Genomic DNA, 72,089 nt, shown 5'->3' on the forward strand with positions numbered 1-72,089 from the left:
ATTTCACAAAATACCTGACCAGCACTCCTAAAAACTGCCAAGGTCATCTAAAACAAAGAAAGTCTCAGATAGTGTCAAGGCAGGAGGTGATGAAGGAGTCGTGATGACTAAAATACAATGTGGCATCCTGACAGAATCCTGGAACAGAAGGAGAACATCAGGTAAAAAATAAGAAAATCTGAATAAAGTATGTACTTTAGTTAATAGCAATATGTCAATATTGATGAGCTAATCATGACAAATGGAAGATGCTAATGTAAGTTGTTAATAATAGAGGAACCTGGGTGTGGGGTATATGGGAACTTTCTGTGCTGTCTTTGCAACATTTTCTTAAATCCCAAACTATTCTAAAGTAATGAGATTATTAAAAATAAAACTTAAAGCTTCAAATTAACTCATCTCAGAAATATGTGCAATCCTGAGTTACGATTCAGATTTGTTAATTTATTATCTTGTTACATGTCATAAAATAGGGAACAATGAATATATAGCATCCCCATAAGATACTCTCAAATGGTAGATGCACTCTTAGTCCATTTGTGATGCTGTAATGAAATAGCTGAAACTGGGTAATTTGTAAACAATAGAGATTTATTTATTACAGTTCTGGAGGCTGAGAAGTCCAAGATTAAGGATCAATTAAGGCCAGCAGGGTCAATGTCTGGTGAGGCTGCTGTCTGCTTTAAGATGGAGCCCTGTTGCTGTGTTCTCTGGAGGGGATGAACGTTGTGCTTTCACATGACGAAGGGAAGGAAGAGATGGATTGGCTGTCTCAAGCTCTTTTAAAAGATTCTAATCGTATCAATGACAGTGGAGGGTTTATGACCTAATCATTTTCTAAAGACCCCACCTGTTAATACTGTTGTGCTGGGGATTAGGTTTCAACCTCATTTTGGAGGGCAAACAGCTAAGCCATAGCATACACTGAATAATTTTTTGACAACGGCTGGATTTCAGGCAAGTTATAGTGAATTTCACCGTTGCATTTTTCCAAAGACCTTATATCCTGCATTGACATATAAAGAATCCTCAAAGAGGTAGAGACAGATTTGACTATGGAGACGTTTTTAAAAAGTCAAAGAAGATCATAAAGTGATAATGCACAGGGAAAATTAGGAGCACATATGAGAACACGTGAGATACGAGAACAATCAAGTTAATTTATGGAGTTGTCAAAACATTAATATGAAAATATGAAGGTTCTGTTAGAATATGAAAGAATATGATCAATCAATTTATAAGACAATTAACAGTCCAAAACTTAATTATATATTTAATTTTTCCAGGAATTTAATACATATGGATGCCAAAACCACAGATACAATTATACGTATTCAAACAAATAATTAAAGATTAATACTCAGTAGCAATAAATACACATTAACGTTTGTAAATTCTTACTGTTTTGGGATCTGAACTGGCATATTTCTAGAATAAAAGTTAAATAAACTAATAACTTTTGACTCCTAGGAATGTTTTCATAGAGAATAATTAGGACAAAAATGTAATTAGGCATGCTCAACAGAGCTTTATTTATAAAAAGGAAAAACTGGAAACAACCTAGATAATCAACAGTAGGGGCTGGCTAAGTGAATTAGACTATATCCATGTGAAAGAATATTTTTTCAGTATGTAAAAATAATATTTAAAGCAGATCAATGCTAAGTAAAATATTTAAAGTAAAAATATTTAAAGCTAAATCAATGCTAAATAAAAATTACAGTGTACCAAATTGTATATAAAATATAATTCAATTAAAAATGTAAATCCAATTAGTAACTGGAAAGAAATACATTTTAGTAGTGGTTATCTCAGGAGGTGAAATTATGGTATGATTTTTACATTTTTCTTCTCTAATTTTTCTCTGTTGGTCAGGTATCTGTTCCTTTATTCATAATAAGAGAAGTGCTATTTAAAGTAAACATACGAATATCCACATAACATACGTAGGCCACTGTGTAAATAATAAAAAGACACATGGGAAGGGGCTGTGATAAGTCATAGAAGTCTGTAGGAGAAATACGCTTAAATTTTACTTCTTACAAAACGGAGAGACTTTGCTTTGGAGTTTGGGTTAAAATCCAACATAGTACTGACCTCTACTATAGTGAAAAGGAGAGGATTTCCGTGTGTTTGTTCAATGGTAGGGCCATGACATATGGCCTTAAACTTTCTCCTCTGCTCCCAGGAGCAGATCAAAATTTTGTGAAGCTTCAGACTTATACAACTTTGGAAGTCCTTTATAAAAGTAATGCAAATTTATTAATATAAAGTTTGGTATGGGGCTTTGGAAATGATCCAAAAGAGTAAAGGGTCCTGTAACTCCAGTATTATTAGCTGCATGGTAATTATGTCTCTCTTGCTCCAAAAACTGAGGGGAATTTTCTGGTAGGCTCCAAATTTAAACAGGTGTCAACCCTTCACCTTCTTCCCTGCACACCATTCTAGGTAACTCAAGGAGGTCTGTAAAACAGTTACAGCCACAGTTGTTTCCAGTACTATTAATATTTTCCAGGTATCATAATACTTTGCTTGTCATAGTTCTTAAGAGTCAAATGAATATAAATGGGATGTTTAGCAAGTAGTCGAGAGAACTTCATTTCCTTTGTCATTTGGCTCTTTGCTACGGGATTTAGACTCTCCTAAAATCTCCTGAACCACTTTAATATGAGCTGCACATCTTAGCACGTAATGCATTTCCAAAGTCATTTTCGTCTTCTGCTCACATGGTTTGTGGAAGACCTTTTGTGTGTAGACCGTTGCTTTCTGTATGAAAGGCAGGTCACTGAAGGAGTTAAGAACCAGCTTTCTTCATTTTTCTAGATAGTCATTACTTTTCGTTAAATGAAATCAGATGGATCTTTTTTTTTCAATCCAAATCAACTACCTTAAGCTACTGAAGATGTCTTTAGGCTGCTTCTCAGTCTTACTTTTTAATTGTGTGTGAGTTTTCATGATTTACTGAATCTTTATAGGCACTTTCGTCAGAAGTTGTAAAGGCTGCCTCAGATACTGCTAGTAGGATGTTGCTATGGATTCCTGGTTCTGCTGAATAGTTTTTTTTGGTTGTGGATGCTTTTCTCTACAATCTTTCCAAAATAGTTCATAAAGGAAATCTAATTCCGAATCCATCTCCTGCATTTGTGCCAAGTACTTTAAAAATGCAAAGTCTTTACATTCTGGCCTATATTTCCCTTATTCGTGAGTTGACCCTATCTTCACCTTAGTACTCACTCTGTTTGGCATCTCTCCCAGACCTATTTTCCTTTTGCCAGTTTGGCTTGCAATAGATCTTAAAGTATAATCCACTCCAAGAATTACTCCATCAATCTTTGAAAGTTGCTCAGTCTGCACTTTTTCCTAAGCTTGTCCCATCATATATTCCCACTAGGCTGTGCTTTCAGTCCATCTTAAGGGAAAAATCTATTGAATTAAATAGGAAATGTGATTTGGAAAGATTTAGGCCTCACTGAGGTGTATGCAAGCTCCCTACTCCATGCTACTTTGCTTCAGTGCTAAGAATCAAAAATTAGGAAAAGGCCATAGATATGTAAAAAATCCAGTGATAGTCTTTTATATATCTGAAGAAATTATTCTGACAACTAATTTCCAAGACATTATACCATGTATTTCTGCTAAGCTATCTCTAGCACTGAGCTAAAAGAAGACTAAACTATATATATTTTTTCCTTTAAAAAAACCTTTTTAGGAAGCAGTAGGTCTTTGGCCTCTTGCTGGAGACTCTTTAAACTTTTCATTGAATATTTCAAAATGTAAATAAGAGAAAAAAATTTCAACCTGCAACAAACAATATCTTCTACCCCCACAGAAGAAAATTGAATTCTATAGCAAAATACATTGGTAGTTTGTGTTTATTGCAAAATATAAAGCCCCATGGAATTATCTGTAAGTTCACTGCAAACCGTGAGAAAGCTGAATTGGCTATCTAAAAAACAAATTGTATATTTGGGGATTGCAAGGTTCACAAGAGGAGGACAACTGTGAGAAAACTCGTGAGGGATCAAGAGGCCACAGGAGACTGCAGAATGGTAAGAGAGAAAGAGGTCACACTGACTGTGATTTAGGGGATCTTATTTTGAAACATGAGTGTGTATAACCCATCTTCAGTTACCTTCTGTACTGTGCAGTGATTTACTCCACTACTGAAGCCTCAAGAAAGATGTACTAGACACAGTGTTTTGTGATAAGTATTGTGGGGAATTTAAGAAGAAGAGTGACTATTTTCTAATAAAAGCTTATGGAAATTTTCAGAAAGATTGCGGAGTATGTGAAAAGAATTGTTAATATTTTAATGAACAGAAGCACACTCAAAAGACTCTCCCAATGGCAGAAGGTGGAATTATTTTTGCAACAAAGTACATAGTGATTATATACAATTAGAATCCAAAGGCTGTGATAAATACAGATGAATTCATACTTACATAAATAGTAAGTGAATAAATGAAGGAGAAGGAACCAGTCTTCTTTAAAGGTGCACTCCAAAAAATACATGTAGATGCTCATATCCAGGAGGTAGAGCTTAATTTCATGTCTTTCGAGTGTGAACTAGACTTAAGAAATTGCTTACAAAATACATAGTATGGAAAGGGAAAACAATGACTTTATGGTGTAGAAACCCGGAAGACACCATCTGAACCAAGAGATCGAGGTTAACATCGCCAGTGATAAATCATGTTGATATCATCCACCCCTTGTTTTGATGTAAGGAGAAGGGTATCACACCTCTGTGGTGTTCTTCCTGCACACCCAGTCAGCCAGTTTAAGAATGAGAAAACAGACAAACTCAAACTGAGTGACATTCTCTCTGGCCAGTATTCTTCAAAAGTGCCAACATTGTGAAAGATAAGGAAAGACTGAGAAACTGTTAGAGAGTTGAGAAGGCATAGTGACATACATATGGTGAAGGACAATGCGATGTACTGGACTAGATCCCAGAAGACAGAAGGATATTAATGAAAGCACTGGTAAAATCTGAATGAAGTCTGTCATTTAGTGGCATTGAGCCAATGTTAATTTCTTCATTTTGACAAGTGTACCATGGTTATGTAAAATGTTAATATTAAAGAAAGCTGGGCAAAGTGTATGTGTCAATTCTCCATATTATCAAAAATAATAATTTGAAATGATTCCCCATTAAAAGTTTACTAAAATATTAAAGGTCTGTGTTACTTAGCACAAACTACTTTAGACTCACTGCAAATAAAAATTGTAATTCAACACTTCCAACAAACACGTATTAACTAAATGATTATGACAGGCAAGTCTTCATTTTAGATTTCTAGAATACATGCGTGAAAAAATACAAAATGTACAGCCCTCTTGGGGTGAGGCAGACAATAAACAATTATAGTAAATAAATGCATTTTATTATATGTTGGAAGGTGATGAATACAATTGATATAGTTTAGATCTGTGCCCTACCTTAATTTCATATTGAATTGTATTTGTAATCTCCAATGTTAGAGATAGGGCCTGGTGGGAGGTCACTGGATCATAGGGGTGGGTTCTCAAAAATGGTTTAGCACCACTGATGCTGTCCTCATGATAGCCAGTGAGTTCCTGCAAGATGTGTTTGTTTAAAAGTGTGTAGCATCCCTCCACTTCCTCTTGCTCTGGCCATGTAAGGTGCCTGTTCCCCCTTTGCCTTCCAACATGATTGTAAGTTTCCTCAGGTTTCTCCAGAAGCCAGTGAAATGCCCCTATGCTTCCTGTACAGCCTGCAGAACCACGAACCAACTAAGCCTCTTTTCTTTATAAACTATTTATAATTTTTTTTGCCTCAAAAAGTGACATTTATTGAAAGAAAAAAATTACAAGATGTCCATCCCTTGGCTTCCTTCTCTCCCCCTCATGCTGTTTCTCAACCACCACCCACACCCCCGCTCCCCCGCCCCACCTCCCTCCAGAATGAACCACAGCCCCTCAGATGAGATCAGCAACCTTGAGGGGCATCTTCTTGATGGAGGCGTTGTAGAAGGTCTCGATATCTCGAAAAGTCCTCTTGTCTTCTTCTGTCACCATGTTAATAGCCACACCCTTACGGCCAAACCTGCTACCTCGACCACCTTTAAAACTGCGATTAACACAAGAAAATTGTCTAAAATAAATTTTGGGTTTGATCCAGATAAGATATTCTAAAACCCCTAATGAAGGAGGGAGAAAGAGAAATGTAATATTTGTACATCTGTTCAATATTCAGTGTATCCGATGCAATTATATTAAAATATAATTTACTAGACATTTCTGAGTAATTCTATAATTCTTGCTAAAATTAGCTGTTGGGATCAGACATTAAAATGAACTCATTTTTCAGACTGAAACTTCAAAATTAACACTGAGACATTATATTAGTTATGAAATATTAAAGTTGAGGCTGGGCACGGTGACTCATGCCTGTGGTCCCAGCACTTTGGGAGGCCGAGGCGGGAGGATGACGAGGTTAGGAGATTGAGACCATCCTGGCTAACACGGTGAAATCTCGTCTCTACTAAAAATAGAAAGAAAAAAAAAATAGCCGGGCGTGGCGGCGGCGCCTGTAGTCCCCGGTAGGAGAACTCCGGAAGCGGAGCTTGCAGTGAGCCGAGATCGCGCCACTGCACTCCAGCCTGAGCGACAGAGCAAGACTCCGGGTCAAAAAAAAAAAAAAAAAAAAAAATATATATATATATATATATGTGTTGAAAATTATTTGGTTGATTCAAAAATTAGCAAGAGGTAAGCAAATATAAAGTTCTTTTCTCTTTTTTAAAGTAAATTTGGGGTCAGCGAAACATAAGTTCTATAGTGGTTTGATAGAAAAATTTCACCTTAAAATTTCAACAGTAACAGATAATATGTTGGTTGACACATAAGAAAATTTTTAAATAAAATCTCAAGTTATGTGCTGTTGCCCTATCAATAACATATTATTCTCTCATTTTTTCTTTGGCTTTAATATTTGATATCAAATTTATTGTCTGAATATTAAATAAGTTGTTAGTGTATTAATGACAAATTCTCTCCCAAGTAATTATATTATATACACAGTAATCCAGTGCAATTATGACTTAAATATTGAACTAGGTGTTGTAGAGATTATATACAGAAATGGGATATGAATTAACAGAAATTTTCTTTGAATATTCAATGTTACAGAAATGTCTATGCTTATTGACATTTTTGGTAAGAATTCTTGTTAATAAAATGCATTCGGGTTGCTACTTAATTGATCATGAATTAACATTATTTATGTTATAGAATGAATTGGAAAAGCAAATACTTCTGTGTTCTACTGTCAAATGTGATGCATTCAAATAAGGGATGTTATGACAGAAAAAACAAATCTTCCTCAACTTGTCCACATCAGTTCCATTCCTTCATTTATAGGAAAGCTTGAGGAATGTTTAGTGAAATTCTGGCCAATAGACTCCAAGGGAAAGTCTAATTGGTAGTGTTTTTCTTCTAGGGTAAGTAGAGAAGAAAAGGTAATTATAGAAACCCCAATTTTCATTCTCAAATTTAAGCCCAACTTAAATATAGCTTAAGGCCTTTCTTCCTTTAAGCTCACCTCTCTTACTGCTTTTTGATTTTGTGGTAGTTCATCCATATTAATGTACCTAATGACAGACACTTGGAAAAGGTGAGAATGAATTCTTTTCCTTTGACATATCAGCTGAGGATGATGGTACAAAGCATGTCTTTCAATGTGTATCTGCATGGACTCTGGGTCTGAGAGAATGATATATACTTCTACTTTATGCCTGCAAGATTCAAAAGGCCTTTTCAAATATTCATATCTTTTTCTTTTTCCTTTTTAGTCTCTGCCGGTATGTGTTATGTGATGAGAAGAATGTCAGAGTCTCTGGAGTCTTATTTTTAAGTTTTAGGCTTGCCTGAGGGGGGAAATATATTGGAAATTTGCTGGTCAAGCTGTTCATATTTTCTTGTAACATGTCTAACAATCACAATGCAGTTTGTTCAAATAATTTAGTCAGGACTTGCATACTTAGCATGATTGACTCTGATGTGAGTTTTTGGGCAGTGCCTGGCATTCAATCAGTAACACCTGAGAACATGTTCTTTGTGTTGCAAACAAGAAGAAGTTAAAAAAAGTCACAGAGATGAGTGGCCTTTTTTTTTTTATAAGGGGAATTCTGATCATTCTTCTCTGATCTTGTTCTCAACTTGTATCTTAATTTCTTCATATTTGATGCATCAAGTTAATAGGATTTGTATTGCCATAGGCACTGTTGCCATTTCATATGCTGTATTAGGGAAATGGAGTTGCTGATTAGAAATGTGATAATGCAACTTCCTCTTCTTTCTAAATTAACCTTGGAGTGGAAGGGAAATGCATTCATGATTCTGTTATTATACTCACTAGTATCAGCTGTTGTTTGTCCTTTTTATTTTCTGTGGTTTTGAAAACTTAACATATACATCCATGGAGTATATTACTTAATGTCCTTTTCTTCCATCACATTTCTGGACTAACCTCTGAAAAAATATTTTGCTTTTAATTTTCATCAGCTTCTGAGGCTCATCTATCTGCAATTCAACCAGGAAAAAAAAAAAGAAGAAAATCACCCGCTGGTGGGAAAGTTATTTGGAAGATGTTAGCCAGATTAACCTTTACATCATAATTATGAATTAGTAACGTTTCTCCTCCATAAAATCCACAGACTTAGTGAGCTTCAGAGAACACAGAAGAGGAAAGAGAAAATGACAGTGAAGTGATGTATTAGTCAGGGTTCTCTAGAGGGACAAGACTAATAAGATAGACATATATATGAAAGGGAATTTATTAAGGAGTATTGACTGACGCGGTCACAAGGTGAAGTCCCACAATAGGCCGTCTGCCATCTGAGGAGCAAGGAAGCCAGTCCAAGTCCCCAAACCTCAGAAGTAGGAAAGCCAACAGTGCAGCCTTCAGTCTGTGGCTGAAGGCCCAAGAGACCCTGGTAAACCACTGGTGTAGGTCCAAGAGTCCAAAAGCTGAAGAACCTGGAGTCCAATGTTCAAGGGCAGGAAGCATCCAGCACAGGAGAAAGATGAAGGCCAGACGACTCAGCAAGTCTAGTCCTTCCACGTTCTGTCTGCTTTATTCTAGCCATGCTGGCAGCTGATTAGAGATTGTGCCCACCCAGTTTGAGGATGGGTCCGCCTCTCCCAGTCCACTGACTCAAATGTTAATCTCCTTTGGCTACACCCTCAAAGACACACCCAGGAACAATACTTTGCATCCTTCAATCCAATTAAGTTGACAATATTAGCAATCACAAGTGATTCATCATGTTATAATTAAACCGAATTGTGGCTTCAAGGACCCACAGTCTCTAAAACCACCCAACACAAAAGAGAAAAGGGAACTAAAAGTCTAATTTGCCAAGGATTAACAATATAAGCTTCATTCTAAGTGAAGTAAATAATTTGTCAACCTCCTCTTCATACTGAAAGTAACCATAATATGATATAACATGTGTTGGAAAAGTGATTACAAATGACTCAAATCAGTGCCCTAAAATTTCAAACAAATTCTCACCATTGATACATAAAGAATCCGCATTGGGATTAGCAGTATTATTCACTTATGCAAAAATATCTTTTGACATGAGGTGAAAACATTACCTCTGGACACAGTCTCTCTTTTAGGTTTTCAGTGGGAATTGTGCCTGAGTGATTAGGGCAGGATACAGTTCAATAAATAAACTGAAAATTTTGTAACAAGTGGTAGAGTAATACGTATTAATTCTGAACAGATTGACTGTAATTTTGGATAAAAACCATAATGATTACAGAACACAGTCAGTGTAAGTCAAGTCCGATGGACTAGAACAGATGTGTCCACCTGTTTAGAGTCCAGCTCTGCTTCACTTGGGCTGCATAACACTAGCTATTTGGACAGGTATGCAGGTTAGGAAACAGAAAATATATTGGATTCTGGATCAATTTTTTCGTTCTTCTATGTAACTATTAAAGTCAAAAAGAGCACGCCAAACGCTAAAACAAAAGAAAGTCTAGAGGAGATGTAAACATGGTTACATGGCTTTCATTGGAGATAATTTGGAAGCTTTCATAAAGAGTTTTTCAAGGTCAGGAGTGTGTAATAGACAAACAGTTTTCATTTTTCTAACATCAACAAATCTTGTATACATTAACTCAATTGGAGTTTTTTTTTTTTTTAAATGCTAAACTGAAGAAAGAAAGATGGAAAGAGACTCCAATATTATAATGTTCATGCCTGGGGACACTCCAGATATGCAATACCAAGTAAGACTAGGCTTTTGTGAATATTTATCACTTGAAATCATGGGGAAAATGCTTTTTTGTTTTGACAAAATATGCCCCAGGTTTAAAGATTATACTGTATATCATTAGGGGGTAATTTTATTCTTTCTTAAGGTAGAAGGAGATATCTATCCTATAATAGTGAATCTGCCTTTTTGTTATAAGAAAAGTCTAATGTGTGGTTATAAACATTTGTTGTTTTAAAGATGCATTGTTATAGATATTATTATTAAAAATATCCTTCCTGTTTGTACTCTTTATACTTTCTTATTTAAATTTATTAACAAAATTGGGTGTATGTGTGTCATTCTCCTTTCTCTGTTGTCTCTGTCATCCTCTGGATATTTAGGCAATCCTTAACCTGAAAAGCCTTTGTCGTTGTAAGGATAAAACATCATTTTGTTATATCTTAATATAGAGAAACCAGTCTTCTAGCTCATTTATAATCTTCAAATGTGTTTGTGGGATATGTTTTGTGTCCAGAAATTTATTTGACTTTTTGTATAATAATTTTCCTCCAAATAAGATTTTCAAATTTTATAATGAGAAGGACACAAGTTAGTTTAGAATGCTGTAGATACATTCTTGGCAAAGATATCAACTGGGTAAAATCCTATCGGAAACATCCAAGAAGTTTAAAAAGTTTTGTTGGCCTGGTTTGGTGGCTCACAGCTGTAATCCCAGCACTTTGGGAGGCCAAGGCAGGCGGATAGTTTGAGGTCAGAAGTTCCAGACCAGCCTGGCCAACATGGTGAAACCCTGTCTTTACCGAAAATACAAACATTAGCCGGGCGTGGTGGTGGGTGCCTATAATCCCAGCTACTTGGTAGACTGAGGCAGGAGAATTGCTTGAACCTGGGAGGCAGAGGTTGCAGTGAGCTGAGATCACGGCACTGTACTCCAGCCTGGGTGACAAGAGCGAAACTGTGTCTCAAAATAAATAAATAAACAGATAAATAAATAAATAAATAAATAAAGTTTTGTCTTCCTTGCTTGCCCTTTCATATAATCAGAAAAACTAGAGAAACATCTTTTCAATGCAGTCTATACGCAGTACCAGATTTGACAGAATTTGTACAATCCAAAAACTCTAGTGGGTAAATGACATTATAGTTTATAATGAGAATATTTTGTCATACTCTTTGCACTCAAGGAAGTGTAAAAATTTAACAGATATACAACAAAGAAGAGAAAACTAATATAAATAGATGAGAGATATGCAAGTGTTCCATCCATTTAGATGGCCAAAACAGTGATTTCAGGGCAATATTGTATTTGCTATATAAATTCCTGCTTTGAGGTCAAACAATTAAAAGTGTTCAGAAAAATTGATGTGGGGTTTATACAATTCTGCACAAAGGACTTTTTATCTTATCAGTGTTATTTTATAATATTCAGAGTAGATATATTAAAAAATAATAAAATCATGACCTAATGACTACATTACTGTGTAATTACACATGTAACATATTGCAGTGAATGACTAAAGACTTTTTAGATTCTGTAGTTGTTTAAACTCAGTAGTTTTAAATTCTGACTGTGTATCAGCAGGGAAACTTTTAAACAATACTGATGTCTTGGTGCCTAGCTCCCGTATCCCCACCCTCCCACTCATGGATTGTCATACAATAGACCTGAGGTAGGGCCCAGGCATTACTTTTTTTTGAACTTTTATTTTAAGTTCATGGGTACACGTACAGGTTTTTTACCTAGGTAAACTTGTGTCATGTGCATCCAACAAAGGTCTAATATCCAACATCTGTAAGGAACTTAAACATATTTTCAAGAAAAAAAACCAGTCCCATAAAAAGTGGGCAAAGACTCGAACAGGCATTGATTTTCTTTTTTATTTTTTAAATTATACTTTAAGTTCTAGGGTGCATGTGCACAACGTGCAGGTTTGTTACATAGGTATACATGTGCCACGTTGGTTTGCTGCACTCATCAACTCGTCATTTACATTAGGTATGTCTCCTAATGCTATCCCTCCCCCAATGCCCCCCGCCATGACAGGCTCCCAGTGTGTGATATTCCCCACCCTGTGTCCAAGTGTTCTCATTCTTCAGTTCCCACCTATGAGTGAGAACATGCGGTTTTTGGTTTTCTGTCCTTGCGATAGTTTGCTCAGAATGATGGTTTCCAGCTTCATCCACATCCCTGTAAAGGACATGCACTCATCCTTTTTTATGGCTGCATAGTATTCCATGGTGTATATGTGAAATATTTTCTTTATCCAGTCTGTCATTGATGGGCATTTGGGTTTGTTCCAAGTCTTTGCTGTTGTGAATAGTACTGCGATAAATATATGTGTGCATGTGTCTTTATAGCAGTATGATTTATAATCCTTTGGGTATACACCCAGTAATGAGATCACTGGGTCAAATGGTATTTCTAGTTCTAGATCCTTGAGGAATCGCCACACTCTCTTCCACAATGGTTGAACTAATTTACACTCCCACCAACAGTGTAAAAGTGTTCCTATTTCTCCACATCCTCTCCAGCATCTGTTGTTTCCTGACTTTTTAATGATCGCCATTCTAACTGGTGTGTGATGGTATCTCATTGTGCTTTTGAATTGCATTTCTCTGATGACCAGTGATGATGAGCATTTTTTCATGTGTCTGTTGGCTGCATAAATGTCTTCTTTTGAGAAGTGTCTGTTCGTATCCTTTGACCACTTTTTAATGGGGTTGTTTGCTTTTTTTGTAAATTTGTTTAAGTTCTTTGTAGGTTCTGTATATTAGTCCCTTGTCAGATGGGTAGACTGCAAAAATTTTCTCCCATTTGTAGATGAACAGGCATTGATTTTCTAAGAGCTCTTTTGGTCATTACATTGTGAAGCCAGGGTTGAGAAACAATTATCTTCATTTATCTGCTTCTAAATTGGGCTAACTGGAGCCATCTCTCCTTATATCAATGGGATCTTATGAGAAACAGTTAACAAAATATCTTCACATACATTTGTGTAACATTTTATGGTTGTCCAAAAGAGTTTCAAATCTATTGGAGATACACTGGCTAACTAAAGACTACAATAGAGGTAAATACGTTTTTTGGAAAGATCACTTGTCTAAATCTTGGTGGTGTCAATGAATACTTCCTGGGGAAAGAGACTACAAATCTTTGGTATGAAACACAAATAGGGGTTCAAGGTTAACCTTTGCAGAAACACATGTCAGCATTTCATTCCTTTTTGTAGTCAAATAATATTCCATGGTATGAATATTCCACAAGAATTTAGTCACAGAAAATCACACATTATATGATTCCACTTATATGAAATGTCCAGAAGAGACAAATCTACAGAGACAGAAAGTTGATTAACAGTTGCCTTGAGCTGGGCTGTAAGGAGTATGGGGAGATTGGTGAGTGACAGCTAATAAGTACAGAGTTTCACTTTGTAGTGATTACGAAGTTCTAAAATTGACTGTAGTGATGGTTGAACTTATCTGTAAATATACTAAAAACCATTGAATTATGCAGTTTAAATGGGCTAATTGTACATCATATTAAATATATCTCAATAATGTTCAGAAAAACAAGTAGGCTTGCAAGGCCAGATGAGTTAGAGCACTGTATCTGGCGGGAGAAATTGCAGAGAGCATGGAGAGTTTAGTAAATGGTAAGTAGCTCCAGGTGGCTGGTACATAGGGTTCAGAGAAGGGTCCCAGAGGTGGTCAGAAATGAAGCTAAAGGATACAAATGGGTCTGATCATGAAAGATATGTTTAGCCTTTAAATTTTTAAAAGTTGTGGTAAAATATATTTAACAGTTATCATCTTAACCATTTTTAATGGGTAGTTCAGTAGTGTTAAATATATTCACATTATTGTGCAATCCAATATCTGGAACTGTTTTATCTTGCAATACTGAAACTCTATATCCGTTAAATAACAACTCCCCATCTCTTCCTGCCCTAGCCCCAGGGAAGTATGATGACAATATATCATCAAATAAAAAATGTCAACAAAGAGACAGAAATTGTTAGAAAGAACCAAATGAAAGTTTTGATGTTTGAAAAGTGAAATAAGAGTGATTAGAAAATCACTAGGTGACTTCACTAGTATGTTTCAGCACTAAAGAAAGAACTAGTGAACTTGAGGATAAATGATTAGAAATGTTGCAATGTGCATTGCAGAGAGGAAAAAGAATGAAAACGTGTTCACAGAGATACAATCATTCTACCATAAAGATATACGCACATGTATGTTCATGACAGCACTATTCACCATAGAAAAGACAGAGAATCAACCTAAATGCCCATCAGCAGTAGACTGGATAAAGAAAGGATGATACATGTACATCATGGAATACCATGAAGCCATAAAAAATAATGAAATCATGTCCTTTGCAGCAACATGAATGGAACTAGAGGTCACTATCCCAAGTGAACAAACACAGGAACAGTAAACCAAATACTGCATGTTCTCACTTGTAATTGCAAGCTAAACATTTAATACATATGGACACAAAGAAGGGAATAGCAGACACTGGGGCCTACTTGAGGGTAGAGGCTGGGAGAAAGGTGAGGATCTAAAAACCACCTATCAGGTACTATGCTTATCACTTGGGTAATAATCTGTACAGCAAACCCTTGTGATGCACAATTGATCTACATAACAAACTTGCCCATGTACTCCTGAACCTAAAATAAGAAATTTGCAAAAAAAAAAAAAAAAAAACACCAGAGATTCAGAGAAATGTGCGATGGACTATTAAGTCCATCCATATGTGTGTAATGAGAGCACCAAAAGAGAGAGCATGAAAGGGACAGAAGAAAGCGTTTTATGAAAAAATGGTTAAAAACTTCCTGAATGTGAGGAAAACTATTAATCTACACATCCAAGAAGCTAAATAACTCCAAGTAGAATAAATGCAAAAAACAAAATCATAACTACATACACTGCAGCCAAAATATTAAAAGTCAAAAAGAAAGAGAATATCTTTAAAGCTGTAAGAGAAAAACAACTCATCATGTACAGGAAAATCACAATAAGATTAATAGTAAATTCTTCTGAAAATAATAGAGGCCAGAGGCAATGAGATGACAAAGTGATGAAGTTAAAACAAAATAAAAACAAACAACCAATAAGATGAAGCTTATATCAGAAAATCTATTTTTCAAAAATGAAGATAAAGACATTTCAAAAATAAAAAAGAAACAGAAACAGAGAATTTATTGCTAGAAGACATGCCTTACAGAAATGCAAATGGAGATTTATCACACTGAAAATAAAGACGTTAGACAATAATTTGAATCTACATGGAAAAACATAATTAACATAAAGGTAATATAAAGGTAATTACAAAAGGCAATATAATTGCATTTTTCTTCTTCAATTGTCTCTTGATTAAAAATATTAAGAGAACTAAAACAAGTAAATATGTCAATATAGTAACTTGAAAACTTTCCACAAAGAAAAACCCAGGCCCGGATGGCTTCATTTTGAATCTACCAAGCATTCAAAGATCAGTATCTTTCCCGTACTCTTCCAAAATATGCAGAAAGAGGGATCATTTCTTAACTCATTGTATAATGTCACATTTACTCTAATACCCAAACCAAAGACATCAAAGAAAACTACAGATCAATAAACCAACTGAATATTATGATATTAATATACAAAATAGCTCCTCAACAAAATACTATCAGACTGAATCCTGCAACTTATAAAAAGCGTGCATACAGGCTGGGTACAGTGGCTAACTCCTGTAATCCCAGCACTTTAGGAGGCTGAGGTGGGAGGATTGCTTGAGCACAGGGGTTTGAGACCAGCTTGAACAACAAAGTGAGACCCTGTCTCCAAAAATTCTTTTAATTGCTGGGTGTGGTGGCACATTTCTGTGATTCCAGCCACTCAGGAGGTGGAAAGATCGCTTGAGTTTGGAAAGTCTCAGGCTGCAGTGATCTGTGATTGCACTACTGTGCTCCAACCTGTGTGACAAACCGAGACTCTGTCTCAGAAAAAAAAAGAAAAAGTTATACCACATGCAACATGACCAAGTGGGATTTATCTTAGAAATGCAAGGTTTGTTTAATATCTGAAAATCAATCAGTATAATAAGCCATATTAATAGAAGAAAGGATAAACTTCATATCATCATCTCAATATATGCAGCAAACATTAAAAAAATACAATACCATTTCATGATTAAAACACTCAACAAACTCGGAATAGAAAACTACCTCCTCAAGTTGGGGTAGGCCATACACAAGAAACCCACGGATAACCTCATGTTTGATAGTGGAAGGCTGAATGCTTTACTTCTAAGGTCAGGAGCAAGACAAGGATATCTGCTCTTTCCACTTGTATTTAACATTGCACTGGAGATCCCAGGTGGGGTAATTAGGCGAGATAAAGAAACAAAAGTCATCCAGATTGTGAAGGAAGAAATAGAACTATCTTTAATGGCAGATTTAATGGTCTTGTATGTTTCCTCATATCCTAAGAAACACATGCGCTCACACATACAACTATTGGAACTAATAAATGAGTTCAGTAAGGGTGCAGAACATTAGATCAATGCACAAAAATCAATGTTTTTGATACATTAACAATAAACATAGTGAAATTAAGATTAAGAAAATTAATTATCTATTTATGATAGCATCAAAAATAATATTTAGTTATACATTTAATAGAAGTATAAAACTTAAACACTGAAAACCATAAAACTTAATTTCACAGAATTAAAAAAGATCTACATAAGTGAAAGAACATCTTATACTCATAGATTGGAAGACTTAATACTGTTAAGATGGCAGTACTCTAAATTGAACTATAGACAATGCAGTGTCTAGCAAAACTCCAGCTGGTTTTTTTACAGAAATTAATTTTCAAATCTGTATCTGATCAGAGATTTCTATTCAGAAGCCATGAAGAATGCCTATAACTGAACAACAAAAACAATTTTAAATGAGCAAATAATTTGAATTATTTCTCAAAAAAATATACAAATAGCCAATAATAATAATAATAATAATAATGATGATGATAAAGATGCTGAGCGTCATTTGTCATTTTTTAGATAAATAAAAATCAACACTACCACTTCACATCCACTGAAATGGCTATGATCAAGAAAACAGATAATAAACATTGTCAAGGATGTGGAGAAATTGGACCCTCATGCATTGCTGGTGAAAATGTAAATTGGTGTAGCCACTTTGGAAAACAGCTTAGTAAACACTCAGAAGATTAAACATGAAGATATCTTATTACCAAGCATTTCCATTTCCACTAAGAGAAGTAAAAACATATATCCACAAAAACACTTCTGCACAAATGTTCATAGTAGGTTTAATCATAATAATTGAAAGACAGAAGTAACTGTTCAAATATAACATGTTGCATAACACATAGATGAATACTATTTGGCAATAAAAATGAAGTACCAATCCATGATACAACATGGATGAACCTTGACAACTTTGAGAAATGGGAGGTGATAGCTAAGGGCATATTTTTCTTTTCTTTTTTCTTTTCTTTTCTTTTTTTTTTAAGGAGGAACTAAAATATTCTAAAATGAGATTGTGATAATATTTATACAACCTTGTAAATACACTAAAAATATTGAATTGGATATTTTAAATTGGTTAATTATATATGTGAATTATATTTCAAGCTGTGAAAAAGATATGAACTGTTTAAACAAAATAACAATATATTATTATAATATGTATATAAATATAATGGATGAAAGTAATAGCAAAAGCTAGAAAGAGATATATTACTGTAAATTTCTTATACTATTAGCCAACAAAGGATCTAAATTGAATTATAAAAAATACAAAGATAATCCAAAAGTTGTCTGAAAAAGAGGACAAAGAATATATGGGAAAAAGGAGAACAAATAGTAAGATGTACCTTTATTTCAAGATTGACTATAAAGCTTATTTATCGAGACTGTATGCTGCTGACATTAATATAGAGAAATACATCAATGGAACAGAATAGATAACTTAGAAGTCGACATATACAAACATATACAATTTATTTTTAGCAAAACTGAAAAACAATTCTGTGGAGAAATGATAGTCTTAAAAAACAAGTCATTTGGGAACAACTGGATATAAATATTCACACAATGCACTTTGATTGATGCCTTGCAGCATATGCAAAAGTAAGCTCAAAATGGATTACAGACCCAGAAATAAGTCTGAATGCAACAAAACTTGTAGAATAACTCATAGGAGAAAATTTTCATGACCTTGTAAAAGGTGAAGATTTCTGAGACACAACAGCCAAAGGCACAATCACAAAAGGAAAAATTAATAAATTTGGCTTTATCAAAATGTAAAATCTTGTGCTATTTTGAAGATACTGTGAGGAGAATGAAAAAACAAGCTACAATTCACAATAGCAAAGGCATGGAATCAACCCTGGTGCTCATCTGTGGGGAATTGGATACAGAAAATGTGGTACATATGCACCATGGAGTACTAAGCAGCCATAAAAAGAACAAAATCATGTTCTTTGCAGCAACGTGGATGCAGCTAGAAACCATTATCTTAAGTGGACTAACACAGAAACAGAACTCCAGATACCAAATTGTTGTCACTTATCAATGGGAGCTAAACATTGAGTACACATGGTCATACAAATGGGAACAAGAGACAATAGACACTGGGAAATACAGGAGAGAGGACAGAGGGAAGGGGGTAAGGGTTAAAAAAAAGTACCTATTGAGTACTATGCTTATTACTTGGGTGACAGATTCATTCATACTACAAACCTCAGCATCATGCAATATACCTATATAAACAACCTACACACGTACCCCCAATACTAAAATAAAGTTTGACAAAAGAAATGAAAACAAAAAGGACAAGCTATGGACTGGGAGAAAATATTTGAAAAATATGTGTCTAATAAAGTATATAAAGATCTGTCTAATAGAGTATATATAAATAGAATAAGATCTGTCTAATTGAATATATAAAGATCTGTCAAAACTCAACAATAACAAAACAACTGAATAAAAATGGGCAAAATATATGAGCATGCTTGTCATCAAAGATGATATAGAGATGGCGATACGCAAAAAAAGAGATGCTCAATATCATTTAGTCATTAGAGAAATGCAAATCAAACTCACGATAAGATACCACTACATAATCATTGATAGGCTGTAATTACAAAGATTGATCATATCGAATGTTGGCAAGGATGTGGAGGAAGGGGCATTTCTTACATTGCTGGTGGCAAAAATAAAAAAAAAAAAAAGGGTACAACCACTTTGGAAAACAGTTTGGCAATGTCTTAAGATGTTAAACGTCTTCACAATGTGCTTATTTCACATTGCATGCCTGTATCAGAACATCTCAGTTATACCATAAATATATACACCTACTGTATATCCACAACAATTTTTTTAAAAAAGTTAAACATGTGCCTAACATGTGATGCAGGCATTTTATTCCTGGTCATTTGTCATTAGGATGTGAAAGCCTATGTCCATAAAAAAACATATACGAATGTTCATAAAATTTTAAAAACTTTATTTTTAGTTGCTCTTTTTAATAGGTAAAGTTGAAAAGTCATTCAAAATATGAATTGATAAATAAATAGTAATAGATCTATATAATGGAATAGTACTCAGTAATAAAGAGAAATAGGCCATTGGTACAAAGTGATTTTGCTCAGTGAAAAAAGTCAGAAAAAGCAATAATCAGAATATGTTCATCTAATAGCAATATTACACTCAACATTTTATGGATGTATGTGAAACATTAGTTGAGAGTGACTAAAACCACGTAATACAAATATGTATTGCCATTTATTTTCTTAAATTGTATTAACTAATATTAAAATTTAATTTATTTCTATAAAACCCCTGAAAGATAACTTAGGAAATACCATTCTGGACAGAGGATGGGGGGCAAAGATTTCATGATGAAAATGCCAAACTCAATTGCAACAAAAACAAAAATTGAAAAATAGTATCTAATTGAACTAAATAGCTTCTGCACAGCACAAACAAACAAACAAACAAAAAACCCAAAAAACTATCAACAGAGTAAGCAGACAACCCACAGATTGGAAGAAAATATTTGCAAACGATGCATCCAACAAAGGTTTATATATCCGGAATCAATAACAAACAGAAACAAATTAACAAGCAAAAAACAAACAACCACTTTAAGAAATGGGCAAAAAACCACAAACTGATACTTTTCAAAAGAAGACATACGTGCGGCCACCAAGCATATGAAAAAATGCTTAATGTCACTAATCATTAGAGAAACGCAAATCAAAACCGCAGTGAGATACCATCTCACACCAGTCAGAATGGCTGTATTAAAAAGTTAAAAATAACAGATACTGGTGAGGTTTCAGAGAAAAGGGAATGCTTGTACACTGATGGTGGGAAAGTACATTAGTTTAGCCATTGTGGAAAACAGTTTGGAGATTTCTCAGATAACTTAGAACTAGCAATCCCATTACTGGGTATACATACCCAAAGGAATATAAAACATTCTACCATAAAGATACACGCATGCATATGTTCGTTGCAGCACTATTCACGATAGCAAATATGTGGAATCAATCTAAATGCCCAGCAGTGGTAGACTGGATAAAATAAATGTAGTAAATGTACAGCATGGAATACTACACCACCATAAAAGAATAAAATCATGTCCATTGCATCAACATGGATGGCACTGGAGGTCATTATTCCTAAGCAAACTAACACAGGAACAGTAAAGCAAATACTGCACGTTCTGACTTACAAGTTGGATCCAAATATTGTGTATATATGGACACAAAGAATGTAACAGACACTGGGGTCTACTTGAGGGGAGGGTGGGAGAAGGGTAAGGATTGAAAAGCTACCTTGCAGGTACTATGCCTATTACCTGGGTGATGAAACTATTTGTATAGTAAACCCCTGTGACACACAATTCACACACATAAATACCTGCATATGTACCCCTGAACCAAAACTAAATATTAAACAAGAAATATGATCTGCTGGATTTCTACTTTCACGATGTTAGCTTCACTTTTAGGCATAAACTTTTTGTTATAAGTAATTTTTTCTAGTGTTTGAAAATAATGTATATGCTCTGTTTATTTCCCATAAATGTTATGTATTTGTTCATCTAGTTCTTCAAACTTTCTAATAAAGCTATTTAACATTCAGAAAAAGTTAATTTAGTTCTCTGTTTTTGCATGTACACAAAAAATATAAACATTGAAAATATTGAAATATTTTAGAGCAAAGTTTTTAGAAAATATATAAAGTATATTGGATAGAACCTTTTGTTGTCAGTAACAGAAATGAATAAAATCAAGCAAAAATTTATATTCATATTTCAGAACCTATGGGACCAAAATTGAAAGAAAGAAATGGGTGGGGACAGAACAAAAATACACCTCCAATTCTCTTGAAAAAATATTTAGAGGAATAGAATTACCAGAATTCCTGATGATTCTGTGCACCTGGAGACTCACATTGCCTGATTCTTTGACAATCTTAAAAGTATGGCACTGCTGCAGCAGTGTAAATAAGTATCCCACTAGCCACCTCTGACATGGGAGACAGAATGGAATTGTGTGGAGAGGAAGGGAAATATTTCATAATAGTTTTGAGATAAAAGAAACGTGAAGCAGCTATGGTGTGGAACAAAGCACAGGAAAAGATGGCATAATTTCAAGGAAATGTTTTTGTGGTCTGCAGATCCTCTTGCAAAGTGTTTGAGAATTTGAAATAGAGAATTGAGTTATCTTGAGTTTACTCTTTGGTCTAAAAACTGTGCTTCTTTTGTGTAATGTAATCTCAATGGGATACTTCCCTTGTGAATCACAGAAAACAGAAAATAGTCTTCATGACTCTTCACAATTCTCTGAAGGATCACACATATCAATTTCATTCTAGGTGCATAGGAAAATAAGTTAATTCATACATAAAATGGAGGCCTTAGTGCGTTTGACTGGGGCTTAATTTTTCATGGAATCCCAGTTAAGGAAGGTCTAGTGTACATCATAGGCTGTATACAGAACTATTTCACAGAAATCAAGAGCAAAAATGTAGAACTCGTCTTTTGGAAGCTGACATTTCCTGGCCAAAGAATCAGTTTAAGTTTTAATCAGGCTATTTCAAAGAATTGGTGACCAATAGCAAAAATTGGCTACTGAACACTCAGTTCTGCTAGGGAATTAGCCAATAGGATCACTATGAGCCATCCAACGTCCCAGAAAATCATAGAATAGAAAGTGTGTGTGTCTGCGTGTGTACGTGTGTATCTGAGTATAGAGGAAGGTTAGCTTTGTTTCTTCCTTTTCTTGAGTTATACATGTGCTACTTATCCTCTTTGTTTTTGTCCCATGTTCATCTTTGTCCCATACGGCTCTGGACTTACATGAGACATTATTTTTTCCGAGGCTCCCATTTTCTTTTATTTTTCTCTTTAATATATTTCAATAGGTTTTCGGGGAACAGGTGATGTTTGGTTATATGGATAACTTATTCAGTGGTGATTTCTGAGATTCTGGTGCACCTATCAGCTGAGCAGTATACACTATATCCAATATATAGTCTTTTAACCCTCACCTCCCTCCCACCTTTCCCCCTGAGTCTCCAAAATCCATTCTATCATTCTTATGTAAGGCCCCCATTTTCAAACTGCTTATGTATTCTTAGAAGATTTACTTTTCTTAGGCTCAGTGCGCTGGCTTGTGCCTGTAATCTCAGCACTTTGGGAGGCGGAAGAGGGAGGATCCCTTGAACCTAGGAGTTCGACACTAGCTTCGATAACATGGAGAAATACCATCTCTACAAAAAAAAAAACAGCTGAGCATGGTGGCATGAACCTGCAGTCCGAGCCTGTACTCAGGAGCCTGAGGTGGGAGGATAGCTTGAGGCTGGGAAGTCCAGGCTACAGTGAATCGTGTTCATGCCACTGCACGGCAGCCTGGGCGACAGAGCCAAACCCTGTTTCAATAAACTTTGCTCTTTATCATACTCTGCAAAATGAGAAGTAGTAACTTTCTTTATAAGCCAAGAAATGATTTTCTTCTACGTTATAGTTGTAATCTTCTACTTGCAGTCTATGATCCCAACTCTGTAGTCCTTTCATCAAAGAAAAGGTCATATTTATTTTTTGCTATTTAAAATTTATTTTTGAATGGACAATTTATAGAAACAAGGTGAAGTTCAATAGTTATAAAAGGTATTTCATAGAATTCAACACACAATAATTCTTCCCTGATGTAATCAGCATTACTAATTTTTTTATGTAACCTTTCTGATATTTGTATATGATTCTGTATATCTGTTTCCTTTAACAAATGTTAGTTACTATAAACACTAATATATATACTGCTTTTTTCCCCCAAAGTACAGAACATTTTAATCTTACTATCTGCAGTAAAACCAACTTCCTTAGTAAAATGTAAAATAGAAAATGAGAAGAGAATTTGATCCCTTTGACACTGGTTATCTTGTCTGGTTGTCAAAATTTCACATTTTGGCTTAACCAGCAAAAGAAATATGTATATGTATAGGTCACATTACAAAATTTTATATTAATTAAATGCACAGATTAGAGAAAATAATTTATTATATAACTTTAAAATACATTCTTGAACATGTGTTTAAATGAATCTGGTTTTGTTTCTAAATTTTGTCATGTAAACAAGACTTTAAAGTAGTGCTAAACTTTATTAAGAGATCAGATATATTTAGTAAGAGATCAGTTCCTGCAGTATTTATTTTCACAAAGTTTGTATGATTAATCTGTCAAGTTTCTTGCCAAATAAGAGAGTCAGTAGTTTTTAGCATAATGATCATTTGTAAGCTTTCTCGGTTTAAGCTGGTGATTTTGATCTCTAAGAGTTTCATATTTATGCCACAAAATGTGAGGACATAAAACTACTCATTTGCTAATTTGGACATAATTTTACATTGGAAAACTATTCTTATCTTACAATATTAGCTTTTGTAATACATAAAAGATTTTTTTATATTCTTTTGGAAAAAAGTTGTAAGATTAAAAAATATAGTTATTCCTATTTTGGCCTGTTGGAATCTGACATTCATTTGTTTGTAAGGAATAACCTGGAAAATATGGCTTTATAGCACTGGCACTTGCAAAATAGAAAATATAATTAGCTTGAGATGTAGTAAATGACTTTGTTTTTTCCATAAAGCCAACATTACGCCAAATAACAATAACTCTTAGAAACATTTCTAAGTCATTCCATTTTATTTTTAGTTTTATAATATTTACTTGTAAATTAAATTTTACTTCTCAAATGGAATAGTTTTCTAAATGAGTAGAAAACACCTCCTGTGGTTGTTTCTAATTTCATTTTCTGTTAACATAGCTGTTGGCACTGGAAATGCAGAACAATTTTCAGAGTACTGTCAACCATGTAATTTCTTGGCAAATACATGACAATTACTTCCATGTAATTATAGTGTCAGTCTATGGGATTACACAGCTTAGTCTAGGAAGAGAGTTACCTGGTCATCTTGTCCATCATTCTACTGTATTTGTTTCCTATGTCAATGTCCTGGTCACACCATAAATTACGGCTTCCCTTGATACTGCAGTCCGGTCAAAGCTAAAGAATTCAGCTAAAGGCAACTCATTTTCTTATGTTCCTAGATTATTCCTTTGAATTAAGACTAAGATATTCCTTTGAATTAAGACTAACACACCACTGTGGGTTAAGATTTGTTACTTATTAATGCTCCAGGGGCATGTAGTAATGAATGTTGTGAAGTATCTTTAAAGAATCAATAGAAATATTAAACCAAATAATTAACATAAATAGAATATAAAGAAAGACAAACCATTAAAAAGTGTGATAATTTTAACTTTAGAAATAAGTTACACTTGGCTTTATTGTGTTATTTTACAAATTGAAGGTTTGTGGCAACCCTTCATCAAGAAAGTCTATCGGCACCACTTTTCCAACAGCACATGCTCCTTTTGTGTCTCTGTGACATATTCTGGTAATTCTTGGAATATTTCAAATGTTTCATTAGTATTATATCTGTTATGGTGGTCTGTGATCAGTGATCTTTGATGTAACTATTATAACTGTTTTGAGCACCATAAACCATACCTATACGAGATGTCGAATTTTATCAGTAAATGTTGATTGTGATCTGACTGCTTGACCAACTGGCCGTTCCCTCATCTCTCTGCCTCTCCTTGGGCCTCCTTATTCCCTGAGACACAACATTGAAATTAGGCCAAATTAATAACTGTGCAATGACCTCTAATTGTTCAAATGAAAGGAAGAGTCACAAATCTCTCACTTTAAATCAAAAGCTAGAAATGATTAAGGTTAGTGAGGAAAGCATGTCAAAAACTGACGTAGGTTGAAAACTAGGCATCTCATACCAGTCAGTTAACTAACTAGTGGATGCAAAAGAAAAGTTATTGAAGAAAATAAAAAGTACTGTTTTAGTGAACACATGAGTGAGAAGAAATCAAAGCAGCTGTGTTGCTCCTGTGGAGAAAGTTTTGGTGATATGGATAAAAGATCAAACCAGCCACAACATTCTCCTAGACCAAAGCCTAATCCAGAACAAGACCCGAACTCTCTTGAATTATGTGAAAGCTGAGAGAGGGAAGGAGGATGCAAAGGAAAAGTTGGAAGCCAGAAGAATTTGGTTCTTAAGATTTAAAGAAAGAAGCCATCTTTATAGCATAAATGTGCAAAGTGAAGCAGCAAGTGCTGATGTGGAAGCTGCAGCAAGTTCTCCAGAAGATTTAGCTAAGATAACTAATACGTGTGTCTACATTAAATAACGTATTTTCATTGTAGGCAAAACAGCCTTCCATGGGAAAAGGATGCCATCTAGTACGTCCATAGCTGAAGAGAAGTCAATGCCTACATTCAAGCTTCAAAGGACAGGCTGACTCTTGCTAGGGGCTAATGCAGCTGGTGAATTTAAATTGAAGCCATTGCTCATTTACATCCTGAAAATCCTGAACCCTTAAGAATTATGCAAAATCTGCTCTGCTTGTGCTTTATAAATGGAACAACAAAGCCTAGATGACAGTATATCCGTGAACAGCATGGTTTACTGATTATCTTAAGCCCACTGTTGAGACCTGCTGCTCAGAAAAAATTTCAAAATATTACTAGTCATTGACAATGCACCTACTCACCCAAGAGCTCTGATGGAGATGTACAGAGAGGTTACTGTTGTTTACTTGGCTGGTAACACAACATTCATTCTGCAGCCCATTGATCAACAATAAATTTTGACTTTCAACTCTTATTCTTTAAGAAATGCATTTCATAAAGCTATAGTTGCCATAGATAGTGATTCCTCTGATGAATCTGGGCAAAGTAAATTAATTGAAAACCTTTCTGGAAAGTATTCGCCCCAGTCTAGATGCCATTCAGAACATTTGTGATTCATGAGAAGAGGTCAATATTGTTGCAATGACAATGAAAAATTTAGAACATTACATAAACTTATATGATAAAGCAGAGACAAGGTTTAACAGGATTGATTCAAATTTTGAAAGAAGTTATGTGGGTAAAATGCTATCCAATAGTGTCTCATGTTACAGAAAAATCTTTCATGAAAGTAAGAGTCAATTTGATATGGGAGGGGAGCAGGGGAGTGCTGGGGAGAAGGGCATGGTCTCTGACCAGGGCTTCACCCCTTGGCCTGTGCCCATGGACCTAGGTGAGGATGGCCATTTCTGTTTTCATGCCCAAATGTTGCATTTTCCAAGACCACCCTGGCTCCCCACCCCACCATCCTGTGCCTATGAAAAAGCAAGACCCCAGCAGGCCCAGACACAAGTGTCTGGATGTCAAGAGAAATGCACAGGCAGAAGAGTATACAGGCAGCTGGACATGGAGAGGAGTGGAAGAACACACAGGCAGGCACCAGCAGATGCCAGCAGGCCATTGATCAGTGGAACAATGCAGAGGCTGAGGGGAAATTGACTGGGATGGTTGCAGGATAGTCCAGTGGCAGAGTGGCCCCACTCCAGGGGAAAACCACCATCCCACTCCATCCCCCTTCTGGTTCCCCATCCACATGCTGAGAGCTATTTCCACTCAATAAAACTTTGCACTCATTCTCCAAGTCCACGTGTGATTTGATTTTTCTGGTACCCTAAGGCAAGAACCCGGGATACAGAAAGTCCTCTGTCCTTGCGATAAGGCAGAAAATCTAATTAAGCTGATTAACAAAAGCCACCTGCAGAGGGCAAAACTGAAAGAGCACATTGTAATACATGCCCACTGGGGCTTTAGGAGCTGTAAACACTCAATCCCAGACGCTGTCATGGGGTCGGTGTTCCCAGCGACCTGCCTGCCTGTCTGCATGCTCCCCCAGGGGTATGAGCACCTGGGCACTCAAGAAGACAGCCACACCCCCATCACACATCCTGTGATAGGGATAAGGGAACTTTTCTCATTTCAAATTGATAAGAAAAACGTCATTCTTGTCTTATTTTAACAAATTGCTACAGCCACCTCAAACTTCAGCAACCACCTCCCTGATTAGTCAGCACCCATCAACATTGAGAAAAAACCCATTACCAGCAAAAGACTACAACTTGTTGAAGACTCAAATAATTATTAGCAATAATATATTTTTAATTAAGATATGTACTTTTTAAAAGACATGATGTTATTGCACACCTAATTGCGGCATAATGTAAACATGACTTATGTGTGGAAACTGGAAAACCACAAAATTCATATGATTCACTTTATTGCAATATGCTTTACTGTGGTGGTCTGGTACCAAACCTGCAATACCTCCGAGGTGTATGCCTTTTTGTCTCAATGCTTATCACTCAACTTTTCTAAATGAACTATAAAAGGAAATACACAGTTATTTACACTGATACACTAGAATGGATTTTATACTGAAGACTGAAGAAGCAGAAAAACATGTTCACATTTTCAGTTTAAGAGAAAATTATTTTTTGGCTTAATTTTGGATAAAGTAAAGGTTGAAATCCCTTAATGGCAAAACATTTTTTGTTAAAAATTTTACAAATTTAAATAGAATTTTATTTACCTTTCAGATTACTTTTCTTATAAATGCAGACATTTCATTGATATTGAAAGGTTCTTTTTCACGAAGAGTGGGAGATTGATCTGGATGATCCACTTTTTGTAGGCATTTAGATTTACCTAAATAATTTTGATATTGTAGAAAATGCTTTAATTATGATGATGAAAGTAGTATGACGATTCGATGGATTTACTGTATTTGCATATATTGGCAAAATTTCCATAAGTATAAAGAAATACGAAGGATAGCAGGGATGTTTTAACTAATATATGGTTATCATTAGTTAACATTCATTGAATTATCTGATAAATTATGAAAACCTTCAGCTAATTTTGCCTGAATGCACAAAATCTGAAGGAAAATACATTCAATATTTTAAAATAATTGTTAATTAGACTATGCCTTACTCTGTTTATTTTTAAAATGCTATTTGTTTTTTTTTTTTTTTTTTGAATGCTATTTGTTTGCACCACCAAATGATTAACTCTTAGCAATTTCTTTTCGGGGGATTAAAAATATCAAAATATAGGAAATTATTTTACAAAGATGTTTGTACATTAACTACATTTTTGGTAATTTATAAATATAAATAAATGTATTCATTTCTTCATAAGTATTTTTGAGCACCTACCTGATTCCATACATAGTACAAGTCCTGCAGAGGAGGCAGAGTTACAAATATGAAGATGGTTTTTCTTGTTCTTGTTTTCTTTCTTCTCAGAAACAGCAGAAGACAGTTGCTAAATGTTTTTCAGCACACCACTGGAAAACGGTACAGACTTTGAAATCAGATATACCTGAAAGCTTTGTCTCATACCATATAAACTTGTTTCCTCATCTGAAAATAGCAAATTATGTCATTACTAACATCATGGGTTTGTTGTGAGGATTAAATGAAGTAATCATCATAAAATGCTTAGCATGTCTTGGTTCATAGCATTACATTCGTATTTCAGTTGCAGACTTTACCCTCAAAACATCCAAATTATGTTAATTATTAACTATAATAAGACAGACTGAGTCAGTATTATTGATGTATCTTACAGGACTTATGTGGAAAGTATTGAGGCAGTGTAGAAAAGGGAGTGTTCAATGCTGTCAAGAAAGACTCACAGAAAAGGTAATGAATGGGTAGGAGTTTGACAGTTGTACCAGAGTCTACTAAACAAAGAAAGTGGATGGCTTGCAGAAAATCTTAGGCAATCAGAATATTTGTGAATGGCACAGATGTGTTGTAGAAAGATATTTGATAAAATGGACAATGTCTTCAGAGGCATCTATGTGTGGTTTGATTCCAGGCAAAGTCTGAGCAACACAAGTATCTATCTAGAATGACTACTGACAGTAAATATCATCTCCTACATAATTTTGCCTGATGTGATATATTTTTGTTTTCTTTCTGTCTCATAATTCCTAGGATTAAGCAAGTGAAAGCTTTTCCACTGAATATTGACCACCAGGCTCAAATACACAATTATAAATTAAAGCATTAAACAAAGTAGGTCTTCCAAGTGATTCATAAACATTAACTAAGTCACTGATTTAAATGTTAGGTTAAGTAGTTAGACATTCACATTAACTTTTATAATTGAGAACTTTGAAAAAAAGAGTAACATGTCTTCATTTAAATTCAGAAAAGGCCAAATATTTGAAATTTGTATTTCATGAATACAACCTATTCTTAAATTGAGTATTTCATTGAATGGAGCTGAAGGAATAGTATATTCATCAAATTTTTGCCTAGATTTATTATTTGTTTTTAATGTTTAAAAATTGGGGGGTTACAGTGTTATTTTTATGCTGGTCATTGTAAAATTATTATACAAAATTCCATTATCAGGCATTGTTTAGAACCTCCTGGTACATTATATTTTGTTGTTCCAATCTCTTCTGTATGTTTAACAAAAAATATTAACAACAAAGGGATGTTTTATATTTTTAATCAGAGAGAAAATAAATACTAACAAACAATCAACCACATGTTTGTTAATGCTTGGGGTCTTGCTAAGTTGTCCTTGAGACAATCGCCTTCCTTTGGACGATGCTTTCCCAAAGAGACAGCACTTTGTAATAAGAAAGTAATTTTTTTAAGTTATGGCATTTTTATTCACAGAGCATGTATTGAATATAATTTTTTAAATTATACTTTAAGTTCTAGGGTACATGTGTACAAAGTCTTTGTTACATATGTATACATGTGCCATGTTGGTGTGCTGCACCCATTAACTTGTCATTTACATTAGGTATATCTCCTAATGCTATCCCTCCCGCCTCCTTCCACCCCATGACAAGCCCCGGTGTGTGATATTCTCCTTCCTATGTCCAAGTGTTCTCATTGTTCAATTCCCAGCTATGAGTGAGAACATGCGGTGTTTGGTTTTTGTCCTTGTGATAGTTTGCTGAGAATGATGGTTTCCAGCTTCATCTATGTCCCTACAAAGGACATGAACTCATCCTTTTTATGACTGCATAGTATTCCATGGTGTATATGTGCCACATTTTCTTAATCTAGTCTACCATTGATGGACATTTGGGTTGGTTCCAAGTGTTTGCTATTGTGAATAGTGCCACAATAAACATATATGTGCATGTGTCTTTATAGCAGCATGAATTATAATCCTTTGGGTATATACCCAGTAATGGGATGGCTGGGTCAAATGGTATTTCTCGTTCTAGATCCTTGAGGAATCGCCATACTGTCTTTCAGAATGGTTGAACTAGTTTACAGTCCCACCAACAGTGTAAAAGTTTTCCTATTTCTCCACATCCTCTTGAGTACAGACTTTGCTTTTATTGGGAGCAGTCAGGATAGAAGGGATAGAAGGCACAGGAGAGCCTAGTCACGTTCAGAGTGAGCAGGGGTTTAGCACACCAATCATGACCAGATATTCAGGGACTGGAGCTCCACTGCTCACTCTGAACATGACTAGGCTCTCCTGTGCCTTCTATACCTTCTATCCTGATGGCTCTCAGTAAAAGCAAAGTCTGTACTCAATAGACCCATTGAGAAGAACAGTTCAATTATTTTTCCAAGACACCAAGCCAACAGGACATGTCTTTAACCTGTAGCACACCTACTTTGATATGTAGTAAAAAGTGGGGTCTCTCTTCTTGTTTCTCCTGGTTTGCTTTCACCTCTACATCCCCTCTTTATGCTGTAGCAAACTACTTAAAGATATGAAACTTTTAACTTCTCTGTTTTGAAGTTGTTTTTTTTTTCTGGAAGGATTTTTTTTAAACAAATATATGTCTCTAAATGAAGTGGCACTGTTGCACTTACTTAGAGGAAAAAAATCTGATCCAGCTCAAATTATGGAATAAGAATTAATCTCTCATTAAGGTGTTATTCAAATTTCTTGGCTTGGATCAGATTCGCATGACCTATGAATTCAGACTGTGCAAGTAAGGGGACTTGAATTGATGTAGACAAGAGAACCAATAAGGAAATTAGAGATTTATAGGCAAAAGAAAAAAATAAAGTCACTTTAATTTCACTTCATGAAGTCTTTCCAAAGTAAAATCAAGGATATTCCAAAACTGAGCAAAGACAATAAAAGTAATTTGTCAAAATCAAACACATTTAGAGTTACAAAGAAAGCACTTCTAGTTGTGACCCTTAGGACCTGTCATTACCACAAGAGCCTGTAAAAAAGGTTTGGGAGAAAGGTATTAAGGGAATAGAGGCTGATAAGGTAGAAATCTTCACAGCTAATATAAAAGTAAATCTTCCCAAACCAGAACCAACTGTAAAAAGGAAAGATTTACTGCTGGCTCTCTCTGTCTCTGCTGCTATAATGGCCATATCATTAGCTATATGTTGTGAAAGCAGCCACTTGGTAAGATGGGAGGCATTATTTTTAAATTGATCCTAGAATTCTCGGTTCTGTCTCTTTTTTTTCCTACATTCTTCCGAAAAGTTTCCTGACAAGAGCAGACAGCTGTAGACCTAGTTTTGTGACTTCATCTTTGAGACTGTATAGTGTGGTGGGCTTTATTTTCACATACATGCATGTTTGAAAGCCGGTTGTATTAGTTATTGTGTGTTCTGTGGCACATTGCTTACGCTAAAAATTTCAATTTCACAATTGGGAAAACAATATGGATGATGATGATGACAACAAATACTTATATTATTGTAAGAATCAAAACATGCTATTATAGCTTCCTAAAATTTTTATTAAAGGACTTGACACAGTTCAATTTTAGCTTAAAATAGGAAGAATCAGACTACGGGCTCTCAGCAACTCTTCTAGTCTCATATTGTGAAGAAATTATCTTCACTTAACATACCTTTTAAACTTATATTTTAAGTTCAGGGGTACAAATGCAAATATTTTAAACATTGTGAGATAATAGACATATCAGAGGGAAAAGGATCATAGTAAAAATGATTTTAACTCTTCATGGCATTTAAAAATCATCCCAAAGCACCCAATAAAGTGAGCCTTCAATAGACATTACTCACTGATTAAGCATAAAGAAACAGAAACTTAAACAGAAACAGAAATGTCATTTTGATGAAGGAAAGAGATGTTAAAGAAGGAGGGAAGCAAGTTGGAAACAAATGACAAGAACAACACAGCAGCTCAAGGAAACCTGCCTGTCTCTGTAGACTCCACCTCTGGGGACAGGGCACAGCTAAACAACAACAACAAAAAAAGCAGCAAAAACCTGTGCAGACGCAAACGACTCTGTCTGACAGCTTTGGAGAGAGCAGTAGATCTCCCAACACGGAGGTTGAGATCTGAGAACGGACAGACTGTCTGCTCAAGTGGGTCCCTGACCCCTGAGTAGCCTAACTGGGAGACATCCCCCACTAGGGGCAGTCTGACACCCCACACCTCACAGGGGGGAGTACACCCCTGAGAGGAAGCTTGCAAAGTAAGAATCAGACAGGTACACTCACTGTTCAGCAATATTCTATCTTCTGCAACCTCTGCTGCTGATACCCAGGCAAACAGGGTCTGGAGTGGACCTCAGGCAATCTCCAACAGACCTACAGCTGAGGGTCCTGACTATTAGAAGGAAAACTATCAAACAGGAAGAACACCTATACCAAAACCCCATCAGTATGTTACCATCATCAAAGACCAGAGGCAGATAAAACCACAAAGATGGGGAAAAAGCAGGGCAGAAAAGCTGGAAATTCAAGAAATTCAAGAAATTAGAGCGCATCTCCCCCTGCAAAGGAGCGCAGCCCATCGCCAGCAACGGATCAAAGCTGGTCAGAGAATGACTTTGATGAGAGAAGAAGGCGTCAGTCCATCAAACTTCTCAGAGCTAAAGGAGGAATTACGTACCCAGCGCAAAGAAACTAAAAATCTTGAAAAAAGAGTGGAAGAATTGATAGCTAGACTAATTAATGCAGAGAAGGTCATAAATGAAATGACAGAGATGAAAACCATGACACGAGAAATACGTGACAAATCCACAAGCTTCAGTAACCTACTCGATCAACTGGAAGAAAGAGTATCAGCGATTGAGGATCAAATGAATGAAATGAAGCGAGAAGAGAAACCAAAAGAAAAAAGAAGAAAAAGAAATGAGCAAATGACAAGAACAAAACTGAAAACAGTATTCAAAACAACTAAACTAATGATTCCAGCAGGTGTGAATCAGGTTCCAGGTGAAAGGAGCAGGATGTGAAGTGCCAAATTCTTGACCATGCTCTTTAGGGGCATTATTTTATTTAATTTGCATGGTAATCCTATGAGAGTAAGATTATGTTTTAATTTTGCTAATAAGAAAACAACCTTGAGATGTTCAAATAGCAAAGTCCTAAAGAGAGATGAGATGGACTTAATTAATTTTCTGAGTTTTTTTTCTTTTATGGGAATAATTTAGGTCAAGATCAGACAGGGGCCACGACCTTGGTTGAAATGAAAAAAGTCAAAGAATAACAGATGCTGTTGAAGTTGCAGAGAAAAGGGAATGTTTGTACACTGTTGGTGGGAAGGTAATTTAGTTCAGTCACTGGAAAGCAGTTTAGAGATTTCTCAAACACCTTGAAACAGAATTACCATTCAAATCTCATTATTGGGTATACACCCAAAGGAAAATAAATTGTTCTACCCAAAAGACACATGCACTCAAATGTTCACCACAGCACTATTCACAATAGTAAAGACATAGAATCAACTTAGATGTCCATCGATGGTGGATTGTATAAAGACAATGGTACATATATGCCATGGAACACTACCCAGCAATACAAAGTATGAAAGTATGTCCTTTGCAGCAGTATGGATGCAGTTGTAGGCCATTATCCTAAGCAAATTAACACAGGAACAGAAAACCAGATACCACGTGCTAGCACTTACAAGTGAGAGCTAAACATTGAGTACACATGCGTATGAACATGGGAACAATAAACACTGTGGACTAGTAGAGCTGGGAAGGAGGGAGGGTAGTGAGGGTTAAAAAATTTCCTATTGGGTACTATGCTCAGTACATGGATGATGGGCTCTTTCATACCCCAAATATCAGCATCACACAATATACCCATGTAAGAAATCTGCATATATACTGACAAAACCTAAAATAAAAGTTGAAATTTAAAAAAAGACATTGAAGTAACAGAGAAAGCCTAGATAGAAATGATCACTTTCTCTTCCCTACAGATCCCAAGGGACTCTGGGGAGTCCCTTTTCTCTAGGACTCAGGCATGACTCCAAGGAACTGGCTGGCTGAATAGACCGTAAGACAGTACAATATTGAACAACATTGCTTTCCAAAATCTTTCCAAACCCTCAAAAGTGTCAAGCTTGATGTATTTGTGTGTGTGTGTGTGTGTGTCTGTGTCTGTGTGTGTGTGTTAGGGACAGAGAGGAGGGGAGATGCAGGGAGAGGAGGGGAGTATTTCCTTTTATGTAAATCACCTTTGTTCTTTTTATTCATGTACTCTATAGAGTCATACACAATATATCATTCTTGATTTTCTTACTTTGATGCTTGTTCTTCCAGTTATTTTCCATTATAGACTTGGGCAGATTTATGCTGCAGTGAATTGTTAGGTTATAGCAGTGCAAGGTGTCCAGGGTTGAGAAAATGGATTTCTTGTACTATGGAACATCTTCCAACTAGTGAGCTAAACAATTTTGACGATGCAAAAAATATGATTATCAATTTATCACGTAATAATGATTCATCTCATGGCAATTCACATTACAGAGAACGCAAAATATTATGAATGCCACCTTGGCAGAGGTGATGTGCCTCCTATCACTGCATATATTAGAAAAGTATCATCTTAAATGACCAGCTCCAGGCTTTCTAAAATTCATATAAAAATGTATTTCAAATGGTAAAGTCAAGATATCTAGTAGTTATTACTCGTGTTTAACAGGAAGTTTTCTTCTTAGTAACCATTTTAATAGCCAATTTATAGCCTTTCTGTATCTTTAAATGTTCTACTTGTGTTAAAACAATTTTTTTTATTAGAGATCTGGCTTCTTTTCGTGGAAGTCAGAAAAAAGTATTAGTTTCCTCTATAGCTAGAGCACGGTTATATGACCTAGGTTCCACTAACTGGAAAGCACTTAATTCAGAAGGTGATGACTCAAATAGGCAGTGCCTTAGTCTGTTTTGTGTTGCTGTAACAGAATACCTGAAACTTAGTAGTTTGTAAACAATAGAAGTTTATTTGGTTCACAGTTCTGGAGGCTAGGAAGCTCAAGAGCCTGCTGCTGGGATCTAGTGAGGGCCTTCTTTCTGCTTCATTCCGTGGTGAGAGGTGGAAAGGCAACAGAGCACAAGAGCAAGAGGGAGCAAGAAAGCGCTTACCTCACTTTATAACAAATCCACTCTTGAGATAATTGTACCCATGTCCATGATAACAACATTAATCGATTCACGGGGGCAGAGCCCTCATTACCTCATTGCCTCTTAAAGGGAGGACCTACCTCTCACCACTGTTGCATTAGTCAGTAAGTTCCCAACACATGAACAATGGGTAACACATTCAAACCATAGGAGGTAACTTCTGCACAGAGGCCATGCTGGGAAGAATGACAGCAGAAATATCCAACTTCCAGGGGTAACAGTGGTGGATTCAAAGAAAGAGTCCAGTACCTGGTATGTGTGGAGTCCAGCTGTGAGTAACAGAAACTATACTTAAAGGTGGCAGCTATGTTAATTTTTGGTATTTTAAAATTCATTGAATTTTTAATTAAGTATAGAGACTTTGATAAAAATACAAATGAATAATTCATGTATAGGTGATACACTACAATAATTATGCGACTATCAGGAAACCCTCATTCTCTGAGAGTGCCAAATTATAGTTATTTGAGCCCAAGAGCCCTCAGTATTCCACAGAATTCTACAGCAAACTATTCTTCCAACCTGTGGTCATTTGTCTTGACATATTTACCTATTATTTTTATTAATAGACTATTTTTATAATGAGTTCGTAACACAGAAAAGTTGAGCAGATAGTAAAACGCGCCCACATTAACTATCCCCAGCCACATACTGTTTTCCAATTATCAACATCTTACATGAATATGATAAGTATGTTACACATGTTATAATCATAAACCAATATTGATACATTGTTAACTAAAATCAACAACAGACTATCATTTTTTAGTTTTAATGTTCTTTTTCTGTTCCCTCGTTCCATTCAGGATTCCATACTACGTTTATTTATCGTGCCTCCTTGGGCTCTTCTTGACTGAGAGTTTCTCAGATATTCCTGTTTTCTTGTTTTTAATGAACTTCCTTTACAATTATAAAGAGTACTGGTCATGTGTATTCTAGGATGTCTTTCTACTAAAAACTTTTTTTATAACTAGATTGGGGTTATAGGTGAAAATCCCAGAGATAAAGCGCCATCTTCATCATATTGTATGAAATACAATCATACTATCAACCTGATTTCTGATTGTCGATGTTGGCCTTCACCACCTAGTTGAAGTAGAGGTTGTTAGACTTCTTTACTGTAAAGTTACTCCCGCATTCTACTCTTTGGAAGAAAGTAACTACATGAAGTGTAATTTAAAGAAGTAGGAAATTATGCTCCCTGCTGTCCTTAGGGTGGAGTCTCTATATAATTTATTTGGAATTCCTCTGCATGGGAGAGTTGTCTCTTCTCCATTTATTAATTTATTCAATAATTGATTTATATCAATATAGACTCATTGATATTTATTTTGTATTTCAGATTTTAATCCAATACTACTTACATTATTTTGTTGCTGAAATCATTCCAGTTTAGGCTGTTGGGAGCTCCTACTTGGCTCCTGTGCCCTTTTGACATACTCTCATTAACATGTGTGTGAATTTTTTTCATGTTTACTTAACTTCTGGCACTGCAAGATGTTTCATGCCTATCTTTAAAAAAATGAAATTGAAATATAAATAACATGCAACAAAGCTGTACATATTTAATGTATATATATTGTCTCAACACATTTTTAAGTATACAATCAGTATTGTCAAATGTATGCACTATGCTGTACAGTAGTTCTCTAGGACTTACTCATCTCACACAACTGAGACTATGCATTCTGAACAAAATCTCTCTGATTCCCTCTCTTCCCAATTACTGGTAACCACCATTCTACTCTCTGCTTCTATGAAACAGACTATGTTAAATTTCTAATACAACTTGGATCATTTGTTATTTGCTCTTCTTTTGATGTCTTGTTTCACCTAAAGTCTCCTAAGTGCCCTTTGCTGTAACAAATGACAGGATTTTCTTCCTTTTTAAGTCTTAATACTATTCCATTTTATGTACACATGACATTTTCTTTATTCGTTCATCTGTCAATGAATATATTAGTTGTTTTCATGTGTCTCTTTTTATAAACAATGCTCTAATGAACACAGAAATGCAGAAAATCTTTTTATGATACTGATTTCAATTATTTTGGGTATATATTCAGGAGTCGAATTGCTGGTATCATATGATGGTTCTATTTTAAATTTTTAGGAACCTCTATACAGTTTTCTATAATGGCTATATTTATTTACATTTCCACCAATGGTACACAAGAGTTTCCTTTTCTTCACATCCTCACCAACACATGCTCTGTTTAGGTTTTTGTTTTGTTTTTTTTTGTTTTTTTGAGATGGAATATTGCTCCTGTTGCCCAGGCTGGAGTGCAATGGCACTATCTTGGCTCACTGCAACCTCTGCCTCCTGGGTTCAAGATGTTCTCCTGCCTCAGCCTCCTGAGTAGCTGGGATTACAGGCATGTGCCACCACACCTGGCTAATTTTGTATTTTTAATAGAGACGGGGTTTCTCTATGTTGGTCAGGCTGGTCTTGAACTCCCGACCTTAGGTGATCAGGCCCTCTCGGCCTCCCAAAGTGCTGGAATTATAGCTGTGAGCCACTGCACCCGGCTGCCATCCTTACAGGTGTGAGGTGATATGTCATTGTGGTTTTGATGTGCATTTTGTTGATGATTTGTGATGTTGAGCACATTTTCCTATATCTGTTGAACATTCATATATCTTCTTTGGAGAAATGTTTATTCAGGTCTTTTGGCTATTTTAAAATCAGGTTACTTGTTTCTATGCCTGTTGAATTATTGGAGTTCCTTATATATTTTGTATGTTAATCCTTCATCAGATACATTATTTGTATAGGCTTATCTTGTTATAATCTCTGTCCAGTATTAGAATCAGTTATTTTCCAAACTCTCCTGAATCTTTTTAACTGAAAAATGGTATTAAACCCATGATCTGGGTACTACATTTGCTTTTTGCTACTGAGATGTTTCTTTTAGGTCTTCTCAGGTAACAGAGCAAATAAATATATGTGTAGCAACCCATGTATATAGACATATCTGTAACTATTTCTATATGTAACCATATATCTATATTAAGTTAAACATGAGTCCTTGTTCATAGTCTTCTTCAATTTTAACCCATTACTACATGAGTCATTCTAGTTTTCTCCCCTTGGTTACTTGTAAATTTCCATTTCAAGAGTGAGAAGTTTGGCTCCTACCATCTGCCATGCATTTACTTAATTGTTCTATTCTAGCATAGGCCTATAGCAATATCAGAATTATTAAACGATATCCATGTGGAAAACAAATTTCACTGATTAAAGTGTAGGACTTACAGGCAATTTCTTTGTGCTTTGGTCTTACAGACTACATTCATACACCAAGTTAATTAGGTCAGCCCTTTTTCCTCACTGTCTTCAGTGAGGTTGTTTTATACACTTGTAATACAGTTAGATTCTCTTAACATGATCTTCTTTTTATGCCCTGACTTTCTAAATTATGTTTCACTTTGCATACATTAAGGTTCACTCTTTGTGTTGTAAAATTCTATAGGTTTCGACCAAAAATAATGTCATATATCTACTATCATGGTATCTTACATAAATGTTTCACTGCCCTAAAATGCCCCATATTTCACCTCTTCATTCTTCCCCTCTTTCTTAAACTCCCCAAACCACTTCTCTTTTTACTGTCTCTATAATGTTGCCTTTTCCAGAATGTCATATAATTGGAATCATAAAGTATGTATCCTTTCTACACTGGCTTTTTCCACTTAGGAATATGCATTTAAGATTTCTCCATGTGTATTTATGCCTTGATAGTTCGTTTATTTATTTTACTAAATAGTATTTGTTTGTACATTCTCCTGTTGAAGAATGTCTCAATTGTTTCCAGTGTTGGCAATTATAAGTAAAATTGCTATAACTATTCTTGTGTAGATTTTCTTTTTTTGTGGACGGAACTTTCAATTCAGGAAAATAACTAGGAGTGTAATTGATGGCTCATATAAGACTATATCTAACTTTGTAAGCAATTGTCAAACTATATCTTAAAGTGACTGTACCATTTTGCACTTTCTCCCACAATGAATGATAAATTGTGTTGTTCTGCATGCTTTTCAGCATTTAGAACTGTCAGATTTTTAAATTTTAGCCATTTTAATCTGCAGTTTCTTTTAAGAGCTTCTTTGTTGCTTACCTTTGGTTGTGAAACTATAATTATCACAGTTGATTTCAGTTTATCTAAACATAGACACAAATCAATTCTTAACCTGATTTAATTTTTGTCTCCAATCATTTAGGCATAGTTTCTCTACTCTTGCATTCTTTATATTGAGTATTGTTTGACCAGATTTCAGTAAGTGGTTTTTGTTATTATTTTTTTATTTTTGTTTTGTCTTATGAAGGGACATATTCCTGCAGTTCTTGTATGTTTAAGATTATCTTTCTGCTGGTTTTATAATTGCAACATTGGTTGCACATTATATTTGTGGATTGTATCCTCATCATCAGAACTTGTAGACATTGATACCTATCTTCTAGTATTAAAGGTGTCTCTGGAAAAGTCATAGGACAATAAAATTTTTCTCTCCCTGTCCTCCGTATAAGTAAGTTGGTGTTATTACTTGGATGTTTATATGTTTCTGGAACATCACTAGGTTAGAGCTTGGTATTAATTATTTTGTGCTAATTTTCCCAACAACATGGTATTTTTTTCTATTGGCAGACTTAGGTCTGTGTTTCAGGAATGTTTTCTTCTCTTTTATTTAGCAACATGTTCTCTTTTATTTATTGCGTCTTTGCAGTAATACCAACTTATTCAGAAATGTTTTCCATATCTATCATTTCTAAAAATTGTTTGGGCAATTTTATTTTTATATTTGGTTTTTATTTTATTTATTTTGGATTATCTACTGCCTCTTTATTCAGTTTTTATTTGCATTTATTTTATTCTGATGGATCTCTACTTATTTATTTCTGTATGCTCAGGTCCTAAAGCTATGCCTACTCAGTGGGCATTTGATACATATTATTAAGTGAAGTTGATTAAAAATATACCCAAGAAGAGATACTCATACACAAAGGACTATTTAGGGCATTTCAGCGGGCAAATGACTATAGCATAGCTTCTCTTTTTCCAAGTTGGGAGGCAGACCATGGATGCTGTGGCCTCTGCATTCAAAGGTAAACTACAACTTAAAAGGACAATAAAGATCATGTATTCAAACATTAATTATTTATTTTTTGTTTGATATTATTAGTTTTTAACAACATATGTAATAAACATATTCAAAACATCTGAAAGTAATAAAGTCATATAAACTTTTCTAAGGATGTGTTTATTTACTTTTAATTTTCATTTATTCATTTATTTATTTTTTAAATGATAGGATTGGGGTCTTACTACTCCTGGGCTCAAGTGATCCTTCTTCCTCAAACTCCCAAAGTGCTGAGATTACAGGCATAAACCATGCACTTGGTCTATTTACTTATTTTTTAATGAAATTTTATATCTTAATTTGCTTTAAAACTTGGTCTTACCACATCCTCCATCCAAACTCCAATCCTAGAAACCCATGTGACACAGGATTCTTTTGGTGCCACTTTAGCAGCCAGAAATCTCTGCTGCTGGTGGCACCTCTGCCCAGGTTTTGCTCAGGCCCTCTGGGCTCTCCTTGCCCACTTGGCCTGGGGGGCTGTGTTTGACTCACTCCACCGGCCCACATTCTGCATCCTTCATAGCTCTGTGCTCAGCCCACAGCTGTTCCAGGCATGCCACAGATGGCGTCCACCTTGGGCACCAGCGTCTGGATGAGGGAGACACATAGCGATGCCCAAAAATTTAGAGATGCCAGCAACTGCGGAGCCCCAAGGGGTGTCACAGCCTTTGCTAGAAAAGTCCTGAGGTCTGAGCTCCCAGCAAGTGTTACAGCTCTTGTTTGTTCCTGTAGCTTCCATGAACATGGGTGTGTCACAGCTCATTTGGTCCTGCTACCCACAGGTCAGTGAACGAGGGCTTGTGGTGCCCACTGTTTTTTTTTCTTCCCCATTGCTTGGTGAGCAGGAGGGAGGGTTACAGTGTTAAAGCTCTTTTCACAGCTACTGTTCCCTTGGGTCTGGGTTCTTGTCCCACAACTAAGAAGAATGAGGTACTCAGACACTGGAGTATGAGAAGAATGTTATTGAGCAACAGAAAAGCTCTCAACAATGAGAAGGGACCTGGGAGGGTAGCCCTCTGTGTGACAGGGAGCCTGGAAGCAGGTAGTTGCCTCTGTGACTGAGTCTGAAGTTTTTATGGGCTCAGAGTGGGGGAATGTGTGCTGATTGGTCCAAGGGTGGGCCAAGTAAAAGCACCATTTGATTGACTAACAGGCATCAAGGAAGTTCTCACTCTGGTTGTGAACTCTATCGGGAACTGGCCACTCAGTTTTCAGGCTTCAGGTTGTCTTTGACTTGAAAGTCAGGTTTCACCAGCAATCTGTCCCTGTCTGTCCAGGAATCTGTCTGTCTCCTGTCACTATCACTCACATGTTAAAAACATGTTATATGTTTTTAATTATTTACTCCTATGCATTTACATATGTGTAGCAGATTTGTGTCATTTATTTACAAAAGTATGATATATTAGTTACTGCCTCATGTTTTCTTTCTCAACAGTATATCACAGAAAGTTCTCTAAATAAGTTAATTTAGCTATAAATCATTCCTTCAATGGCTGCATAATATTCCATTTTGTGGAAGTAAAGCAATTAGTTCTGTATTCCAAATTGCTTAGTACTCACTTTATAGCAGCTATTTTTCCCAGTATGAAAAAGCTGCATTATTGTATATATTTCCCCTACTCATAATGATTTATTAGTATGGAATAAATTCTCAAGAGTGAGCTGACTTGGTCAAAGGATCTTTGGATTTTTTATTTTAGCAGGTGTTTTTAGATTACTTTTGATAGTGCAATAAAAATTTATATTTTCTTCAGTAATGTATGAGGGTATACTCTCACCACCCACATTCCTACAACAATATATACTATGACACTTTAACAGGCTGATGTGTGCAAATGTTTCTTATTGTTACTTAATTTGTGTTTCCCTGATTAATGGGATGCTAAAGCATCTTGTTTTTCCTTATGAAAACAAGATTAATGGGATGCTTTGGCCACTTGAGTGTACACTTACTTTTGTTTTGCCTTATTGTGTAGCTTGCCCATTTATTTATTGTGAATTTCTCATTTGTTTTTGGCCCCATTTTGTTAATTTGATTGATAAGAAAATTATATTACATTATAGATATTAACTTTCATGTTATAGATATATTGTAGATCTCATCATTTTCAATAATTTTATTTTATTATTTCCCAAACAATTGCTTAGCTTTTATTTTATCTTCCTGTCCCAATAGTATATGTTAAAAATAACTATTTAAAAATAATTTCTGCATTGTTGTCTTGGTTAAGAATATAACCCCCATTTTTACATATACAGACACTTAAATGCAAAGACACTTGATTTCAGAATTTTTTTCATTTTTATATTTATATTATTATTTAATGATATAATGTAGTCTTGGGAATGGAATCAATTTAAATCAAACAACCACAAAAATAGAATGCAATATTGCAATCATGATAAAATCTATTACACTGATTTATGATGAATGAATAGGAGTTGACTAAGCAAAGAGGAGACATAATATTTCCAATAAAAAGAAGACATATATGTAAATGTCATATTGTGAAAGCAAATTTTCATGTAGAGAAATGGGTAAGGACCAAAATATACAAGTCCTTGTAAATGGAACCTCATCTTAATCTGAAAATCTGAAAAATAATGAGAAGCCAATAAAAGTAAGTTGTGATGTTGGTGTTGGCGGTATGCATGTTGGTGTCTGTATGAGAGAAGTTTTTTGTTTGTTTGTTGTTGCTGTTTTTTTTTTTTTTTTTTTTTTTTTTTTGCATTTCAAGTGGATCACTGACTCCAGTGTGGAGAATGGATTGGATGAGCAAGAGTGAAGGTAGATAGACAGTAGGTAGTTGCTTATGAGAGATGATGGTAGCTTGGCCTTGAGTGGTATTGATAGAAAAGGCAAAAAGTGAGATTATGCGAGATATTGAGGAAGTAAATGCATTGTTGCTGATGCACCAAATATGGGAGGTAGGGCAGAGGAAGTGGCAAGGATAGTTGTATGATCCAGTGATTGTTGGGCCTTTATGCCAGTCTATCTGGATTTTCTTACAAGAAATTTAACACTGCTTGGTTACAGAACAGTTTTTAGCAGTAATTAGCAATTTTGGTGCTAATTTAAAGAAAGTGGACAGTAGACTCATTCAGGGTGAGTTTTGTCAGATGGAAATGATGAAGAGACAGAGGTACCTGAGACAGGAGAGACTACTGGCAAAAGCCTTTTTAAAATAATAAAACGTGAAATCTGAGCTGGTGAAGGAGAGAAGTAAAAGGAGAGAACTGAAGCATTGTAATCACATTTTGTGATTTTGATTGAACTCAAGGGACATACTATACAATTTTACATTTTGTTCTCAATTCCTGTTATCAAGTTTGTTCACTCTTGGGTGATCAATAGGACTTTTTTTCTAAATACTTGCCTGGTTTCTTTTTTCAGTTTTGATCTCTGATGTTGTATGGATTCTTAACAATACTACTAGAGATTTTCAGTCCCTTCTTCCAGAGATTCTGATTCAGTTGATCTGAGAACATTGTAATTACTAGAATGTTTCTCTAGCAAGCAATCTTTTAAACACATTATTCTTTTCATGGTTCTGTGGCAATTTAAATCCTCTTGTCTATAGATTAGAATGATGACTTTAAGAGAGCATAAAATCCTGGATACATAGAGATAGAGAGTAGGAGGAGGTGGTATCCTGTTTCCTGTAAGAAAGGTGCCCTTGCTCCATCGAAAGGTTGGTGAGTATACTTTAAGATGCTCTGTGTACTATGAAAAAAACTTGCTCCAGACTACTATAGAGGGAAGGTGGTAGAAAGCAGTCTTAAAAAAATGTCAAGCTATATACAAGGGTTATTTTTCTTCTGAGAAAAACATAAAAGTGGTCTTTTTCATGTCTTTATGGATAGAGATTTTGGGGGCTAACCTGTCTATCTTTCTTACGATTTTGCCATGATAGATGTTTACTTTTTAGGAGAATTATCTACTTACTTCCTGTCTACATCAATTTATGTCCAACATTTAATACCCTCCTTTTCACATTTCCTCCTTTAGCAAATTAACTTAGTCAACAGTGGCATAAAGATAATTAGTGCATCTCATGGCTTTAACATTTAAGATCTGACTATACAATGAATTTAATCATGAAGTCTCAAGAAAATTGGGCACACCAAGGCTGAATTACTTAAAGAGAGATAGAGCCTGGATAGCTACCTGAAAGACCGTTTGGAGGAGACTGCAGCCATTAGTAGGTTAATGATTTAGGATTAGAATTTGTAGGTATTTACCTTCTCACTTCAGTCTTTGTATCCACAATTGGAGAGAGATCTTGAGATGAAATGACCACTTTTCCAGGGAAACTAAGTTGAGAGAAGAGATTTGTATTGAAACTGCACCTAAAAAGTCAATGTATCAAGTTCTTTCTTTTATGCTGTTGTAAAAGATAACTTTCATGGGAAGAGGCTTTGAAATCAATAAAATAGGTTTTTGTACCCATTAACCATCCCACTTTCCACCTCCCCCATGCCCACTACTTTTCCCAGCTTTTGGTAAGCATCATTCTACTCTATATCTCCATGAGTTCAGTTATTCTATTTTTTAGTTCCCACAAATGAGTGAGAACATGCACAATTTTTAACATAATGTCCTCTAGTTCTATCCATGTTGTTGCAAATGACAGGATCTCATTATTTTAATTGTCTTTGTATTTTTATAATGTATAAAACTTTAATTGTAAATACAATAATTTAAAGGAAGGTTTTACAAAATGATACTTTCATTCCTGCTGTGCCACTTCTAGCACCGGTAGTTAAAATAATTATTTCATTTTTGAAGAATAAATGGAAATAAACTTGTTGTGGTAAATGAACACCTGTGGTTAATATGACCCCTGTGGCTATGAGCACTCTAGATGAAGGCTTAATTTCTTTAGGGAGTATATGCTATAAAGTTACAGTTTGCTAACATACAATAAAACACCTAAGCATTGGGGTAGGCAAGATCAAGAAGGTTTAGTTACTTCCACAGTTTTGCTTCAGTTAAAAATTGAACAATCATCACAAAACCCCAAAGTTGGGGGAAGATGGGAGCTGTAAGACCTTTTTACATGAAAAAAATTGGAATCATTATTTTTTATATGATTATGTCAGAATAATTTTGGAAATGGAATACCATCATAGCAATGTTAGTGTTAGAGAGCATTGCATAAAAAAACTGACATACATAGACTTCAAGACCAGAGGCTAATAGGGCTTCTGAATCTCTTCTAGTATGTATCTTATCACAATTCCTTCCTAAAACTTGCTCATTAATCAGGCTGAGGAGATGGAAGCTACACTGTTAAAAGCTTGCTCATTCTTGCAAAACTTAACTCTCCTTTAGCTTCAGAAGTTTCTAAAGACACATTTAATGTGCATGAGTAAAACATTATTCCTTTCATTTGGTAACTTGGAACTTTAATCAGTGTCAGATATTAAGCATTATTTTATACACCTAGGTTTGCACACAGGGAAGATTACAGAAAAATCTACTGATTAATTAGGAAGTCCTGTTTTATTTCTTTGTTTAATTTGCTCTTAATTTCTGGTCTCATCAACAAAGTTTTTGTTCTGTGAGTGTTACATGCTGCAGTGTCATCAATAAAACAAAGACACCATTTCAGCGTGTCATTCCAAAAATGTCAGTATTTTCTCTCAAAGAAAAAAAAGTGCACACCGATGACAATAATTAGGAAGACAAAGTAGAAAATGGGTGTTTGAGAAAAAAATGTTATTAAGCCCCAAGCCTGATTTAAGTGTGTGGGTAGCATTTTACTCTCAGCTCATTACAAAACCCTGCTGGAGAACAGCAAAAAACACTGTTAAAGTAGATAGTTAGAAGTATCAGGTCATTAGGATTTATGTCTGCACTGCTCTGAAAGGAAGGCATATTTTTCCTTCTGAGTCTGAAGTGTTGTTTTGGTCCATTGTCAGTGGGAAAACAGATGTCTTACAGGCAAGGTGTTTGTTGCACTACATCACCTAGTGGAAGGTGGTGCTTCATTCTACCTAGGGGAATAGAGAATTGTGTTTCAGATTTAACCAACTAGGGATGACGTTCTAGAGTAGTATACAATTCATTGTGTGCAAGTTATTTAAGACATAGAGTCCACTGAGTGCAATGCCAAGTAACTGAAACTTAAATTGGTTTGCATTAGTAGCACACAATCCTAAATATGGAACAATAGACGATTTGTGCATTTAGTCAATCAATGAGTGAGGCTTAACAATTACTGATTGTCATAAATGCCAACTAAAAATTTACTAATTTTGAAAATTTCATATTTTCATCGTATTTTGTGTTGTAGGCACTATTTTCATGTGTGTTGCCCCTACAGTGTTAACAGACAGGGACTGCTGTTTCACTAGAATCTTTGAGGTTTTTTGGTTTTATTTTTTTTAGAAGTTAGTTTAGATATTTGCATAGTGAAAAATATTCAACCCAGCATAGGAGTTCTAACAGATGGCCATATAACCTCTGTTTGAAAATATTCTGTGACAGTGTGTTCATTATGCTATCATCCATTTTAGCTTAACACTACATGCTGTTTTCTTCTTTTTATGCAAGAAAATATAGAACTTTTGCAATATCTAATCTATTTTGTAGCCTAGGAAAACAGACAGTCAGGAATTTCTGGTAATGAGCATCACAATTAAGATGAAGTAAGACAAATACCAATGCACTTTATGTCTCATCATTGACTGGAATCTTTCTGCAGATTTTAAATTTGGGTGATGAATAAACCGGATGGAATCTAGTAGCAGTACTCGGCAATGAAATTATGAACTGATAGAAGACAGACACAAATCTTTAATGTGATAACAAAATCCTAAATTTATTCCTTTTTTTGTGATGCTTAAGTCCTAAAACCAGTGACAATGAGAACTCCGTAACAAATAAGAGATAATTCTGCAACTAGTAAATATCAACATTCTTAACTATGCTCTGTTTCTTTTAAAAAATTCCGTGACATAAGTTTATTTCAAATTCTTTGAAGTAAAAGGAAGTATTGATTAATTTTGCTAGTATCACTCACATAGAAAGTTTAGAAGGCTATACTTTAATTAAAGCAGAAAACAAAAATTCATGGCTCATGTATTTGGTTAAATTATGATTATATTTTATTTCCTAGTGAACTGTAACCCATAGTACTTAGCCAGGATCTAAATCAAACTTGAATACCCCAAAGAGCTTTCTAAAGCAATGTTCTCATCCATTGACAATTGAAAAATAAAAGTGTTAGGTGAAAAGAGAACTTAAAAAAATGTTATAACAAAATTATTCTGTCCTGTATCTACAGATTACCTGAGAAACAGTCTTTGCTAGTTTCCAAATATAGTTATGGATTAAATTTGGAAAATTAATTTTAATTGATTTCTATATAAGAGAATGACCATCTAAGACTGGTTGCTTCTTGTAATAAATTTAAATTCTACAAACACTCAAGGTTTGTCTAATTACAATATATATTTATTACCTTTAGTAACTAGCCCCAAATCCAGTATGTGCCTTTTTAGTAGTAGTGAGTGAGGTTAGTAATAAAAGCTTGCCACAAAGTTTTTATTGTATAAATAGAAATAAATCAACATGCAGAAAAAAATATCACAATGATTTTACAGATTTGGGCATGATATGATAAAGAATATTTTTATAACATTGACTTATTGACAAGTCAGAGAGCTTAGAAATTTCTGTAATAAATAATAGACATTTCATATAGAATGGAGATTACTAGCTTGAAAGCCAACGAGTATTTAATGCTGCAACTGCATTTATATTTCTCAAATGCTGAACTAACACTTTAATTTCCACTTTAAAGAGAAATAAATTACAAAAGAAAACTTTGCTCTGAAATCAGTGTGCTGATTTCTTTGACTATAAATGCTTTATTTATTTGTCATTACTTTTTAAAGATAGAAAACAGTGCACAGTTTCATGACTTTCTAGAGTGCATTATGATAAATTTAATATTAGTGATAAAGGTTTCCTGTCTAAGGGTAAGATGAAAAATTTTTAAGTTGCTAAATAAAAATTGATACCTTATAGAAATTTTGGATGTTCTGTTATGATAATAAAATAAAGAACATTGCAGGGGTCAGGCGCAGTGGCTCACGCCTGTAATTCCAACGCTTTGGGAGGCCATGGAAGGTAAATCACTTGAGCTTAGGAGTTCGAGACCAGCCTGAGCAGTACGGCAAAACCCCACCTTTACAAAAAACACAAAAATTAGCTGGGTCTGGTGGCAAGTGCCTGTATGTAGTCTCAGCTACTCAGGAAGTTAAGGTGGAAAGATTGCTTGAGCCCAAGGAGGTTGAGCCTACACAGTGAGCCGTGACCATGCACTCCAGCCTGGGTGGCAGAGTGAGACCCTATCTCAACAACCAAAACAAAGCAATAGATGTATGATTAAGTTAGAAAGTCAGATTCATTCTCTCTTACCTAGAAATTAAAGACATTATGGAAGACTCAAAACTACATTGCAGTTTGATTAATGATTAATCCTAATAGAAGAAATAATTGTCCTACTCGTTAGGTACCTATACCTTAAACATTTTGGAAAGGCAATTAATGATTCTTGCAATACTTCTACTGATCAAAAAAATCCACTAACAAATATTCATTGCTTATTTGACAGTGTATTAAGAAGAAAACAGGCGAGTCATTGTACACCATCAGAAAAATTGATTATCCTTCTGTAGCTTTGCCCCTCAGTTGTCTTTTATAATATATATCACCTTGGCTGATAGCACACCATCTTGAGTACTCTCCTTCTAGAGCTGTATTCATTTTATCATTTGCTTCCAACGAACCTGCTTGATATATAGATTTCTGCTGTAAAAATCGATCTTATAATACATGTTTGCCATACATAAGTTTCCAATTGCTTTGAAACTATTGATTGGCAGTCTTTAAGAGCTTACTGACTTTAGCAACAACATCACAGATTTATTTAAAAAACCCAAATATTCTTTCATATCCTGTACCAGAAAAAGAGTTTGTATTATTTTTATTTTCATTTTAAAACAGAGATTAGTGTTAATTCAGATACCCTCAGGTCCATTTATATTTCCTCAGCCACAAAACATACATCTAATCTATTATGCTGTTTCTTTTTTCTGGTGTATGTACTTCTCTGGAATATGGTATCAATCTGCAATGTACATACAAATTCAATTATCCTGAACACACTGGCCTGATTATACAGTCATCACAGTTACATACAGTTTTGGTTTTCACACAAGATTTCACATTTGCAGATATTAAATTTGTGATTAAATCTTCTCAAACAATTTGTTTCCTTAAAAATAAAATTATTAAGACAAATTGCCTTAATAGCAATTTGCTATTGACTGAAGCTTCAATAGCAATTTACTATTGAAGCATGATGACTGACCTATTGTATTTCCAAAGACATTCCCAGGTATACCTTTGAAAGATAAAATATTTTTATTTTAGGAAAATTCTAATTTGTATTTTCACTGGAGGTGCTATCAAAAGTGCTGAAAATAAACAAACATGTCACCACAAAGTAGCTTTGTAAGTAAGATTCTAAGATATTACACTAAGGCTGCAATTTACCATGGTATTATATTATAGGATTATATAATCTTGTGGAAAAGTACATGAAGAGACAGCCAATTTTCACAATGTTAATTTGTAAACTCAGGAGCATTTAACATATCTTTTGTACAAGTCAAAAAAGTGTGAATATCCTTTCCAAAATTTTAATAGCCATAGAGATTTTTTTTTTTTTAGTGTCATATTAATTATCGCCCATTGTTACTTGGTTTTGGGTTCTTAAACTTTACACGTGTTTAGGACTTCACTGAACCTATACCATGGAGAATATTTTGGAGCTTATTGTTACCATTAAAAAGTTGAAATTTTCTCCATTTATAAAATCCTCTTTTTTTCCCCCGCTGAAATACATATTCTTGTTAACTAAAATTTCTTTCTCTTTTTAAACAATTTTTTATGACTACTTTCTTTTTCCATAAGCCCCATATAAAGACTTCACTCATATCTATAAAAAACAGGCTTTCTAATGTTGCCTTAGGGAAGATTAGGAAGTATTCAGACATAATGGCTTCTATAGTTATTAACATATTTTATAAAATATTGCCTTAAAATTCACATGGAAAGGGCAGATAATTTGCAATATGAAATGGTCTATTTTAGTTTTTTTCCTTAGCAAATGAGTTTGGATTAGTATAAACATCTTGCCTATTCCTAGACATGAAACTTAACTTATTCTAAAAGCAAGCAGTATTTTCTTATATATAAAGGAATGAATGGAGTTCGTGTCTGAAAATAAAGTATATCTATCTCTCTGTATTCCATGCTTGTTATTATCTTCCCACATAATACAGGTCACAGATGCAAGCAGAGCCTTACAAGGGAGGAAGCAACCTATTCCTTGAAATTTAATTTTTCCCCATTCAGGTCGCCAGTGAAATCATCAAAGGAGAACATGGGAAAAGTTTATATTTGCTCTTAAACCTAGGAGAGTTTGCAACTCACAGATGAGAAACACCAAGAATAACTGTTATACCCTGAAGATATAAGCAACACATTAAAGACCAATTTTCAAATACGCCACAAACCACAAATAGTACAGGTTCTGGGAAAATACGTAATTCTATAAAGGTTTGGAATGTGACACTAGTCATTAATATGACATTTAAACTGCCTTTATTTAAAGAAAATCAATAACATTCTTAAAAACTTTCAGTATAGGTTCATTAGTACTGTCCATCATCTAATTGGTAGTAACAAAGAAGTAAACTAAAAAACACAAATTCATAAATAAAATAAGTGGTTTAAAAATAATGTGCTACATTTCTAATTCACTTAATGAAAAAAAAAGAGTACATATTAACACAGAAAACATAACTTTTACAAATATTAATATAAAAATTTTATCTATACACAGTGGTGAGAAATAAGTTTTTTTCTACTAAGATCAGTAAGAAGGAAAGAATATAATTTCTCACCACTTTTATTCAACAATGTGCCAGAAGTCCTATCAAACACAATACGACATAAAAAGAAAATGAAAGCTATACATATTGACAAAGAAAAAATAAAATTGCTTTTGTTTGTAGACAACATGATTGTCTATGTAGAAAATCCAAAGACTCAACAAAAATTCCTGGAACTAATAAATAATTTCAGCATGTTGCAAGATAATATACAAAAATGCAAGATAATATACAAGGTTAATACATAAAAATCAATTGCTTTTCTACAAACCAGGAATGAACAATTAGATATTGAAGTGAATAGCTAACAACATTTACATTGGCATCAAAAATGAAATATATAAATATATAAATCTATCAAAATCCATATACGATATATATGGAAATATACATATTTGTATATACTATATATATTAAAAAAATATATTTTTCATTATGGAAGTTTTTAGTTTTTCAGATATATATATTTCCAGATATGTATATAATATATATATTATATGTTTCCATATATATAAAAATACATATATTCCAGATATATATCTAATTAGATATATGTCTATTAGATATTTGAATCTCTTTTCTCTCTATATATAAACTTTAGAATCAGTTTGTTCACATCCACAAAATGACTTCTTGGGATTTTGTTTGTTGTGATTTTGTTTGAACTTGTAGATCAAGTTGGGAAGAACTAGAATATCAGGTATATTAGATTATTAGATCTAACAGATCTATATTTAGATCTATATGGACATACATATATCTGGAAAACAAAAAAACTTCCATGATGAAAATTGAAGAAAATCTAAATAAATGGAGAAGTATTCATGTTTATGGATAAGAAAACCCAATATTGTAAATATGTCAGTTCTTCCCAACTTGATCTACAGATTCAAACAAAATCTCAACAAACAAAATCCAAAGAAGTCATTTTGTGGACACGAACAAATGGATTCTAAAGTTTATATATAGAGAAAGGAGATGCAAAATAGCCAAGACAAAATAGCAGAACAAAGAGAACTGATACCACCTGAACTTCAAGATACACTACTATAAAGCTAAAAAAATCAAGACATTGTGGTATGAAAAGTAGACAAATAAATCAATGGAACAGAATAGAGAGCCCAGAAATACATGTATATAAGTATATTTAGCTGGCCTTTGAAAAAGGAAGAAAGGCATTTTAATGGAGAAAGGATAGTTTTTCAACAGATGGTGCTAGAACAACTGGACATCTACATACAAAAAATAAATCTAGACACAGACTTTTCTACTTTTCACAAAAATTAACTGAAAATAGATCATAGACCTAAGTGCAAAACACAAAACTATGAAACTCCCAGAAGGTAAGATAGTAGTAAATTTAAATGTCCTTGGGTATGGTGATGACTTTTTGTATACAATCATAAAAAAAAAGAAATTTTGTCATTTGCAACAATGTAGATGGACCTGAAGGGTATCATGCTGAGTAAAACAAGCCAGGTACAAAAATACAAGTACTGCAGGACCTCGCTTATATGTGGACTCTAGAAGTGCTCCTTGGTATATACCCAAAGGAAAACTTTTGTTCATGCAAAACCTGTACCTAGACATTTGTTGCAGTGTTAGTCATCTTTCTATAGGTGAATAGATATAAACAAACTGTGGTAGAATATTATTTAGTTAAAAAAGAAATGAGCAGGAATGCCAAGGAAAGGTATAAGGAAACCTTAAGTACATATTACTAAGTGAAAGACACCATCTGAGAAGGCTACATATTGTGATTCTAATTAATCATATCACACTCTAAAAGTAAGAACTATGGAAACAGTAAAAAGATCAGTGGTTGCCAGTAGTTTGGGAGGAGACAGGGTAGGATGAATAGGTGGAAAACGAGTGATTTTTAGGGCAGTGACATTATTTTATATGATATTCTAATGGTGAGTACATGTCATTGTACGTTTGTCAAAACTCACAGAATGTACAACACAAAGAGTGTTCTCGAATGTTAACTCCGGACTTCAGTTCAAAATAATGTCTAAATCTTGCCTCATTGATTACAAAAAATACACCACACTAATTCACAATGTTAATGATAGGGGAAACTATTTGTGTGTAAAGCGGGTATTTGGATACTATAGTTTCCACATAATTTTTCTATATAACTAACTAAAAGTTCTCTAAGAATAGCCTATTGTATGTATAAGAAGTAAATTTGTAACCTCAATTAAATAATTTTGTGTGAAATATGTAAATGTGACTCCAAGTGAAGAAAAATAACAATCATGAAAATAATGAAAAAAGTGTTTAATAATTACCTCCAAAGAAGTTGCTAGAATCAAGAAATTTTTTGATAGAAATAATTCCATCATGAATCAGATAACTTACAAACTATATACAAAATGACCTTTATTAAAGGAAAAGTTACAAAATAATTGCATGAATCTAGAAAATCTCAGATTTCAAAATCCAGTAAATACAGCAAAAAAGAAAAAGTATATTTTATACACTTTTGTGGAAAAATCTTAACATATTAAATTATTAACATATTAAATCTGATAGCATTAAACTGTATTAAAATTGTATTAAATAGTATAAATGTCTTAAAATTATATTTTTAAAAATGTTACTATAATAGGAATATTACCAAATACAAATTGTTCCATTAATCTAAGAATATTTCAATATATAAATTCATATAATTCATTGTATTATTGAAGATTATATCATAAAAGATGATAACAAAAGATAAAGGGATCATTTTGATAGATGCAAAAATAATATTTGCTGAAAATCATATCCATATTTAAAAAACCTTTTGGTAAAACAGAAATAGCGATGTACTTTACAAGATCAAGGATATCTATACCAGCCACTAGTAAAAGTCAAACTGAATGGTCATAAAACAGTGCAGAAGTTTCATTAAAATTAACGAGACTGTGATTTTACCTAGTTCTGGAAAAAAACAAAAAAAAGTGAAAAGTATAATATATAAATCTAGAGAGAGGGAAAAACTATAAATCTTTAAAATAACTAAGTTCAGCAGTTTCTGTAGACAAAGATGGTAATCAATCAATAGATCTCATGTTGATAAACAATGCGTCCCACATGAAAAATATTTTTATTCATAGTAGCAACAAAATAAATTTATTTATTTATTTGAAACAGGATCTCACTTCTGTTGCCCAGTCTGGAGTGACGTGGTGTAATCACGGCTCACTGCAGCCTCCACCTCCCAGGATTGGGTGATTCTCCTACCTCAGCCTCCCAGCAGCTGGGACTATAAGTATGCATCACCACACCTGACTAATTTTTTTGTATTTTTTTGCAGAGATAAGGTTTCATCATGTTGCCCAGGCTGGTCTCGAACTCCTGACTTCAAGTGATCCGCCCCCTCTTAGCTCCCCAAAGTGCTGGGATTACGGACATGAGCCACTGCACCCAGCACAAAATAAATGTAAAAGTGGAAAGTTAACAAAGTAAGGACAAGAAAAAAGGGGAAAAAATAACTGTAAGGAAAAACAGAAAAAAATATTTTGATGTATATAAAATATTTGAAGAAACAATTGGAAAGCTTATTCTTGCAAGCTTGTCAGTTTTACTGAGATTGCTATCCTGTTGCAATTCCCATAGAAATCTTTTGGGAATGTTATTAAATCTTATTGGAACATGGTGATAATATTCTAATATTCACCTGAACACTGAGTATCTTTATTTTTATTTTTATTTTTTTGAGACGGAGTCTCGCTCTGTCACCCAGGCTGGAGTGCAGTGGCCGGATTTCAGCTCACTGCAAGCTCCGCCTCCCGGGTTCATGCCATTCTCCTGCCTCAGCCTCCCGAGTAGCTGGGACTACAGGCGCCTGCCACCTCGCCCAGCTAGTTTTTTTTTTTTTTTTTTTTTTTTTGTATTTTTTAGTAGAGACGGGGTTTCGCCATGTTAGCCAGGATGGTCTTGATCTCCTGACCTTGTGATCCGCCCGTCTCGGCCTCCCAAAGTGCTGGGATTACAGGCTTGAGCCACCGTGCCCGGCCAACACTGAGTATCTTAACAGGTCCCCTTGCATATGAGAAGTCTGAAGAATTATAATAATAGGGAATTTGTGCACCTATAGTTTTAAGTGTAATATAAATCTACTGTAATTAAAATTATAGGCCAGGCACGGTGGCTCACACCTGTAATCCCAGCACTTTGGGAGACTGAGAAGAAAGGATCACTGAGACCAAGAGTTTGAGACCAACCTGGGCAATATAGGGAGATCCTATATCTACAAAAAAAATTTAAAAATTAGCTGGGTGTGGTGGTGCATGCCTGTAGTTCCAACTACCAGGAAGACTTAGGTGGAAGATTGCTTGAGGCAAGGAGGCAAAGTTGCAGTGAAGCCTAGATTTTGTTAGTACACTCCAGCTTGGGTGACATAGGGAGACCCTGTCTAAACAAACAAACAAAAAAGATCATATGATTCTGGACCGTTAAAAAAAGAAGTGCACCTACTTCTATGCATAAAAGAGTAACAGAGAGTAGATTTACTCTGTTACCTTAAATGAAAGAATCAGGCAGAATATATGAGCTAACGTTTTTTAGACATTGGACAATAGGTAACACAAAATGAAGCTTACTAAAAGAAGGAAAACAAATGAAGTGCTCCTTAAAATTGCCCAGCATATCATCGGAGAGTTTCCAGGAAGCACCACATGAGAGGAAAGTCAAACAGAATCCCGTGGTCTCTCTGACATAAAGAGACATAGTTGTGAATCTGGGAGGTTTGGGTGGTTAGAATTTTCAGGGTATGATACAGGAAAGCATAACATGGAGAAGAGAGAGGTGGAAAGACAGAGAGAGAGAACTCTAGAAATCTGTACAAGACCTTGACATCTGCAGCATAGACATCTACATTTGAAATCCAGCTCATGGCAGGCTACTGAGACCTGGCACAAATGGAGCACCTGACCATGGGCCATTAGATACCTGAATATGCAACCAGAACTGCTTACCTGGATTCTGAGTGCTATCAGGATCATAAAGTCTTTTTCTTTTGTTTTTCCTTTTAAAAATAAACATTTATTTCATCTCTACCACATGACTAACACTGTTATAAGTACTTACACTTAAGTTATCTTACTTTTCCTCTAAGATGACACCTCTGATCTATGATCCTCAATTTTTTCCCTTGTCAATCTAAGTTTCCTTCTTGAGCATTCTGCCATTGTCTCTTTCCTTTCCATCATTTCTTTTACTAGCTACTTATTGAACTTCTATGCCATGTGAGGCAGTGTGCTAGATTATTTAAGGCAAGAGTGGGCAAACTTTTTTGGTAAAGGTCTAGGTAGTAAATATTTTTGGCTTAGCTGACCACATTGTGTTGGTTGCAACAACTCAACTCTGCCTTTGTAGTATAAAAGGCATGACAATATGGGAATGGTTGTGCAAAAAGACATTGCAAAAGAGGCAGCTGGATAGAATCGGCACATGGATCTGATTTGTTAACCTCTGAATTAAGAGACTGAAGTATCCCACACTGTCAAGAAGTTTGCAGTATACTAAAAGATGTCTGTGTAAAGATACATTTAATTGCAAAGCATAATGAAATTGGTATAAGAACATGATTTCAAGTGATGTGTTAGAAGAATAAAGAGAAAAAACAGATTAACAATCAAAGACTTCAGTTAAGAGTTTTCATGTGAGTGGCCTTAAATGATGGAGAGAAAAAAGGAATGTTGCAGTTAAAATATTTGGCTAAACACCAAAACAAAGGGAATAAAATTGTGAAATTTTACTTATTCTCACATTCATTTTGATGAATTCATTACTCAAAGCAGCTTCTGATGGTAAATTTTGAATCTAGTGTCAAGTCATTTGTTACAGGATTAGGTGAGCATGTGTCAACTTCTTGTTGCTTTTAAAGTCTTAGATTATTTCTAATAGAAAACCACAAATGAATGAAATAATCTTATCTAAAGTAAAGATGATTTATTATTTTCCAGATGACGTTTGAAACAATTCAGTGTTCTACAATGTATTGACAATAACTAGGTAAAATCATTTATTACTCTGGTGGTAAATTAGCCATTTATATATAATATAATAAACGATCACATAGAATCAATTGTCATCTGAGTACCAGTAAAGATATTCAGAGATTAGCTGACAGGGTATATAAAGGTATAGTATAATAATTGTATTCAAAAGACTATATTGAATTAATTTCAATAACCAAAGGTATAAAAGAGGGTAGTATATTAGTCCATTCTCATACTGCTAATAAAGACATACCCAAGACTGGTAATTTATAAAGGAAAGAGGTTTAACTGACCCACGGTTCAGCATGGCTGGGGAGACCTCACAATCATGGTGGAAGGCAAGAGAGGTGCAAAGGCACATCTTGCATGGCAGCAGGCAAGAGAGCTTTGCAGGGAAACTGCCCTTTATAAAACCATCAGATCTCTTGAGACTTATTCATTGTCATGAGCACAGCATGGGAAAACACCACCCCCATGATTAAATTATCTCTCACCAGGTTCCCCTCCATGACACGTGGTGATTATGGGATATGATTTGCGTGAGGGTGCAGCCAAATCATATCTTTCCACCCCAGCCTCTCCCAAATCTCGTGCCCTCACATTTCAAAACCAATCATGTTTTCCCAACAGTCCCCCAAAATCTTAACTCATTTCAACATTAACGCAAAAGTTCATAGTCCAAAGACTCATCTGAGACAAGGCAAGTCCCTTCCATTTATGAACCTGTAAAGTCAAAAGCAAGTTAGATACTTCCTAGATGCAATAGGGATACAGACATTGGGTAAATACACCCATTCCAAATGAAACAAATTGGCCAAAAGGAAGGAGCAACAGGTCCCATGCAAGTCTGAAATCCAACAGAGCAGTCAAATCTTAAAGCTCCAAAATGATTTTCTGTGACTCCATGTCTCACATCCAGGGCACACTGATGTAAGAGGTGCACTCCCACAGCCTTGGGTAGCTCCACCCTTGTGGTATTGCAGGGTACAGCCCCCCACCTGGCTGCTTTCTTGGACTGGCATTGAGTATATGTGGCTTCTTGAGGCTCATGGTGCAAGTGGTCAGTGGATCTGCCATTCTGGGGTCTGGAAGACTGTAGCCCTCTTCTCACAGCTCCATTAGGCAGTGCTCCAGTGGGGACTCTGTTTGGGACCTTCAAGCCCACATTCCCCTTCCTCACTGCCCTAGCAGAGGTTCTTCATGAGGGCTCCACCCCTGCAGCACCTCTGCCTGGACATCCAGGCGTTTTTATACATCATCTGAAATCTAGGCAAAAGTTCCCAAACCTCAATTTTTCACTTCTGTGCACCTGCAGGCTCAACACCACATGGAAGCTGTGAAGGCTTGAGGCTTGCACCCTCTGAAGCCACTGTCTGAGCTGTAGCTTGGCCCCTTTTAGCCGTGGCTATAGTGGCTGGTATGCAGGGCACCAAGTCCCAAGACTGCACACAGCAGGGGGTACCTAGACCCAGCCCAGGAAACCATTTTTCCCTTCTAGGCCACCTCCCAGCCTGTGATGGGAGGAGCTGCTGCAAAGGTATTTGACATTCCTTGGAGACATTAGGATCCTTGTTACTTATACAAATTTCTGCAGCAGTCTTGAATTTCTCCCCAGAAAATGTGTTTTTCTTTTCTATTGCACCATCAGGATGCAAATTTTCCAAATTTTTATGCTCTGCCTCCTCTTGAATGCTTTTCTGCTTAGACATTTTTTCCACCAAATGCTCCCAATCATCTCTCTCAAGTTCAAAGTTCCACAGATCTCTAGGACAGGAGCAAAATGTCACCAGTGTCTTTGTTAAATCACAGCAAGAACCATCTATGTTTCAATTTCCAACAAGTTCCTCATCTCTACCTGAGACCACCTCAGCCTGGACTTCATTGTCTGTGTCACTGTCAGCATTTTGGTCAAAGACATGCAAGAAGTCTCTAGGAAGTTCCAAACTTTCCTGCACCTTCCTGTCTTCTGAGCCCTCCAAGTCTCTAAGGAGTTCCAAACTTTCCCACATTTGTCTATCTTCTTCTAAGCCTTCCAAACTGTTCCACTTTCTGTCCATTACCCAGTTCCAAAGTTGCTTTCACATTTTCAGGTGTCTTTACAGCAGTACCTCACTCTACCAGTACCAATGTACTGTATTAGTCCATTCTTATTGCTAATAAAGACATACCAAGACTGTGCAATTTATAAAGGAAAGAGATTTAAGTAACTCACAGTTCTACATGGCTGGGGAGGCCTCACAATCATGGTGGAAGGCAAAGGAGGAGCAAAGGCAGACCTTAAAGGGCAGAAGGCAAGAGAGTGTGTGCAGGGGAATGGCCCTTTATAAAACCATCAGATCTCATGAGACTTATTCACTATCATGAGAACAATATGAGAAAAGCCTGCCCCCGTGATTCAATGACCTCCCACTGGGTCCCTTCCACAAAATGTGGGGATTATGTTAGCTACAATTTAAGATAAAATTTGGGTGAGGATGCAGTCAAACCAGATCAGATAGAAACATAGAGATTAGTTTGAGTTTATAATTTGTTAATTAATAGGAGCTTAAATTTAAGTTGATAGAATTCAAAAATTGTAAAGAATGCTAACTGCTATTTACCTTGGCCAACTGATTTTAAGGATTAAAAATCTAAGAAATATTAGACAAATAGCTCAAGGTCACTCTACTAAGAAACAAAGGCAGTGAGGGCTGGGTACGGTGGCACACGCCTGTAATCCCAGAAATTTGGGAGACCGAGATAGGCGAATCATCTGAGGTCAGGAGTTCGAGACTATTCTGGCCAACATGGTGAAACCTATCTTGACTAAAAATACAAAAATAGCTGGGAGTTGTGGCACACGCCTGTAATCCCAGGTACTCGAGAGGCTGAGGCAGGAGAATCGCTTGCACCTGGGAGGTGGAGGTTGCAGTGAGCTGAGATGGTGTCATTGCACTGCAGTCTGGGTGACAGTGAGATTCTTGTCTCAAAAAAGAAGAAAAAAAAAGAAACAAAAGCAATGAGAACTTGGGCTTCCATCTCAATTGCAATTTTTTGATCCTTTACTCAAATTTTGAATAAAGGCCTTGTTTTATCAGCACTATCTGTGACTCATTAATTATCAGAAGGGGGACTATTTGACTATGAAGTGACAATATTTATCTTTATTATAATACATTTAAAAATGGTAATTTTTCCTCTTAGAATTTATTGAAAATATTCTCTTTTCTTCAATATCAAATTGAGCTCCATTATCTTTTTTTAAAAATTGCCATAGCTAAATACTTTGCTGGATTTAGTAATTACTGGAGTTCCATATTTACATTCCAGTTCCTCCTTGGGCCTCTGGCAATTCCAAGTGCAGTCAAACTGCCTGTCACATAAGGTACTACAGCCTCTGGTGTTGGTCCCTTGAAGAGTTCTGCATGGAAATGGGTGCAGGTAAAATGGAGGTAAGTGATCAACACTTAAAGTTCATAGGCAGACATTGCCTAGGTGTATCTTTAAAAGAGAAAGGGCAGATATTTAAAGATATCGTCTTTGACCACCATATCTTAGAATCAGGCACTTCACTCTGTAAAATGAATAAAGATTTAAATAAATATCAAGAATATTTTATCAGATGCACATATTCAATTATTATATTTTTGAATAATGTATTTTTCATTTATACTTTTCTGATTTACAAAGAATTTAGGATTACATGAATTATAGAATTTTAGAAAGGTAAACAAACACAAAGACTTGCAAGAGTTAAACCAAAAGGAAATCTGTAATTTTCAGTATAGAGAAGGTAGGTACAAGGAAATAAAACTGTGATGGTGTAGGGGAAAAAGTCAAGATGGCTAACTAGATGCAGCCAGGCGGAACTTCTCCTGTGGGGACCAGACCATAAGTAGAGTGGTATATGCTTAACAGATCTTCAAAAAGAAGAAACTGCAAGTGGACAGAGGGAGAATGCAGACTCCAGACTGAAAGGGGAGGAAGCTGGGTACCCTGCATGGGGTTGCCTAGCACCAGGAATCATTCCTGGTGCCAAGTAGCTCCTAGGGAAGGAGTGAGTGACATAGACATGGAGTAACCCACTCTTGCCATATACCTCTGGGATCATAGCTGTGGGAGAACCTATGACCCCCACAGACATATGAGCTGGCAGGGAGAACTGCCCAGAGGTTTGGGGAGAGAGAACTCCAGCCTGTATTGAGCCCAGAGGTTTCGGTGTGGGAACTATGGCAGTGGAGCACGGCCATGGGTCTCCATCCACTAAGGCTCAACAAATTCCTCTAGGAAGCTTAGGCTTTGTTAGCTGCCATACCTGGACAGAGCAGGGCTGTCTTGCCTGTGGATGAGGCCAGTCTGATCTGTCTGCTAGCATCTCCCAGGGTCCTGTCTGGCCACATTCGCTTAAAGTGCAGCTTCAGTTGCCCAGCCAAGGTGCTTGCCAGCAGTCACTGCCATACCTCTTTCACTGGTACACCCTGTTGGAACACTTTTGCAGACAGATCCCCACAAGCATGCACAAGCCCACAGCCTACCCTCATCAGTGTGTGTAGTGTGCACTCATCCGTAGCCTTCCTTACTGCCCCACTGGTGCACATGCACACAGGGATCCGCCATTGCCATACTGGAGCACTTGCTCCAGCAGCCTCCATTGGAGTTCTGCTGTCAGTGAACTGGCAACACCTTGGGTCCTCCAGTGCATCAAGCGATTAACATCAGGGAGCTAGAGAATAAAGCTCTGGGCCTGGTCCTAGCCCTTCAGGGTTACAGCATGCATCCCAGAAGTGCTGACGTGAGCTTTGCTCCTTAAAGCGTCTAGGAACAAAGCCAATTGACTAAACCCAACTTATACCACAGTCAAACCCTCAAGGGCGTCAAAGAATATAAAAGCAAAAAGCCACATCCAAATCATCCAAAGGACAGCAATTTCAAAGATTAAAGAAACATTAACCCACATAGATGAGACAGAACCAACATAAGAACTCAGGGAACTCTAAAAGCCAGAGCATCTTCTTACCTTCAAATGACCATACTAGCTCCACAATGGTTCTTAACCAGACTGAAATAGTTGAAATGACAGACATGGAATTCAGTATAGATAGTAAGGAAGCTCATTGCGATACAGGAGAAGGTTGAAAGCCAATCCAAGAAAAAGAGTATAACTGTCAAAGAGCTGAACAATGACATAGCCATTTGAAGAAATAACCAAACTGAACTTTTGGAAATGAAAAGAATACTACAGAATATTCAGAGTGAGATTGGAAGCATTAATAACAGAATATGCCAAACTCAGGAAAGATTCACAGACCCCAAAGTCCATAGCTTTGAAGCAATGCAGGCAGATAAAAATAAAGAAAAAAGAATTTAAAAAGGAACAAAACTTCGAGAAACATGGGATTTAAAAAGACCAAAGCTATAGCTCACTGGTATTCCTGAGATGAAAAGAGAGAAAGTAACTTGGAAAACATATTTGCAGATATTGTCCACAGAAATTTTCCCAGCCTCACTAGAGAGGCTGACATGCAAATTCAGGAAATTCAAATAACTCTTGTGAGATACTAAATAAGATGACCATTCTTAAAACATGGTCATCAGATTTTCCAAAGTCAGCATGGAAGAAAAAGTCTTAAAGGCAGCTAGAGAGAAGAGGCAGGTCAGGCACAAAGGGAGCCCCATCAGGCTAACAGTTGACCTTTCAGCAGAAACCTTACAAGCCAGAAGATATTGGGAGACTATATTCATCGTCATTAAAGAAAAGAAATTCCAACAAAGAGTTTTGTATCTAGCCAAACTAAGCTTCAAATGTGAAGGAGAAATAGTCCTTTTCAAACAAGCAAATCCTAAGGAAAATCATTACCACCAGACCTGCTCTACAAGGAGTCCTTAAGGGAGTGCTAAACATAGAAATGAAAGACCACCACAAGACTTGCCATGAAAAAAACCCACTTAAGTGCACAACCAATTGGCACTATAGAGCAACTACACAACAAGCCTGCATAACAATGAGCTAACAATATGATGACAGGATCAAATCCTCACATATCAATAGTAACGTTAAATGGGAATGGGTTAAACTCCCAACTTAAAAGACATAGAGTGGCAAGTTAGCTAAAGAGATATGCTTACTTCAATAGACCCATTTCACATGCAATTACACCTGTAGGCTCAAAGTAAAGGGATGGAGAAAGATCTATCAAGCAAATGGTAAACAAAAAAGAGCAGGGGTTACTATTCTCATTTCAGATAAAACAGGCTTTAAACCAACAAGGATTAAAAAGGACAAAGAGGGACATTACATAATGATAAAACACTCAATACAACAAGAAGACTTAACTGTCCTAAATATATATGCACTTAACATTGAAGCACACAGATTTATAAAACAAGTTCTTACAGAACTACAAGGAAACTTAGATAACTACCCAGTAAGAGTGGAAAACTTCAACATCCCACTGACAGTGTTAGAGCATTAAGGAAGAAAAGTAACAAAGATATTTGGGATCTAAACTCTACACTGGACCAAATGAACCTAACAGACATCTGCAGAATACTCCACCCAACAATAACAGAATATACCTTCTTTTCATCTGTACATGGCACAGTCTCTAAGATCAACCACATGCTTGATCATAAAGCAACCCTCAACAAATTCAAAAGAACTGAAACCATACCAACCACACACTCATGCCACAGCATAAGAAAAATAGAACTAAATACCAAAAATATCTCTCAAAACCATACAATTACACGGAAGTTAAACAACCTGTTCCTGAATGACTTTTGGGATAGGGATGAAATTAGGCAGAAATCTAAATATTCTTTGAAACTAATGAAAACAAAGAGAAAACATATCAGAATCTGAGACACACCTAAAGCGATGTTATGAGGAAAGTTTGTATCACTAAATGCCTACATCAAGAAGTTAGATATCCAAGAAATAAGTTAATGTCACACATTGAGGAACTAGAAAAACAAGAGCAAAACAACCCCAAAGCTAGCAGAAGACAAGGAATAACCAAAGTCAGAGATGAACTGAACAATATTGAGAAAAAATCCATACAAAACATCAATGAAACCAAAAGTTGGTTTATTAAAGAACAAATATGATTGATAGACATCTAGCTAGAATAACAAAGAAAAAAGAGAGAAGATCTAAATAAACACAATCAGAAATGACAAAAGTGACATTACCACCGACCCCAGAGAAATACAAAAAAAATCCTCACAGATGATAATGAACACCTCTATGTACACAAACTGGAAAACCTAGAAGAAACAGATAAATTCCTAGAAACTTACAACCTCCAAAGATTGAACCAAGAAGAAGCTGAAATCCTGAATATGCCAATAAGAGTTCTAAAATTGAATCAGTAATAAAACACCTGCCAACCAGAAAAAGTCCTGGACCAGATGCATCACTACCAAATTCTTCCAGATGTATAAAGAAAAGCTGGTACCAATGCTACTGATATTATTTCAAAATATTGAGGAAGAGGAACTCATTTGATGAGGCCAGCATCATTCTGATACCACAACCTGGCAGAAACACAATGAATAAAGAAAGCTTCATGCCAATATCCCTAATGAACACAGACACAAAAATTGTCAACAAAATGCCAGCAAATTGATTCCAGCAGCACATCAAAAAGCTAATCCTCCACAATCAAGTAGGCTTGATTTCTTGAATGCAAGATTAGTGCAACATATGCAAATCAATAAGTATAATTCCTCATGTAAACGGAACTAAAATCAAAAAACACATGATCATCTCAATAAATTCAGAAAAGGCTATCAATATAATTCAATATTCAATATCCCTTCATGTTAAAAACCCAACAGACTAGGCATCAAAATAATATACCTCAAAATAATAACAGCCATTTCTCACAAGCCTATAGCCAACATCATACTGAACAAGCAAAAGCCTGAACAATTCCCCTTGAGGATCAGAACAAGATGAGGATGCCCTATCTCACTACTCCTATTCAGCAGAGTAATGGAAGTCCTGGCCAGAGCAATCAGATAAGAGAAAGAAATAAAAGACATCCAAATAGGAAAGGAGGAAGTCAAACTATCAGTCTTCACAGGTGTTATGATTGTATACCTTGAAAACCATGTAGTTTCTGCGTAAGTCCCTTTCAACTGGTAAACAACTTCAGTAACGTTTCAGGATATAAAATCAATGTGCAGAAACAGTAGCAATTCTATAAGCTAATAATGTCTAAGCTGAGAGTCAAATCAAGAATGTAATCCCATTCACAATAGCCACAAAAAGAATAAAATGACTAGGATTACAGCAAACCAGGGAGGTGAAAGATGTCTACAACAAGAATTGCAAAATGCTGCTGACAGAAATCAGAGATGACACAAACCAATAGATAAACTTTCCACACTCATGGATAGGAATAATCAATACTGTTAAAATGACAATACTGCCCAAAGCAATTTATAGATTCAATGCTGTTCCTATTAAACTATCAATGTCATTTTTCACAGAATTAGAAAAAAACTATTCTAAAATTCATATGAAACCAGTAAAAAGCCCAAATAGCCAAAACAATCCTAAGCAAAAATAACAAATCTAGAGGCAAAACACTACCTGACTTCAAAGTATACTACAAGGCTACACTAACCAAAACAGCATGGTACTGGTACACAAACAAACATATAGATCAGTGGAACAGAATAGATAACTCAGAGGTAAGATTACACACCTACAACCACCTGATCTTTGACAAAGTCGAACAATAGCAACCACTGAAGAAATGACTTCTTCAAATTCAATAAGTGGTGCTGGGATAACTGGCTAGTCATGTAGAAGACTGAAGCTCAGCCCCTTCCTTATAACATGTACAAAAATCAACTAAAGATGGATTAAAGACTTAAATATAAAACCTAAAACTATAAAATTCCCAGAAGAAAACACAGGAAATACCATTTTGGCCATAGGCTATGGCAAAGATTACATGATGAAGATGCTAAAAAGCAGTTCCAACAAAAACAAAAAATGACAAATGAGATCTAATTAAACTAAAGTGCTTCTGCACAGCAAAATAAACTATCACCAGAGTAAACAACCTACAGAATGGGAGAAAATATTTGCAAACTATGCATCTGACAAAGGTCTAATATCCAGAATCTATAATTAACTTAAACAAATCAACAAGCAAAGAACAAATAACCCAATGAACACATGGGCAAAGGAAATGAGCAGACACTTCTCAAAAGAAGACAAACAAGCAGCCAACCAACATGAAAACATGCTCATCATGATTAATCATCAGAGAAATGCAATTCAAAATAACAATGAGATACCATCTCACATCAGGCTATTATTAAAAAGTGAAAAAATAACAGATGTTGGCAAAGTAGTGGAGAAAAGGGAATGCTTCTACACTGTTGGTAGGAATGTAAATTAGTTTAGCCCCTGTAGAAAGGAGTTTGACGATTTCTCAAAGACCTTAGAACTACCACTCAACACAGCAATCTCATTACTGGGTATATATCCAAAGGCGTATAAGTCATTCTACCAAAAAGACACATGCACACATGTATTCATCAAAACACTATTCACAATAGCAAAGAAATGGAATCAACCTAGATGTGCATCAACTGTGAACCGAATGGAAAGATGGTACATATACACCATATAATTCCACACAGCCATATAAAAGAATGAAATCATGTCCTTTTCAGCAACATGGATATAGCTAGAGGGTATTATCCTAAATGAATTAACACAAGAACAGAAAAGCAAATACTGCATATTCTCACACTTATATGTGGGAGTTAAGAATTGAGTACACATGGACACGAAGAGAGGAATGAGAGATACTGGGGCCTACTTGAGGGCGGAGTCTGTGAGAAGAGTGAGGATTGGACAAATACCTATTGGATAGTATGCTCTTTACCTGTGTGATGAAATCATTTGCACACCAGACCTCAGTGACACACAATTTACCCACAGAACAAACTTGTATATGTACACCCTGTAGCTAAAATCGAAGTTGAAAAAAATTTGTAATGTTTTTATGTCCAATTTTGTCCGATTAAAAAAAAACTCATATACATGTTTTTCTTCATTTTAGAAAAACTAAATACAATTAGATTGTTAACTGTTCTTTTTGTTTATTTTTCTAAGATTCTGTGACGGGTATTTTTTTGTTCTAACGGATTAACCTAATGATAGTTAATATTTGCTCAGTTTTGTAGGTTTTATCTATTTTTGCATTTAAATGACATCCTTTTCTTCTTTAGTAAAACAAATTATAATCTTTTGCTTTTTAACAATTCAAAACATTTGTGTGAGTGTAGCCAACTGAAAACAAGTTTACCAGAAACACTGGGTGTTTTTATATTTTATCCAGTATTTTTTGGTAAATGAAGTAAAGACATTTAAAATTATTTAATCTTCCATGTTGTTGGAAGCGGAAGTTCAGAGATAAAGATTTTTTCCTTTTAATTTAAAAGAGTTTATTTAATTTTGAAAGCAAAGCTTCTGTTTGGTGGAGAGTGGAGAATGATTTGTGGTGTTAGACTAATACCCTATTATCTGGTACTCCTTAGAGCTACCAATAAATTTGTAAGATGCAGTTTATTATTTCTTTTTCAACTTCAAAAAGTATATTATATTTGTCTTATTTTATTTTCTTTGTATACTGTGTAGATTACGTAGGACAAACAGTATTATTTTCATTTGGCCAAGGAGAAAGCTGATGCAGAATAAGAGGCTTTGCCTTAAGTTCCCTAATAAACCTAAAAATAAATTTGGGATTTAAATACAGTCCTCCTGCATCTCAGCAAAGTGTGTATCCTATTAGTTTTATCTAAAATGCCAGTTTGGGAATGGCATACATATACTGGATTTTTAAATCCTCTACTCATTTGAACTATGTGACCACAGAAGAATAATGTTGAAATAAAAAGTAAACTTGATGCTATTACCGAAAATATTTTTATCATAATTTTTGTTCAAATCCTTAAAATATATTCTTAGTGGGCAGCATTGAGGACCCAGTTATTTTATTTTTATTTTTTGCTAATCTCTTTTTTTGCTATCTCTTTGTTTTTTTACCTAGATTCATTCCACAGTGCTCAAGCCATCTAATTCCTAAAAGAGTAAGAGATATAACTCTTACTTAATTGAGGAGATGGAAGCCATTCCATCTTAGTTTCTCTGCACCTTTACTTATCCCTTCTCCTTTTTCTTTCCTCTAAGAGAACAATATTCTTTTCTGTTACAAGATTAACATTCCTAACCATCCCTTTTATCTAGTTACTGCAATTAATTTGCCACTTCAGTTGTCCCCAGTCTGCCTTTGAATACTGCCATCCACAAATTCTTTTCTTCCCCATATGCTCAATTCTTGTGTATCCTAAAAAATTCCCTAAAACCAGATTTTTTCTCAAACTACCATCCCGTACGTTTTCTTTATTTTACTATCAAAATGTCAAGGGTAGGCCATTCTCTTGCATTCTTTTCATATACATGCCCTTAAATTTAACTCATTAAATTAAGTATTCTAAGTCATAGAACTCTTTTAGCTCTTAAGAAATTAATAAATTAGCCTTAGGAAAATGAAAATGCCTACTACATTTTTCATAGCATTTCAAGGCATTAGATATAACAAAATCATCATTGACCCTGGAAAGAAGCTGTTTTCAATTATTATTCTGAAAATAATTGCCTATAGGACTTATTAAAGTATAGACCAATGTCTTATCTTAGAGCTTCTTTTTAACAGGCTTTTATGGGAGACGCCTTGAGAATTAATATTTTTAGCAAGTGTCTCTGATGTGATAGACAGAATTCTATAGCTATCTCCCCTGCCCCAAGTTTCCTATGCCCTGTTTATTCAATTAAACACTAACCTATGAACTGCTGTGAAGACACTCTGCAGATAGAAGTATGGTTACTAGTCAGCCGAACCTACCTTTTCTTCCCTCCTTCCCTCCTTCCCTCCTTCCCTCCTTCCTTCCTTCCTTCCTTCCCTCCCTCCCTCTCTCCGTCTTCCCATCTTTCTGTCTCTCTTTCTCTCTTTCTCTTTTTTTGACACAAGGTCTTGATCTGTCACCCAGGTTGGAGTGCAGTGCCACAACCACGGTTCGCTGCAGCCTCAACCTTCTGGGCTCAAACGATCCTTCCACCTCAACCTCCCGAGTAACTGCAACTACAGATACATGCCAACATCCCTGGCTAATTAAAAAAAAATGTAGATATGTGGTCTCACTCTGTTGACCAGACTGGTCTTGAACTCCTGGGCTCAAGCAGTTTTCCCATTTGGGCCTCTCAAATGCTGGAATTACAAGTCTCAGCCACTGCACCCAGCCAGCTGCTGTTAAAATAAAAATAACATGTCAGATTATTGCAGTGAGCCTAATGTAATCACATAAGCCTTTAAAAGCAGAAAAGGAAAGGAGAAGAGTCAGTTAGCAAGTTGGGGCAGAGGAATAACGGAAAAGAGATCCAAAAGAAGGAGGAATTGAGAGAAATCCGTATAGTAAGAAGCCTTTGATGTGCCTTGCTGGTTCTAAGTGGAGAGCCATGTGAAAGGACCAGAGAAGGTCTTTAGGGGCTGATGACAGCCCCTAACTGACAGCTAGGAAGAAAATGGTGTCCTCCGGAGGCAGACGCAGGAGAATGGCGTGAACCTGGGAGGCAGAGCTTGCAGTGAGCTGAGATGGTGCAACTGCACTTCAGCCTGGGCGACAGAGTGAGACTCCGTCTGAAAGAAAGAAAGAAGGAAAAGAAAGAAAAGAAAGAAAAAGAAAGGAAAGAAGAAGGAAGGAAGGAAGGAAGGAAGGAAGGAAGGAAGGAAGGAAGGAAGGAAGGAAGGAAGGAAGGAAGGAAGGAAGGAAGGAAGGAAAGAAAATGGCGTTATCCTCATTCCTACAGCTGTAAGAAAATGAATTTGACCAATATCCTGAATAAGCTTGGAAGTGGCTTCTTTGCGAGAACCTCCAGGAAGCAATGCAACATGTTGACACCTATATTTTAGCCTGATGAGACTTGTGTCAGATTTCTGACCACTAGAAACTATGAAGTAATAAATTTGTGCTGTTTTAAACTGCTAAGTTGGTAACAATTTATTACCATAGCAATAGAAAATCAATACACTTGATGATTCATATTCATGTAATCCACAGCTCTCTCCTAAAGGATTCTTGTACTAAGGTTAAGGACTCCTGTCTTACATTTAAATCTTAGTCCTCACGTATGCCAATATGCCAAGCAGATTTTGACAAAAAATGATGAATGATCTCCAGATTTCTAAGACCGGTAACCTTTTATTTATTTCTTAGCTTTCATTCTTTTAATTTTTCTTCAATGTTTGATATTTGAGATTATTTTTTCCTTATTAAAATTATTTTCTGCACTGACTATACCACTATTAAAATTTTCATTTCTTTTTTTTCTTAGTTCTCCTTTCTATTTCCTCATACTGTGTATATTCCTCAAATGGAAATTTCTCAAGGCATTTTCATGGCCATTTACACTCAATTCTGAATTACATAATCAACCCATGGCTTTACATATCACATGATGAGTGAGAAAGAGAGTGATGTAGTATACTGTGAATGAACTTTAAAGTCAGATGGAACTTACTTTTGAGTGTAAGCTCCATGGTTTGCCACTGCATTAGTTGACTGTCATTAAATTATGCTGCTTAAGAAACAACTTTCAAGTCTTAGAGAGCTGCAACACTAAAGTTTTATTTCCTTGCTTATATATATTTTTTTCGTGTCAAGTGTGGTCTGCTTTGTTTTACATGTCCTTATTTTAGATCCAGGCTGAAGGAGCAAACCTTGTTTCCTGGAAAAATGAAAAGGACAATGTCATATCCATGTGACGGTTCTTGAAGTTTCTGATTGGAT

Source organism: Rhinopithecus roxellana, chromosome 5 (assembly GCF_007565055.1).
Source record: "Rhinopithecus roxellana isolate Shanxi Qingling chromosome 5, ASM756505v1, whole genome shotgun sequence".
NCBI lineage: Eukaryota > Metazoa > Chordata > Mammalia > Primates > Cercopithecidae > Rhinopithecus > Rhinopithecus roxellana.